Genomic DNA, 72,089 nt, shown 5'->3' on the forward strand with positions numbered 1-72,089 from the left:
ATCCGCATGGAACTCTCGATCCCCAATCTCAATCTTTACATCTTTAACTACTTGGTTAGTCAGGATATTATTTCCAGCAGCACTAATACAATACCCACCCTTGACAATTGTAATCACATTCATATTATGCTCAGATGCAAAAGTAGAACTCACAAAGGAGTGCAAAGCACCCAAATCAAAGAGCACAACTGCAGGGTGATCATTAACAAGGAACTTACCAGCGGTGACCACTTCACCGGCAGGAATTTCCTCTACTGTAGTATAGTGAACACGCCCTTGATGGACGTTTCCTTGAGCATTCTTGGGAGGATGGGGACATCTATTTGCCCAATGACTAGGCTGGTTATAGTTCCAGCATGGCCTATTTGCTGGTGGAACATTGGAGCTACCTTGCCCAGAGGTATTCTTCGGCAAGGAAATTGTATACCCCTTGCGGAAACCGGTTTTAGCTTGGTTCTTCTTCTGAGGTGGGCGGTACCGGACATTAGCATTGGGTGGACGGTACGGGGCCTTAGATACCATTGGAGCCTTGGACTGGGAAGCACCAGCCTCAAAGTTCCTTTTATGGTTCTTGGAAGCAGCATATATCTTGTCATTGTTCTCCTGAGTCAGAGTGTCACTGATAAACTTATTGAAGGTGACACACTTGCAGTTGCCCATTGACTTCATCAGTTTTGGGGAAAGTCCCCTCTTGAAGCTAGCTATTCTCTTGGCGTCAGTATCGACGAACTTAGGAGCATATCTTGCCAGGTTGTTGAATGCCTGGAGATACTCATTGAGACTCTTATTGCCTTGGGTGAGCTTCATAAACTCAGTATGCTTAATGGCCATGAGACCAGGAGGGATAAAGTGTCCCCTGAAGGCTGCCTGGAACTGGTTCCAAACGATCTCAACGTTAGCAGGGAAGGTGGTCCTATGATGGGTCCACCAGATGCCTGCAGGGCCTTGGAGCTAGTGTCCTACATACGTAGCCTTCATGCCTTCAGTCAAACAGAGCAATCCAAATCTTTGCTCTATCATGCTCAACCATTCATCCGCTTGTAAAGGTTCTTCTGCCTCATGAAAGATAGGAGGCTTTGTGTCCATGAAGTCCTTAAAGCTGCTGTACTGGTTTGGCTCGGGTCCCTGGCGGACATGCCGATCCTCATGGTTAGCCATCTGGCGCATAGCCTCAGCTAGCATGCGCTGACTTTCCACAACTATCTGCATTAGCTCAGCTGGTGTGGGCAGTGGCGGAGGTGGTTGTTCCTCATTTCCCATGCCATGACCGCGACGAAGGTTATGAGCCATCTGCAAAAGGTATAGCCAATGAGCACTGACGATGTGGAAATTTTTGTAGATGAACTGTATAATTATGCCAAACTAAGTCCATTGGAGGGAATGCATTTAATAATCAACAGAGGCACAATCATTCATCACAATCACCCAACTCATCAAGCGCATCAATTGACATATAAATGCGATGAACTTAACCAACAACGAGATCCATAGACCGCAAAGGCGAAATTCATCAAAAGCTCACATACGTGGAGCATAATACGTTCGATAGGTTACATCCAAGCCATAGTGGTTCCAACTTACATCAAGGGTAACATAGGGTTCGATATTACATCCCAACGATTAACTTGCTACAAAGCTACTCGTTCATGCATGAGGATCAACAAAAGACTAGATCTAGCACATTAGCTCAGTAGTAAGCTAAACTACGCATCGTCCTCGGAGTCAGTGTCGAAGATCTCTCCTCCATCTTCATCACTAGGAGGCTCTAACTCCTCATCTTCCTCCTCATCAGGTGGAGCGTCCTCAGGTCCATTGACCTCCATGTCATCATCACCTTCAGCCATGATGACACCAAAACCCATCTCATCCTCATCATTAGGTGGCAGGAGAGGGTGAAGTTGATTGTGTAACAGGTGGACCTCCTCATGGAGATTGTCAATGTACTCTTCACCAACTGCCACTTGCTGCTCTAGCTCCATCTGTCGTGCTCTCAACACATTCTCTTTGTGCCAGGCTTCATTCCATTGGTTCATCACGTGAGTCAACATGCGTTCACAGTTGTGGTGAGTAACTGTCAACCTTTGAACCTCAAGGGTCTCTTGGTCCCTTTCCTGTGTTACTTGCTCCAAATGGTGCTGCGCTGCAGTCCTTTCAGCAGTCACCTGGGCCAGCTCTGCCCTCAGCCTTTCCACCTCAGTAGGCTCAGGACGGGGCTCATGAGGAGCCAAACGGTGACGAGGCGCCCTACCTCCAGCGGACTTGCGAGCGGTGAGTTTTGTGCGCGCCATCTGTAGCAAAAGTTACAACGTAAGGGGAGAATCATTTAAGGGATACGAAATTTAATTTGTCGGGACAATCAAATTTTTAAGGGAAGGAATAATGCAAGAAATGCCATGTATGCTTGAACATGATGCATGCACGATCTGTACGTCCTCACAAACCAAAAAAAAATTAAAGGCTAGCGAAATATACGGTGGCATACATACGTTCTCTCATACACGGTAGCTAGTCGATCTACAACGATATGTTGTTAGTGTACCTGCAGAAAAATTTATTTCAGCCCAATAATTTCCCAAAAAGCATAGAAAACAAGCAGTAAACTAAATACCTTCATACATACATCCCCTGATGCATATACTCTAGTATCACAGCTACCCGTCAGAGATACCCATAATTAAGTACTCTCATAGATACATGATCAAACATGTAAGTATGCGAGCAACCACAACTACTCTCTCCTAGACCGACGGTTGGACGGTCATGCTCTCACAACTCCCTACTTACCAGAGCATAGAGGTATTTTGATCCATACATTACCACCCAAGCGGATGGCATCCATACAATAGCACGCCGTATGGACAACAAAACAGAAACAAGCAGGAACCCCCAAATTAGTACTTTAATAAGCCACCTAAGAGTCCTTATTTGGGCATGAGGGATATGACCACTAGCAATACTTAGTATTTAATTTAGGATTTTCACAAATACTTTTGTTTTAAATACACAAATGACGTGTTTAGTGTCAAACCTTGCTCTGATGCCAGCTGTAACAGAACCGACCAAATCATAAGAACGTAAGTACAAAAACAATCACTGAAGCGATCAAATTCCTGTACTTAAGCTCCCATAATCCCGGTAGTCCAGAAATCACAAAGGATTTCAACCAACTCTCGACATACAAACCAAGATCGTAGTGATTCAACACAACACATCATCTATTACAACAATTCACAAGTAGCATTCGGATTACATCCATCAGAGTTGAAATAGAATATTACAAACCAAGTTTGAGTGTGCGAAAACAACATAGTTTAGTACAAAACATCATGATTTTCAAATACATTGCCAAGTCTGAGTCATGTCCCACAAAAGCATTATCAGGTACGAGAACTAGTAGAGCCCACGCCCAACGGTCTAGTCTTCATCCCCAGCTGGGAGAAGGCAGTACTTGCAGCAACCAAAGTAGAACTGGTCATCTGCAACAGGTGGAAGATAAACCCTGAGTACGAGAAGGTACTCAGCTAGACTTACCCGACAAAATCAGAAATTAAAGACACCAAGGATTATGCAAGGCTTTTTAGGTGGGCTAGCTTGACACAGTTGCATAAAAGAGCTTATAATTATAGTAACCAATTTAAACTTAGCATCAAGCTTATTATTATTTACCTGTCCACTAGATTAGCACCTGTACTAGAGCACTCACTTATTAGGAGCAAACAATATTAACCATAGCAGGTATAATAAGGCTGTCATCATTATATCATCATTTCCGAACCATTAAGTTATTAAGTGTATCTACATTGGAGATAAGCCCATCAAGTTCTCACTAACCGGGAGAGACGGCGACTCGAATCGAATTACAACTCAGCTGAGGGGGTATTCCTAAATCTCACCCTGGCATACTTAGCAAGAGTAGCCGTGGGTTACCTTTGGTATAACTCAGGAACCAAATTCACGGGTTCGATCAGCGCCAGCGCTCTCAGGGATTACCCTTCTGCCAGGATGATCAGGACTTTTAAATCACCTGCCCTTGGACTCACGCCTATGGCTCCCTTCCGAGGCGTACTTTATACTTATCGACTCCCGGCCTGAGTTGAGCTACTCGGCTTTGTGGTCGGTATCCAGACCCGGCCAACTAAGAGAGAGGCATGTGTTCAACATGAACAGGAAAGGCTCTAAGAATCAGTCCTTAAGCGACGCAGACGGAGTCACTGCAAACCGGCAAGACTCCGCCCGGTCTTCATTTCAAATTAAGACTGGTTCTTTTCCACGATAGCAAATATAGCCAACCGTGCCACATGTATATTCCTATATCTCACAGGTGACAGGAAATCACCCGACTTCTACCGCGTTTAAGCAGGGCTAAGCACTACTCGAGCCTGAGCTACATAGGATTCAGGGTAACAATATCTGGACAAGGAACGGATAACCAATGCAGCAAGTGTTTGCATCCAACACCTAAACTTAATGCAATAATATATGTAATAATAATACTGTAACTAAATTTCAGAAATTAGGAGGCGTAATATGCTCCGGGGCTTGCCTTTCACAAAGTTGCAAGGACGGTGATCCGGGCACTCAACGGCGACCTCGTCTGGCACTTCTCCTGAAAGCTGCTCCTCCTGAATCTCCGGCGTCGGCTGCTGCTGCTCGCTCAGTTCCTCGAATTCCAGTATGGTTACTCCTTTCGGTACACCTATTGCATGCCAATGCACGAGATGAATATCATGGATGCATAAGGAATGACATGATGCTCATGATGAATGAATTACAGTGAGTGTTTACGAAAGCATCACTGGACACTCGTTTACCGAGTAATTAGCTCTATTCAAATCACTTTAAGCATGTATCTACTTAACTTAAAGACAAGATCAACTTACCTAACTTGCATAACCTAAGATAAAGATGCTCATCTTCAGTTAAAGGCCTAACACCTAGGAACATTACCACAACTTAGAAATAATAAAGGTATACATAATTTAACATTTAAGTTTCATATGCATACAAGTAGTCCCTTAATTAAATCACAACTAAAGTTCTACAATTCCAAATGACTTGCATGAGGACATTCTGGAAAGCTTATGAAATTCTCTACAAAACATTTGTAAACACCAAAGCATGATTCTTATGTTAACCAAATCAATTTCCAGCAAACCTAGAATCTGTCTAGAATGACAGGGTTACTAACTTAATTATTTAATGATTGTTCAAAAGCATACTTTGATCAAACCAAGTTTACCAACTTGTTTTGCATACCTAAGAAACATCAGAAAGTATAGTGCCAACTTCTAAATAAATTATTTAATATCCTTTTCCAATTTATTTAGTTACTTAGGTGATTTAAGCAATATATAGTAAAACTATTTATAAAAATCTACAAAAATTACAATAGCTATCTCATGCTGCACATAGACCATCATAAAAATTTCAAAGCCATAGGACAAACATAACTTGCTGTATCCAAAATAACAGATGACATGTCTAATTTGAGCATAATTAAGAAACCCTAATGAAAAGTGTCAAGCAATAGATTTCACATTTTTCCTAACATCATTCTAGCATAAGAACCTTACTCACCAAATTTTACTCATACTGGATCTATAGAAAAATTATGAAAATTCACACAAGATCCATCCATTAATAAAAGGAATTTCTATAACTTAAAAACTACACATGCACTAGCTCTGAAATTTTAACTCGAGCTTCTAATAAGCAATAATAGACTACCCACAAAATTTCATAATTTTTGGACCACAGAAACTCAAGATAAAATTCAAACAAGTTTGCATGCATCTAAAAACACATTTCAAAGTCATATTTAATTCATCCAAATTTCCTAAAACATATGCTCATATAATATTTTTATCAAATACTAGACATTACTAGGAACTCAACAAAATTAGAACCACATCATTTGGATCTATATACTAGGAACTACATAATTTTGAATAACAACACAAATCTGTGAAATAATAAAGCAAAACAAAATATGAAAACAAAACTCAGCCACTGTTGGGCCAGCCCAAGGAACGGCGGCCCACGAGCAACGCTGGCGTGGCCCAATACGCGGCTCAGCCCAAGCTAGATCCCGCCTGAGCCTCAGCGGCTGACAAGGTGGACTCGTGCATCAGCGAGAGAAAGCAGGGGAGCGACATGGGACGGTGCGGAAGCGACGCTAGCTCACCGGCAGCGTGGGATCCGGCGACGGGAAGGGTACCTCCGCGTTCGCCAAGACCTCCCACACTGATAGAACCCTTAAACCTAGACGCTAGGAGATCCTAAGCATGCCAGCCACGGAGAGGTTCCACACCGGCGAGCCTCGGACGGCGACAGAACGAACAAGTGGCCATACCAAAAGCCGAGCGGCTACGTGGAGATGACGATGAGATAGAGGGGCTCAAGGCCGAGCTATGGGCGAGATAGAGCAAGGTGAGACATGATGGCGAGTGCGCGAGAGCTCATCGGAACCAATGGCGGCAATGGCACTTTGTCGCGGAGAAGAAGAAATGTGGCCTCACCCCGACCTACTGGCACAACGGCGAGGTGGACGAGCAAACAGAGGCTACAGTGGAGCTTTGGGTGGTTCAAATCGAGTGGAGATGCGACGATGACGAGGCGCGAGCTCGGCATGGCCGTGGTGGCGATGGCGTCGCCCTCAGCTCACCTCGGCTGCACGGTGAAGAAGAGGAAAGGGAAATGGGGTGGGGTGAGCTGGTGGCGTCGTGGCGTACTTGAGGTGCGCCCTAGCCTGACTGGTGGGGCCAGCGCCGGCGTACGGCCTCCACGGCGTGTCCACGCGGCAGCAACGGCCTAAGGCCGGTCGGCCACTCGGCCAGACGGAGACAGCCATCAGACATGCGATCACCCGACTGACAGACGAACTTAACCATGATGGATCTCTCAAACCGTGACGATCTGGGTTAAGTTGTAGTTAACAAAGTTGGAGACCTACGTGAGTACTACAAGTTTGCTAATTGGAGCTCGAGCTAGTTTGGCTTGGTTAGTGAGATACAGTGCTCCAAACATCAGCTCATGAAACTGTACTTCACTTAGGACTTAGAAAAATTTGCTAAGTATGAAATCAGCATGTACTTCAGACTTGTGGGCCATGTTTGAGCATGTTCTAGACATTTTCATGAAATGATCATAAGGAGACTTTTGTTCCTTAATAAATTTGCTACAACTTTTGTAAAGAGCGTACAGCCATGCAAAGTCTCTAAGTTGGACTTTTGAATCAGTCAAACAGTAAGACTCCTAGGGTCAATTCTAGTCAAACCTTCACTTGAGGGCATTTTGGTCATTTTAATCTACATGAGCAATGTCCCAACAAGTAACCTAAGTGTAGTTAAGGTGTAATAGACCATGATCAACCATTTTTACAAAATTGTTATACCACTTCTAATGATCACATGTGATACAGAAATTAAAACAAGTAATTCATTCATATGTTTCAGTACAACGTTTCACATATTGCATGACCTTGTTGTTATCCTATACTTGTCACATTACTACCATGTTGCCATGCTTCAAGATATGAGAAACTCATGTTGCATTCATATGTTGCACCACTACTATTCACAACAATCAAGCAGGAAACATATACAGTTGAAAATGTTGCATATGCATGTTTTAGTAACAATGGCAATGATGACATAGATGATGCATATGTTTATGAAATGAAATGCAATTAGTGGAAGCCAAACACCTAGGGTGTCACATGCTCTCCCTCCTGAGTCTGCATTGCTGGCTATGGCTGCTGTTGAGGCTCCCCCTGAGACTAACTCTCATCAATAGCAACACGTCATCCTCCAACCATGAGAGTCCCAACTGGACCACCATGACGGCGCTCAACCTGCTCAAGTGTAGCCCTCATACATGGAGAAAGCTGATCTATAATAACAACACCACTCTGAGCGCCTCCTCTCTCCGCGCGCTCTGTGGCCTCTACAACTACGACTGCTCTCGCTATATCTACATCAGGGTACTTGCGCTTCCTTGATGCTAGCTTCTTTGTCGCCTTGCCTTTTGCATCTGTAGGCCAGCGAGGCGGGGGCCTCGGATCCTCATCATTGGGACTACCTCTGATATTCTTGACACGAGCCATCTGATGGATCTGAAAAGAATAACTGTCACTAACAAAGATCAATAACCAACTGTCACTTCCGAGGCTTGGCCTCGATCCATACTCGTGAGCTTGGCCCCGAGTTAACTAACAACTGCCAATGGGACCACAACGGCACCGACTTGCCGCACGATAAAATAGATAGGATATACAAATAAATACAATATATATAGAGATACAAAACCCTAAGAAAGTAAGCAATGGATACAAAATTGGAAACAAGGGCTTGCTACCTGATGAACCGATGAACCGTAAAGCAGTGGAACGACTCGTGGGGAACCACCAGGAATCCTAGGGTTAGGGTACGCTGGTTGGCGTGGATCAGCCATGGAGATCCAAAGTGGGCACTAGAGATGCTTGTGAAGGCGACAGGGATTTCGGTGAGGCACTAGTGGCGGCGCTAGGGCATGAGCTCGGCGGTGACTGGCATGGTGGCAGCACTGGAGCAGAGCATGGTGGCGTGGGATTGCTGTAGGCAGCAGCGGGCAGTGCTAGGGCATAGGTGCGGCAGTGGCGCTGGAGCTACGTGGGTGCGTTGTTTAGCGTCGTAGGTAGGGCGTGGTGGCGCTGACGCGGGAAGGCGCGGGCACAGGCAGCGTTGGCGTAGGAGCAAGGCATTGGAGAAGATGCAGTGACTAGGGCATGGCACGGTGGCTTGGGATGGTGAAGACAGCGTGGATGTAGCCTTAGGTCATGGCGGTTGGATTATATGGGTGGCCCCTGATGAGACACAAAAGGAAATGAAGAAGAAGTCCTGAAACCACACATTTCCTACTGACTAGACGCTCTGATGGTAGCGACCGGACGCAGCCACCCGGCATCCGGTCGATTCTAGAGAGGTCTAAAATCCCTAGAATCGCGACCGGACGCGTCCGGTGAACCCTGACCGGACACAGATAGAGTCCAGTGCAAGTAGTCTCATTCGTCTTCGATCGACCGGACGCTGGATCGCCATATGATCGGACACTGGGAAAGCACTATTTCAGCGTCCAGTCACTCCTTCTCGGCAGCAGTTCACCTCCTCTGAACTGACCGGACGCTGGACATCAGAGTCCGGTGCAACATCTGGTCACCCATTTTCTAGCAAATCTTCAAAGTCCTTCGTGCTGCCTGTTCCCAATCAAGTCCCAACTTCAGTAATATCCAAATATACACCAATTGGGACTGATGTGAGTGACCTCTCTCAAACCCTCAAAATTTTCAAAATATTTTGCCTTAGGCTATAATTCTTTTTAAGAAAATAGGCAATAAGAGGGCAATTTAAGATAAACGACAAATCAACATTCATGCATATGCAATGCAATACTTGAAAGTAAATCTAGTTGCTTATCAAGTTTGATCCAAGGTTAAGCTTCTTCACACGCTTTTCGGTGGTTATCTTAACCATTTAGACAAGCCCTCTATGCATTACCATAAAGAGTAAACATGTTGTATATTACAATGCAATGTAAGGGACAACACAAGCTTATTTTTTTAGTGAAGTTACTAAAATCAAGAATATTGAGCTCATTTCACAATCGACAAAAAGTCGCCTCATCTAGCGGTTTAGTGAAGATATCCGCCAATTGATTCTCGGTCCTTACACCTTCTAATGAAATATCATTCTTTGCAACATGATCTCTAAGAAAGTGATGGCGGATATCAATGTGCTTAGTGCGTGAGTGTTGAACCGGATTATTTGCAAGTTTTACCGCACTTTCATTATCGCACAAAAGAGGTACTTTTTCTAGAACTACACCATAGTCTAGCAAAGTTTGTTTTATATAAAGAATTTATGCGCAACAAGCACCCGCGGCAATGTATTCCGCTTTGACAGTGGACAAAGCTACACTATTTTGTTTCTTGGAGGATCAAGATACAAGTGATCTACCAAGCAAATGGCACCCTCCGGATGTGCTTTTTCTATCCACTTTGCAACTGGCATAATCCAAATCAGAATAGCCAACTAATTCAAATATAGCTCCTTTGGGACACCAAAGGCCAATGCTTGGTGTGTGCTTAAGATACCTAAGGATTCTTTTAACAGTAATCAAATGAGTTTTCTTAGGATTAGCTTAAAATCTAGCACATATACACACACTAAACATGATGTCGGGCCTAGATGCGGTTAAATATAAAAACTGGAATGTTCTTCATAGCCTCCCTCAATGGTTCATCACCTACATCATCAAGATTCTCATGTGCTCCTTGGGAGCTGTTAGATTCATCAAATTCCATATCATATGTTTCTTCAACCAAGCTGGTGGCATGATTAAATACTCTTATATGCTTTGAACTTTGATAAGTAACCAACAAGAAAACCAAAATCACAACGTCTTTGAAATTTCCCTAGGTGTTGCCGCTTCTTGTAGATGTAGCATTTGCAACCAAACACCCTAAAGAAGGAGACATCTGGCTTCTTTCCATTGAGCAACTCATAAGGTGTTTTGCCAAGGAACTTTTGAAAGAATAGGCAGTTGGATACATAGCATGCGGTGTTGATAGCTTCCGCCCATAGAGCTTCGAGGGTGTTGTACTCATCTAGCATTGTTCTTGCAAGAGTGATCAATGTCTGGTTCTTTCTCTCAACTACACTATTTTGTTGAGGAGTATATATTGTGGAGACCTCATGCTTGATCCCAACTTCATCACAATAGGCTTCTATGTTTATGTTGTTAAATTCTTTGCCATTGTCACTTCTAATCTTCTTAAGCTTCACTTTAAATTCATTTTGTGCTCTCTTAGCAAACTTTTTAAAGCAAGATGCAACTTTAGATTTATCATGAACAAAGAATACCCAAGTGTATCTTGAATAGTCATCAATAATCACAAGATAATAAAAATTTTCTCCCCAAACTCTTGTATGTTGTTGGTCCAAATAAGTCCATGTGAAGGAGTTCTAGCACTCTTATGGTTGACATGAAAGCTTTTGTTAGATGAGTATTTGCAACTTGCTTGTCGGCTTGACATGCACTACAAAGCTTGTCCTTCTCAAACTTCACATCCTTCAACCCACTCACCAAATAATTCTTCATTAGCTTCTTGAGTGAGCTCATCCTAACATGAGCAAGTCTTCTATGCCATAGCCATCCAAGTGTTGTTTTGGTGAATAGGCATGTTTTCAAGTTAACATCTTTGGAGGTGAAATCCACTAAGTATAGATTGTTCTATCTAAATCCTTTGAATATTACTTGATCATCATCCTTCTTAGATACAACAACTTCCTTCTCAGTGAACAAGCATTGGAAGCCAAGATCACACAATTATCCAACGGATAGCAAGTTAAAGCTCAATGAAGCAACATAGAGCACATTTGAGATAGAATGACCATTTGATATTGCCACTTTTGCCCAATTCTTTAACCTTGCCCTTAGAATTATCTCCAAATGTGATTCTTTCTTGTCCATCTACTTCTTCATCTAGTGAGATGAACATACAAGTATCACTGGTCATATATTGTGTGCAACCACTATCAATAACCCAATGACTTCCACCGGTCTTGTAGTTTACCTACACACAAGAGATCAAGCTTTAGGAACCCAAACTTGTTGAGGGCCCTTCACCTTCTCAACAAGTGACTTTGCAACTCAAATTTTCTTAGGCTTATTCTTGTTTGGAGGTCCTAAGAACATGACTTTCATCTTTCCACTAGAATCTTTTCTAAGCATGTAATGAGCATTGAAGGCAAAAGGTCTAGCATGCTTAGGCAAGGATTGTGGTGGTAGGAGTTTGGCACTCATGGGTAAAGTGGCCTTCTTGTCCACACTCAAAACACTTCTTTTGCTTTGGCTTTTGTTGTTGTTGAGCTTGAGCCTTCTTCTCTTTGTTTGCCATATACCCTAATGCTACTTCTATCCATCTTCATGATGGTGTTCATTAGTAGCTCACTTTGAAGACGCTTGTCTCTTGTGAACTTGCTCAATCCAATCTTGAGCTGCTCTTTCTCCAACTTGAGCCTCTTGTTCTCTTCCTTGAGAGCATCATTATTTTTCTCTTGCTTGAGCTTCTTGTTCTCTTCTTTGAGCTTCTCATTCTCAAGAATCAAGTCACCATCATGATCACTAGTTTCAAGCACTATGGTGTTGGTGGTCTTGAGCTCTTCAAGATCTTTCTTGAGCTTTTCATTATCATTCTTGAGCTTGACAAACTCATCATAATCATTGGCCTCAACTACTTTCTTGCCCTTGCTACTAGAACTTTGCTCAATGCTCTCAATGATCAAATCATCACATGATGTAGCTATATCAATCTTAACAACATTATTAGTAGCATCATGTGGCTCATTTGATAGAAATTCTTAAGCAATGACAAGATTATCATGATTAATCTTAAGAGTAGTATATTCTTCTTTTAGCTTGTTGTGGCTAGTGATAAGCTCTTTGTGCATCACCTTAAGTTTATCATGTTTATCTTTAAGCTCTTTCTTAGAAGATTTGAGTCCTTGAATTTGGATGATATAGCATCATTTGCTTCTCTAAGCTCAACACTAGCCTTTTTGGCTATATCACATTTTGCTAAAAGTGAATCATTCTTAGCCTCTAGTTTGTCATTCTTAGCTCTACTCTTTCTAATGATCTTAGTGTATTCATTTAGCAATTTAACAAGATCATCATAAGAAGGTGATTCATATTCATCATCATCACTATCGCTATCATCATTGCTAGCATGTTCATCACCACTACTATCATCATTTGATACCTTGCGATCACCCTTGGCCATAAGGCATAGGTGTGTAGGGGATGATGGTGGTGGTGGCGGTGAAGATGATGAAGAGTCAATAACAATGGCGGCCACCTTCTCGTTGTCACTATCATCATCGGATGAGCCACTAGATGAATCAATGTTCAGTGAGCCAATCACCGACGATGTATGTCTTTTCACTTTTCTTCTTCTTGTGGAAGTCCTTCTTGCCATGTCTCTTCTTGTATGGCTTGTTTTTCTTCTTCTTATCTTCTTCTTCATTGCTTGAGTCATCTTTCTTGCCCTTGTACTTGTTCTTGTACTTGTCTTTCTTAGGCTTTGTGCATTGATGTACTAGATGACCAAGTTCTCTACAATTGTAGCAATCCATCTTCGGAAATTGGCTTCCTTCTAGAGCTTGTGGAGAACTTCTTCTTCTTACTATCGAACTTGATACCACTCTTGTTGAGCTTCTTTAGCATCTTGGTGGTTCTTTTCACCATGAGAGCAAGGCTTGCATCATCAACTTCATCATCACTTGAGCTCTCATACTCAAGTCTTGCTTTGCCCTTCTCTTGGCTAGCCTTGAATGTCAAGTCTTTGTCTTTCTTCTTGTTGGAGAATGAGCCATCTTGAGGTGTGATGTGCATGTACATCTCATGAGCATTAATCTTTTCCAAGATTTGTGTTGGTGTAGCGGTGGAAAGATCACCTTGATGAAGCACGGTCACAATATGCCCATATTTGTCAATAGGGAGGACACTCAAGATCTTTCTTACAACATCGGATGGTTGTATTTAAGTGAGTCCAAGCCCATTGACTTCCTCTACAAGAACATTCAAGTGTGAATATATTTCATTAGCACATTCTTTAGGAAACATCTCAAAAGAGTTAAGCTTTTTCATGACAAGATGATAGCGCTCCTCACGCTCACTCTTTGTTCCCTCATGGAGCGCACAAACGTCCGACCATAGTGCATGGGCAGTCTTTGTGGTTCCTCACCCGGTTGAACACATCTTTGCAAAGGCCTCTAAAGATAGTGTTTCGAGCCTTTGCATTCCATTTTTCGTAATTCACCTCATCACCTTATAGGTGTGTAGCATCCTGAGGTTTTGGGAAAGCCTTGTGAGGCGGCTCTAAGTATTCCTAACATCTAGAGCTTCTAAATACGCCTCCATGTGGATTTTCCAATATGGAAAATCACCCCCCCCTCAAAGATAGGAGGAGGTTCATCCCCGTGAGACATCTTTCTCTAGGCGGTTAAGCCTAAATACATGAGCATGAGGCTCCGATACCAATTGAAAGGATCAAGATGCCCAAGAGGGGGGTGAATTGGGCCAATTCTAAATTTCTTTGCAATAATTAAGTCCTATGGTTAGCCCAATTAACCCATTGTGCCTAGAAAGTGTTTCTATTGATCTACCGCACAAAAGTTTAGCAACGTATGTTCCAATCCTACTCTAGCATGATAATTCTATGAATGTAAATGATAAGAATTGAATTGCTCAAAGTAAATGCTCAAAGTAAATAGAGAAGGAGGAACGCGGTGATATTTTGCCGAGGTATTAGAGAGTCGCCACTCCCCACTAGTCCTCGTTGGAGCACCCGCACAAGGGTGTAGCTCCCCCTTGATCCGCGTAAGGATCAAGTGCTCTCTATGGATTGATTCTTTGACACTCTATCGTGGTGAATCATCCACAACCGCTCACAACTTGAGGTGGGATCATCCACAAGCTCCGTTGGATGATCACCAAACTCCCAATCACCACCAAGCCGTCTAGGTGATGGCAATCACCTAAGAGTAACAAGCACAAACTCTCACTTGACCACGACAAGCCTAATGAGAAGGGTGGATGCACACTTTGCTACTCTTGATCTCACTAATAAGGGCTCTCTTTGGGACTCTCAAATCTCAATCACCTTTACTAGGACCTTGCTCTTCTTGGCACTCTCAAAGGTGTTTCTTAGCTGTTGGAATGAGCAAAAATACCCCCCACACATGAATGGAGGAAGTATTTATAACCATGGCTAAAAATGAACCATTATGTGCTTCTGCGGGGTGACCGGGACGCTCTGCTCATGTTGACCTGGACGCTCTAGTCAGTTCTCCCCGAACTCCCGTGTTTAAGATGTGACCAGACGCAGTCCGGTCAGTGATTTTCCCTCTCTGGAACCTTATTGGAGTCAACCAGGACGCTAGGACTCAGCGTTCGGTCACTTTATCTCTCAGCGTTTGGTCGCACCAGACTGATTTCACCTTGATCAAATGAACTGACCGGACTCTGCGCCAGCGTCCGGTCACCCTAGGAGCCTAGCATCCGGTCAGTATTTGACCCTCCTATTCACTTCCAACTTTCGATCATATGTGAATGAAGTTTGCTCTAATGGATCTAAGGGCTTCCTAGGAGCTACCTAGTGCTAGATTTAGCAAGTGTGCACCACACCTAACTCACTAGACTCACCTAGGTCAAGCTACCCATCCATACCCCCCTTAATAGTATGGCCAAAGGAAAAACAATGTCTTAAACTACTCTAAGTGTCTCTTCCACTCCAATCGACACTTAGAACTAGTCCATCCTTAACCTTATCGTTCATCCTTTGAAAACCGAAATGATTTCCATTGTAGGGGCATGACCACCATAATAGCCCTAATCAATCTCCATTACCATGACCTTAACTTAATTGCCTCTGCAAAACACACATTAGTCATAGTAATCACGTATTATCATTAATCACCGAAACCCAACTAGGGGCCTAGATGCTTTCAGGCGGGCATGGCCTGCACGGCCAGGCAGGACCATGGTGAGGAGTAGGGTGGGGTGAGGTGGGTCCGCAATGGAGCACAGCCGACAAGGTGAGGCAGGGAGCAGGGCGAGGCGGTTCACGTTGGGGAGCCACCAGCGCGGCAAGGAGCGACTGCGACGAGGAGCAGGGAGCGGGCGCACTGGCGAGGCGGGTCCATAGCGGAGCATGGCCAATGCGGCTAGGCGGGACCGCGGCGAGGTGCGGCCGCGGCGAGGAGCAACCAACGTAGCGAGGTGGGTTTGTGGCAGAGCATGGCCGGCGGGACCTCGGTGGGGAGCCGTCGGTGCGGCGAGGAGCGGGCGGTGCTTGGCGAGGACTTTTGCATAGGCTGTTGTAGAAGACATGGTCTAGATGCGTGACTCTTTTACTGTGCATGACCTAAATCATGGAATGGATCTCTAGTTTGGGTCTGTGCTGTTGGAGATAGCCTAAGACGGGATTGGTCGGGTCACCAGGCAGAGGAGTGGAGTCACGCGGAGGGTGGTCACGCACTCTCCTAAAAGCGCGACGGTCACACGTTAACCTCCTCCAAATACAAATGCAGAAAAAAGGAACTTTTTTGTGAGGAGTTTGGGACTAGTTCGCTTTAAGAAATTGGTCTATATATAAAAAAACCGTGACGACAGTCCCTTACTCCTATGTTACCGTAGGCGTGAGATAGCAATTGCATCAAGTGGGAAAAGGGCGGCTCCTGAGTAAAAAAAGGCAACTCCTTTTCAAGGAATGAAAATTAACTCATGAAATCTTTATTATTGATTTATCTATGCTTAGTTCAAATATTTAAGCAATCCAAATATGGATGGAAAGGCATGCCAAATGTGGATATACATCATGCCACGCCTATAAATATTATTTTTACAAAAACCTACAAAACTTAATTTAATTTAACCTTTTTATCATTAAATAAAAATGAACGTTATAGAAAAGGAATTCTTGATTTCTTAACTATACAACAACTGAATAAAAAAATGATATTGTGACACTTTAGATTGTTATTTACTTAGATCTTGTTTAGTTCCTCCTCTAAAGTTTACTCCCTATCACATCGGATGTTTGACACATGCATGGAGTATTAAATATAGACTAAAAAATAACTAATTACATAGATTACGACTAATTTGTGAGGCGATTTTTAAGCCTAATTAATCTATGATTTGACAATATAGTGTTACAGTAAACATGTGCTAATGATGGATTAATTAGGCTTAATAAATTCGTCTCAGTGGATTACTGAGGACTTCTATAATTTGTTTTATTATTACTAATCGAACACTCCTATGTAACACCCCGATGTGATACTCGATGTGATATCGCTAAACTTTACTCCCTAAATTTAAACACCACCTCACATCATTCGCATAACAAATCTAGATGAATTCCTAGTTTATTAGTACTCAAACTCTTATACATTTGGATTTGTGTGTCTTTGTATTAAATGGAACTCAAAGGTAGGTAGGTAGGTAGGTAGGTAGGTAGGATAGGACATGCTGAAATAGGAAATTGCAAATGAGAGTAGCTAACAGGAATCAACAACATCCATAGGTTTTATTGATTCACAGTCTTCACTTTTTTTCTGCTTCCATTATATTAGCAACACCTTTGATTTGACAAAATAACCAATTCATCAAAAGGAGCATAAATTGATTTCTTTTCTTTCAACAATCACGCAAAATTACATTTATAGACTTTGAGGTATAGCTTATATCTACACAAGGGAACAGATAATAAACAAGATAAGATGATAACACTGCAACTAGTGTTGTTGTTCAAGCAATCACCCAAACAGAATAAATTTGTTGTAGATGGGTGCACACTCTCTTTCAAACAAGTCATGTAGCATCTGTATGAAAGAAAGAAAGAAAACAAAAAATTAGAAAAATATTTTAGGTGCCATAATGTTTATGCAAAATGTTTGGTAGCATTTGTTCAACTTCCATGGTCCTAGAAGAAAAGAAAAAGGAAACATTAGCTTCAAAGACAACTAGTAAATAAATTATCTAAGAAGTACCAAGCATACAAAGGTGAATTTAGGATGTTTACCTGTACATGATAATGTTATTTACCCTTCTATTATGTGTCCTCATGCAAAAGTAAAACCCAACGCCCCAACTTGCGTTGTTGTTCTAAGGGCTACTTTCATCACTAGAGCTATCCCCATTTCTCTCATTCTCCATGGCTTCATGATGTTCGCTACTTTGAATTCCATATTCATCATTTCCATCAAACACTTTTGTGTCTGCATGCCCTTGTGAATGTGAAACATTCAAATGTGTCTTGGAATTTGGGTTTTGTACTTTGTTCTCTTTCCCGGCAACAACATCCATTTTGCCTTTTGATGCCCATAGTTGATTTTTTATTGGACACTCATCTTTACTAGAAACCGTTCTCGCTCTAGGGCTATCAAATTCGCTTCACAACTCTAGTTTTCTCTGTAGGTTTGGTTTCTGAATTAGGTTGCTTCAATACTTTCCCTGCCCCTGATGCCCTTGATTGAGATATAGGCCTTCTATCAATGGCTTCATGTGAATATGGTTGAGGCAACACTCTCGCTGTTTTGCAGTTGCTTTGGTTGAGACGTTGATCTTCTAGGAGTGGCTTGTTTGTTAATGTCCTTTGTAGATGAGTTGGATGTTTCATTTCTCATGTCATATTCGAGTGACTTAAGTCTCCTTTTGAGTTTGTCCTAGGAAACAAACCAAAATTAGAGAAAAAATATTTTAAGATTTGGTTGATGTAAATTGCTTGAAATAGTTACTTTATATGTAAACACTAGCTTACTTACATTAAGATGGGCTTCAATCTTTGAAGACTTTTCTGCTATTGTTATCTTGTCACGTAGTCGTTGTATCTCTCCCTACATGATTGTTAATTTGTTACTTCACCATGTACAATATTTGTAACAACATCAGGCCAATGGTCATCACTTCAAATATGACTTAGTACGGTACCTGTAGGAGCCTTCGTTCTTCTAGCCATCTCTTGACTGGCATCAGCTTGTCAGAGTCGTCTTTCCATTCATTCGCTGCTGTCGATGCGACACGATTGACATAAACCTTGGCTCGAGCTAGCTCCCTCTCAAGGGTCCTCTTTTCCTCCTAAAATTTTAAACATCTTATAAATAACTAAGAAACTAGTGGAATCCAACATCTGGATTACTTGAGCACAGGTTTTGCATGTACATTCAACTTGGTAGCTTGATTTTGATAGAAGTGCACTGCATTGGCAACCTCGCTAGTTGCGAGAATGGACTCTTCAAGTTCATTAATGGTATGCGTGAGCTTCTCGACCTCTAGCACCTTCTGTCTGTTAGCCTTCTCTAACAATTTATTCTCTTCCTGCATACACATTACAAGAAAAAGAATTAGTTCCATAATGTTGCAAAAGAACACACATAAAGGTCAGGTAATGTAGATACATGGTATATCTCCATCTGTTTCTTTAGTTCAATGTTCTGATTCTGAACATCCTCTACTATCAGTGCCCTCTCAAGCGCGCTACGCAAAATGTTGCTTGCTTCAACAAGCGCCACCTCCTTCAACTTTAGATGTCGTTCTAATGCCTTCTTGTCATCTTGGAGCACTGCAATCTGGAAAAGCATCCATACACAAAAAAGGTCAAGTAAATCATGTAAGTTTATTTGTGGCTTTGATGGCGAAAATGTGTGTTCAACCTACCTCATGTCTGTATTTTCTAATTCAAGTAAACTATAGAAGTTTTATTTGTGGCTTTGATGGTGAAATTGTGTGTTCAGACTTACCTCATGTCTATATTTTCTTATGTCTGACTCCAAGGGTGCTATGATGGCATCGAATGGAACCGATTCCTCATCTTTTTGAGAAGAGTGTATCCTTCTAAGTGTTGACTCTGCAGCGAATTGTGCAGACAATGCTTCTTTGCGCTCATTGTTTAGTCTTTTGACTTCTAAATTCTAGTCAAATCAAATAGATTTGTTATGAAAATGATATATAGTAAGATCTAAAAGGACATTGAAACCAAGACTGATGGAGATAATTGACCTTCTGCTCAAACTGTTTCTCCAAACTTCTCATCTTCTCGTCCTGTTTCTTCAGTTCCTTGCTCAGCTATAGAAAATGGAGTGACATTAGTTGTCTAACGATTAGGCATCTTTATTTGAAGTTGCATTCACTTTTCAGTGGAAAGTGAAAGTTAACTTGCAACGCACAATGCAAAGGAATTCAAGCAAAAGAGATGGCAAGTAGTTGAGTAGCTAGGTGTTTTCTTACTCTACGATGGTTCTAGTAGTCGGCGTGGGAGGTACCGCCTTTGTCATATCTATTGGTTGTTGCATCAAGATTTGAAATTAAAGTATCGACCATGGCCAACATAGAGCATCATTAGTGCCTAGTGTTAGGGCTCTAGAATTTCCTAAGGAATTCCAGTCATTGTGGTCCTAGAAGGGGGATTGGGAGTGGCGGTTGAAAATGACAATGGACCATAGTTCGACTGGCGATAAGCCAGTGAGTTCTCCACCAGAGCTGATGATAGGGGGCCAGAGGTGTCGCATTGTGAGTCGTTAATTAGTGGAGGTTGGGGTAGGAAGAGGCAACGACACAACGATGTAGTGGGAGCCACTGGCCACCGGTGGAGGTAGGGGAAGGGCTATGAGCAGGGTTGGTTGACCTATGAATAACACAAACACAATCCATCATCTTGGGTCTTGCACCGTCGAATAAGGATGGCACGTTCTACTCAGACTATAGAATTTGCTTAGTGGTGAGGCCTAAGATTTGATTGATTGGATGGTGCATATGTGTCTCGTGTATTCCCCTTCTCGAATGTCCACCTTTGGTGGGTGATGTAACTTTTAAGATATATACTCCTCTCTTTTAACGAATGATTGGAGTCATGCTTACCCTTTTCAAAGGAAATAAACTCAAGCTAGAAGCTATGTTGAGAAAATTACCTCAGCAATAGCCTTGTCCTTCAGAGCTTCCGTCACCTTCAAGCCTTTGATTTCACTGTATGCATGTCCTAACTCCCTTTCCTTTTCTGCATGAAATAAACACCAAACATTAGTTTCAAATAGACATGACAGCCACCTTTTTGTATTTCTATAAATATTTTTTAGAAAAAAAAATCTTCAGTCTAAGGTCCACAAATTTCTTTCACCATCCTTTTGGAGCTGAAAAGTAATTTGATAAAATTGAAGTGGTTGAATGATACATGTCATAACTAAAGATTTGTAAAAAGAGTTTCTGGGCTTTTTTAATGTCAGAGTACGGCTATTATTATGAAAAAGTAAAGTTAGACATGATGGTTCATTCTTGCAGTACAATAATTAAGAAAAGAGACTGGGTGAAACCACTATTGTAAAAAGGGTTAAACTCGGCTGTCAACAGACACAACTGTCCTCAGTTCTTGATGATAACTAAGCTACAAACTACATTTAATAGAAATTTGAAAGGGCCAATTAAAATGGGCGCTAATATAGACACCCTACCAACTATGCATGCTTAGTCTCCGTTCAATTCCTTGACGTCCTACCAACCACAAATGCACTGAAATTTTCCAAGGTTTTGTCACACCTGTTACTTAGAATCTGAGCAAATATCTCCACCTACCTACAAGAATGCGGTTACTTACCACTCTTTGTGTGTTTCCTTCTGTACAGTAGAAAAGGTAGTTTCGTGCTATTAAAGTTGATTAGTACATCTAAAAACATGGATAAGCCTTTTTTTTGTGTGTGTGGATAAAGTGATATTACTTCTAGAGTACAATTGAATGTTTCACTGAAACATATATAATAGCTAATATTTATGCATGTTTATTCCAAAAATTATTTTCAGCATGCGGCACCCTTGTCAGATCACTGCTAATTAAGTTAATTTCAATAGCTATATTAAAGAGTAATCCAGGTGAGCTGGTATGGCATATGATATTTTTAACATAACACACCTGTAGTCTTTTCCCTGGAATAAATTAAGCGAGTTCATTCATACAGATGCATCAGGGCTCGTTCGGTTATCACGGATATGCTCCCTGGAATAATTCCTGGCACGATTGCTTCTCTAATTTGTATAAGTTTTCATCATCCGAAATAATTCCGGGGGGGGGGGGGGGGGGGGGGGGGTGGGGGCGGGGGGATCCACACTAACCAAACAGGGCCTCAGGCAGTTCGATCCCGTCAATCAGCTAGGTAAACTCGTATATTTTCACAGAGGTGAAAGCCGCTTCTTCCCAGGCTCTAACCTAACTATAAGACTTGGTCATAAAAGAAAAGATCTGCATAGTGCATATGTTCTTCCTTGCCTTATTGGTGGCTCGGCCAACGGGGGGCTCCTGGTCACAAACTAGGACATGAGAGTTTATTTGGTGCTCGCAAATCGATAGTTGAAACTAGTAATAAGAGGTGAAGTATGCAAAATTCAACGTGTTTATAGTTGCACTGCAGCACTTGCACACATCATACGACTACATACTAGCACGATCTGTAATGGTGCAATGCAGCATCATCAGTGTTTGTTATGGAAGAAAAGTGTAGCCTAACTGAGACGACTACAGGTTCATCGATCAGTCTAGGTCTAGCGACGATCATATACGCATGCATATGTGCTATATGTAAAACATAAACAAACCTCTGAGGAGATTCTGCAGACGGTTGAGCTCGTCGACAACAGGATCAGAATGGCCATGGCCATGGAACATCTCCTTGCCATGATCAACCTCTCCCAAGCTACCCATCTCTTTCTCTCCGGCAATGCTGCCACAAGCTATATAGCTACACCTCTAGCCGCTATAGGGCTAGCACTGTCTTCTGTTCTCACCTAATCAGGACTCAGGAGAGGAAGAAGAACTGCACATCCAAACGAGGCGGTGTGGTTGGGATTATATGGCGCTGCAGGTTTCTTCAGGTTCACCCCACTGTCCCTGCTTGGCTTACAGTGAGGAAATTGACCGTGGAGTGGAGTCGGGATGAGTGCTGTTGAAGAGAAGGCACGGCCCTTGGCCGGGGCCGGGTGACAAATGGAGCCATGTCCCATAGTCACCTCACTACTAGAGCACACAGACCGATCTGGCACGAGAACGACACAAACTTCGGCGACCTTTCATAACTAGAATTTTGTCGTGGGATTCTCCTAGTGTTTTAGTATTCAAAATTTAGTATAAACTTTTCCTACAAAATGTCTCCTAGTGAGGATTCTCATGTGTTATAACTAGTGGTAGTGTTTTACTACTACTTAGAAACACTAGGAGAATTCCACCATTTTTATAGGGTTTTCTTGGTGCCGTGTTGCGCTGCAAACAAACATTTGCTCCAAGCAAGCAAGTGAGCTGTTGAGACAAGACATCTTGAATTCTTGAAGCGCTAATCTGCACGTTAATTTAAACATGCCATTTTCGTTTCCTCAAAAAAAAAAAAAACAATGCCATTTTCAGTTTTCATCTTTTACTGCTATATTATTCCGGACGAGGAGGAGTAGGTTGGTAAAGTGTGGCATCACACTGAACTAACTGTCCTGGTTAGATATTTCAAAAAAGGTATCGAGCAGTTAAAAGCCGGATATGTGATTAGTCGGAGGTGATCAATCTTCTATGTGAACACAGGGTGACAAGACAATGTATTAAGTGCAATGTTGATTGGGCAATGGATAAGCCGGCTAGTGCTGGTTTATTGTGAGAGGAAAGTACGGTTGGCTAGCTGATAAGCCCTGATTGAAACCAACAAGCGAACCTGCTGATTGTCAGGGATTAGCTTAGCAGAAAAGATCTCTTCTAAGATACACTGCACCTGATCAGAACCCAAAAGCAGCTGCGCCGGCATCGTAACCGTCACTGAGGAACAACATAGATATATTGATGCACACTGAAGCGTGTAACGCCCCATTTCTGATGTTGACGAGGGAAGGAGCCTTCCCTTTGTCGTCTGCTTCGCCACAGAATTACTCATTGGATTGGATAAGCATGAACTCCAAGGTTCCAAATGGCAGAGGAGAGAGACACCGTGGATTTGCGGGCATAAAGTCTTTTAAGGTAAAGAGAGAGGAGGCTTTGCTTCTCGTATAAAAAAAATGGCGCTTTCAGGACACTAAAAAATTCTTAGCAAAAGGTGGAGCCAACAAAGTTCTAACCTACCCCTTCTGTGTGATCTGCTCTTATTAATCTAACTTATCAGTCAGTAGTTCATGCACATTTTATTTCTGAAGGGAGCCTGCAGGTCATGCCCATATATATTTTGCTGTCCAAATCGTTTTCCGAGATAAAAGTTAGTGACTATATATATGTGATCTGAAAAGTATTCAATATGGTTTGGAGATATCTTTTTTCTTGAGGGGGCTGATGAATACGTCTTCTCTGCAAAGAATATTTTTTCAGATAAAGTTAGTAACTAGCTTTCTCATGGAAGTCAAAATAGTTTGGAAATTATAGATGATGAAGTCTGGACAAATCAATTCATTCTGGGTGTTCAGAACACGTGGACCTGTTCTTTGGGTCTCTACCCTTTTCCAAAGTCCAATATCTTCTGCCTTACATAGTCTTTGAGTTAATCCCCTATTAGTAGCTTATGAGCATATTTTCTTGTTAAAACATGTTTAGAGGACCGGATAGTAGTCGCTTTAATTTACTCAATATCAAATTATTGTGAAAGCTCTGATCATCTATGCAAATCAATCTTTGGGTCTTAGAAACGTGTGGAACTGTGGATATTTTATTGTGTTTTTTGCCTGCTTCCAGTATCCTGTGTTAGTTACTGGATTGTAGGCAGTAAGGATAAGAAGTTAATTATTAGAAACTGGAGTTTTCTGACTAGTCTGATCAATAAATGTGGTAAAGATTGGATATTTTTTAGCTTGGTATTAAATGATTTATCTGATCAGACTAAGAAAATAATATATGATAGCTTCCCCCCATTTCTTGAGTAGATATTCACGGCGCTAGCACAAAATTAATCTTTCTTAATTATAAGCTTAGCTACTCTAGAATCACCTCTCTTTTGCAAGGAAAATGACAATAATCTTTTCCCACTGTGACCACCTTGTTTGTAGCTAAAAAGTTTCCCACCGTGACCACCTTGTTTGTAGCTAAAAAGTGGCACTAGGTTTGTGGTGCTAACCCCTAGGATGACTCCTTTGGTAGGCGTACCACAAACGCATAAAACACGAAACAAAGATGTTGATTATTCAGTGAAATGAAATTTGTTGCTTCATTTCAACCCCAAATGGAGCTGATACAATTAGCCAGAAATAGGAATAATATACTTAGATATTCCGACTTAAGAAGATCTTCTCACGCAGATCGAGAAAATCCCCGAACCCCGGCCCTACCTATATAGGGCGGCACCGCATCCCGTGAGACGGAATGGCCACAGACCTGTACTTTGGAATGAGGGGTGTCACCGAAACCTTCTAACCAGTTCGACTAGAGGACCTTTGGCATGAATTGGTTTTTGGAAACATATATATGGAGGTCAGAATTCAGGATATCACGACGTCAGGGCTAGTTGTTAATAGTCAGATCAAGATTAACCCAATAATTATGCTTGTCTAGAGCCCATAGTTTCAATCATGAACATGATTTTTCTGAATTTTGGACGCGGGCCTAACCCCGCATGATGTAGTGATGTGCCGAGTGTCTCGGTGCGTTTCCCTTTCATTCCTTTGAGCTTATGAACATTAATGTTATTGTAGTGATTAAAAAGTGATAGCCCACACCAAGGTTAATTTGTAGGTCAAGCTGCAGAGTGCTCATTGTGTCCTTACAATGGATCAGGGACACATGTACTCAGCTTTTAGAAATGTGACACGAACCAAACAACATGATGTACTAGCGTGTTAATTGCTTGTACCTTTCCTTCTCAATCCAATGCGCAATGGACTTTATCTCCTGAGTGCCCCATGATTATGAAGTAATGGTACTACTTGACAATGGGATTAGATTGTAGGTTAAGCTACAACAATGTGGTTCTCAATAATCCTTTTATGCATTACCACCTTAGTTCTTTTTGTTTGGAACTCAAGTATTTTTCAGGAAGCAACAGAACGGGCCTAAAGTGACAGAAAAGGAAATCTAGAACCGAAACGCTCCGCGTCGCCCGCAACGCCCCCAATCGCTAGCTCGCTCCTGCACTCGCGCCTCCCCTCGTCGCGGCCGTGCTCCATCCGCCTGCCCCTGTCCCTGTCGAGGTTTGTGCCGTCGACGAGCTCCACACCGGCGACCTCCATGCCACTCCGCGGCTTTCGAGCTCCGTGCCGGCATCGAGCTCCGCATCAACGAGCCTATCCAAGCAGCAAACAGATGCTACGCTGAAAGCGCATGTTGTAATAGTATGTTTCAAGTGTTTTATATGTTTCCAAGGTATGTTGCAAGTGTTGTATATAGACGTTGCAAAAGTAGATTGGGATGTTGCACATGTTGTAATGGCTATACATATATATTTCAAGTGTATGTTCTAAATGTTTTCATCTGTTCTAGACCAATGTTGCAAGTGTTTTGTCTAAATCTTGCAAAAGCAGATCTAGATGTTGCATATACATGCATGTTGCGAGCATATGTTTCAAGTGTTTTCAGGTGTTTCATGCGTATGTTTGCAAGTGTTTCATCTAGATGTTGCATATGTTTACATTGTTTTTTTAATGTTTTTTCATGCATTTTCGCAAGTGTTTCAGACACTTGTTTCAAGTGTTTCATCTGTCTTTCTTTTCTATGTTGCAATTGTTGCACCTAGATGTTTCAAAAGTAGATCAGGTGTTGCATATAAGATGCACGTGAAAAGTGGCAGGCGGCGCGGACGATGTTCGGGGCGGTGTGGGTGACGTCCAAAGTAGCGCGGGACCACTACTGGTGTGCTCCCTCGTGAGCCCAACGCACTAGGTGCTCGTTTGCTCCCTGTGGGCAGCGTTCGGAGGCTACCGGATCAGACGTCCGGGCGCTAGCAAGTCCGAATCTAGAATACATAGAAGGTTAACCACTAAAACATGCACTCTACCGCTAGGTTACATTAGAGCATCTCCAAACGTTGCCCACAGGGAATGAACGAATTTCTTTCCAAAAAACCATGGAGTTTTCCAACTCGCAAAAAAGTATTAGAAGGAATAAATAAAACCATCTTCAACAGTTCCAGCAGTTCACTCCTAAAATATAGAAGACAAATTTACATAAGGAATCCTATACTATTTCTAAGGCAAATTTTGTTGGAGGATACCGCAAAAAAGTGTAATTGGTCGGCACACATCGCATCGGCGAGTCTTTGCCTAGTACTATTACAAATTCGTGGTTATTTCCTAGTGGACACCGCGTTGAATATTTTATTCATTTCTTAATTTTGGGGAGAGAGAAGGTGAGGGAATCAGAGAAATGACTTTCTCCGGCTGTGCACTAATTTTTGCCATAACACACCGCCGCCGCCTTGTCTTCTCCAGCGAGGTCCTCCCTGCAGTGGCGTCCCACCCCGTCTCCCATCCCCATGCGGTCGCGACGCACCTTGCGCTCATGCCCAGTTCCCTGCTCGCGCTGTCGCCCTCCGGCCTCCGCCCAGGCTTCCTCCTGCCTTCCTGGCTTCCTCGGTTCCTCCACCCTCCACCTAGGCGCGACACACTGCGTGCCCCCTCCTCCAGGGTCCGCGCTCTGCCAGGTGCCAGTGGTCGACGACCACCGGCCAGGCGGCTAGTTGGGAGCCGGCCACAGACAGAGCTGCTCAAGGTGACTAGACTGCCCTCTGCTCAAGGCGAGATGCGACTATGCGAGCCGCGACTCCGGCGGCAATAGAAGCAGCAGCGACGAGCAAGGCAACCAGTGGCAGGTGCGACATCTCCCCCGCGCTAAGCGGCGAGGCAAGGTGCAGCTCCGGTTGTGAGGCGAGGTGTGGCTCCGGCGTGCGTGGCTTGGCAGGGGCACGACCATGGACCAAGGGCCGGGATGGGGCCTGGGAGGCTCGGGTGGGTGACTGGCAAAGGCGCAGCGAGGAAAAGCGCCAGCGACACTAGGTCGCGGCCGCAACTCACGGCAGAGGCAAGTGAAGGCGGTGGCGGTGTGTTATGGCAAAAATTAGTGCACAGCCGGAGGTTGAAGACGAGGGCAATAAAGTCATTTCCCTCACCTTCTCTCTCCTCAAACTAAGAAATGAATAAAATATTCAGCACGATGTCCACCGGTACATAACCACGAATTTGTAATGGTACTGGACAAAGACTCGCCGTTGCGGTGTATGCCAGCCAATTACACTTTTTTTGCAGTGTCCTTCAGCAAAATTTGTCTATTTCTAAATTATCCTAACCACTTTTATATATTTTTCTTTCTTGTATATTTGTATCAAGAACCCTTTTCTACTCTTTATTCTTTCCTACGTCCTTTCCACCGTAGATTGGGCGACCGATGCGCGCGTGAATGACTATTTTTTCAAGTCCCAAAAGATTGGAAGGTGGGATTGAAAACTTTTGAAGATATGTTTTTTCTATTCTTGCTAAAAATGTTAGATTGTGAGGCTTTATTGGAAATTCTCGAAGATGCTCTTAGTTGATGTCACATAATATGCTCGTTTTCTAGAGGCCACGACCATTTTGCTGGATTACAGCTCACTCCTCTTCCGCACTTCTCTTAGATAACTTTCATCAAAATGATACAAATTGAAACATAATCTTTTATAGTTGTTTCAGTTTCACAAAAGCCTCTGTTGTTATCTTTGACAGTTCCCTTTTTCAACAACAAAGAATAAAGTGAAGTTCATTAAGCAGCTTTTGAAGGTACCGAAGACTGAACGAAGTGCCCTTGGAGTCATAAGAGGATAAGTGAGCAGTACCTTGTTGTGGACGCCTGCATCAAAACCTTGAAGTCCTCTGTATTAAATGCTTTCAATTCCTGGTTAAAGCCCATCATCTGAAAAGCAACACAAAACTATCTGATGGCATACTGGCAAATTCAAACACAACAGTCGCGCAAAATGTTGAGCTGAGTCTGAAATTCTTCAGGTTTCAGTTATAAATCCTTGATCGGTCAAACCACAACCAAATTTTCTTCAAACTATAGTCACTGAGAATTAGATCTAAGGCATCAACCGTCGACCAAGAAACGTCATCTTTGTTCTGAGTACGCGGGATCATTTTTGATTCGATCATGTAAAAACCTCTGGTAAAGCACGTTCTTTGATTTCGTTCATCGACCGGTCTATCTGGAAACTTTGTGACTATGCTTCAAACTAGAAGGACACTGCACAGCATGATTAATCGCACACATATATTACCAACCAGCAAGATATTCAGAGTTGATATCTTCTCTGTTCTGAAACTGCTCAAAGTTCCCTGGATGACAAAACACGCAATTGAAGCACCAAAAGCCGCTATGAGTCGGCACTCGGCAGCCCAAATAAACGAATTCGTTGTCAAAACACGCAAACTGCAACTCAGAAGTTGCTAAAACTTACCCACAAACAAAGGTAGCCCTAGCTAGCTGCATCTTGTTCCCTTCTGATCGGTAGGATTGAGTCATCGATTACGCCCAGGTGTCGGAGCCGCCATGGACGGCGGCGGCGAGCTGGGGGCAGTCGGGCAGACGGCGGTAGCGCCCGTGCCGCGGCCGCGGCAGAGCATAGCATCAGAGGATGCTTTACGATTCGAGCTATTCCTGACAGGTGGGACCCGTGGCCAGAGGGCCAGAACGTTTAACGGGTCTAGGCTTGAGACGAGACAGAGTGACCCACTCGCACTCTCGCACAACGAACCCTCCTGTGTTAGCCCTAAACCCTTCTATCCCGATGGCGTCGTCCCCGCCGCCGCCGCCGCCGAAGCTGCCGATTCCCGGCCGCCGCAACATACTGATCACCAGCGCACTTCCGTATGTCAATAACGTCCCCCACCTCGGAAACATCATCGGCTGTGAGCACCCGCCGGTCCCCCAATTTTTCTCATCCGTTTCTCTCCCTCCTCTGTTTTCCGTCCGCTGGGGATTCAATTCGATGGTCGTGTGCGCAGGTGTGCTCAGCGCCGACGTGTTCGCGCGATACTGCCGGCTCCGGGGATACAACGCTATTTACATATGCGGGACTGACGAGTATGGCACTGCCACCGAGACGAAGGCCATGGAAGAGAAGTGCACGCCCAAGGAGATCTGCGACAAGTAAGCACACCTCTATTCGTCATCATCTTTCCTACTACTTGTTGAGAAATTGGTTTGGTTTAATTCCTCTCGAGCTGTCTGATTTGGGGTTTAGCTTCAGTGCAACCTGACGAGCGGGTGGATTTTCCGAATCTGTATGTGACATAAATTAGTTGGAAATTCCTCATGTGTGGTCTAGAATTTTAGTGTTATGAGGTTGCAGTAGAACGAAATTCTGTTAATGTGCAGCTATGATACTTGAGAACTATAGTAAGCTAATAAGCAGGGACTTAGGGTGTGTACAATGCAAATATGTTTATGTGGCCTCTTAAAGAGAGAACAAATGTCACAGCCTTAAGCTTCTCTACAATAGTCCTAGCCTACAATGGAACTAATCATTTGACAGATGCTTAAATTTAGGAGCTTGTTTAAGCATTTATCTGTCCAAAGCATGTATACCATATTTCAGTTATTTATTTTTGGCGCTCGGGCAGGCGTCTGACAGTTCAGTCTTGATAGAAGGCCAGGCCTTGCTGGCTTGGTCCCAATGCCTGCCTGAGCCCCGATTCGTCATGCAACTGCCTGCACTCCATGGCAAGAGAATTTGTTAACTGCTCATAATGTCTGTTAAGCTGCTCCTTGTGAGCCAAAATGATAAATTATTCGCATATCAGTTGATTTGTTTGCTTAAACTGATTCTATCGTTGAATTTTGCTTGGACTTTTCCTGAATCACATCGAACAGGACTAGCGGTGCATTAGCTAGTTAATGCCTCGATTTCTGTTGTTGAATGATTTGATTTATGGAATACTACCTCTGATTCCGAATGTAGATTGTTTTAGGATTCTATGCAGTAAGACTTTCTTAATATGGACCATTAGTATATGAAAATGAAATTAGCATAGATTTACAACATGTGGTTGATGTTACTATATTCATTATGGAAAATACATTCATATAATCTTCCCTGTTTCAAATAGTATATTTTAACAAATTACAAGTCAAAGCATTACATTGAAGACCGTGCCCCTGTCCCCCTATTCTAAACGACCTATATTTGGGATCAGAGGAAGAAGTTGTCTGTCTGGTTGATAACTTAATTATTGATCATGCGATTTTTGTTGTGTGTGTTCAATCTGGAAATGCTGAATGCATGTAATGCTGCAATTTTGTTAAGAGTTCATCAATTATATATCTTCCATATCTTTAAAAATTGGACTTCTATGATATCCACTGTATTTACTTTGTTTTGTAACTTACACATAAATGTTCCAGTTGTGCTTTGCTATATCCATTTCTTGCAAACATGCTTATATTACATAATAAAAAAATTCGCTTTCTTCGTAAGAAGCTTTCCCTTCTGAAAAATGTAGGTACCATGCTATCCACAATGAAGTTTATAAGTGGTTTAACATAAAATTTGACAAGTTTGGGCGGACATCTTCTCCTGAGCAGACAGAAGTCTGCCATGCAATTTTCCATAAATTGATGGAAAATAATTGGCTCACAGAAAATACTATGCAGCAGGTATAACTTATTCATGGCGTTGTACTTGTATATTTATCTTTGTATGTTGTTTCTGTTATACGAGTTTTACATGCTTTGCAGCTTTACTGCGATACGTGCCAAAAATTTTTAGCCGATAGGCTTGTTGAAGGAACATGCCCGAACAAAGTCTGCAACGCATCTGCACGAGGAGATCAGTGTGAAACATGCAGCACCTTGTTGAATCCAACTGATCTTATTGACCCAAAGTGCAAGGTAAGCATGTACAGTACTTACTGTGCTCTGCCATGTTTGTCTCTGTCAGCATAATTGATTTAAATGTATAATGTATCATAAAATTGTGAATTATAAATTGCCTTCTTGTCTTGTGACTTTCCGTGTAGCTTTGTAAGAATACTCCACGTATTCGTGACACGGATCACTTATTTTTAGAGCTTCCTCTATTGAGAGACAAGCTGGTAAACTACATCAATGAAACTTCAGTTGCTGGTTTGTGGAGTCAAAATGCTATTCAAGCAACAAATGCATGGCTGAAGGAAGGGCTAAAGCCACGCTGCATCACCAGAGATCTTAAATGGGGTGTTCCTGTTCCTCACGAGAAGTATAAAGACAAGGTTTGGGCATAGAAATTCTGCATTTCTGCATTTACCGGATTATCCAGTTTCCTCATTTTGATTATTTTCAGGTGTTCTATGTTTGGTTTGATGCACCTATTGGCTATGTGTCTATTACGGCATCTTATACACCTGAGTGGGAGAAGTGGTGGAAGAATCCTGATAATGTAGAATTGTTTCAGTTTATGGGCAAAGATAATGTGCCATTTCACACGGTAAAATGACTATGCCATTGCAGCAGTTTTTTCTAACTTTGATATTGTTTTGGCATGACAGGATCTCTAAAAATAACGAGATCCTTTTGCCCTTTCATGATGTTACTATAGCTTCAAGGTTTATCACAGCTATGAAAAGTAATTGCTCAGTACAGATTCCCATACTTTGGGTACAGTTTGGTTGGGTTTCGACATATAACATAGTGTGCATATTAAACTCTAAATTCTAGCTGAAAGTGAATGGTTGACCAGTCTTTGTTCAATTTTGTTCTATAATTGATCAAATTCAATTCTTTATTATCATTAAGGGTATTTTACTGTACCTTAGATTCCAGGACCCAATTAAGGATTTGAACAAAAAAAGTGCCCATGCTTTTAAGTTTGTCGATGGCACTTATGACTAGTGCAGTTTTTTCTCTCCTTTTGGATCAAGTTTTTATTTGATGAAATGCTCTTTTTAGATCATGTTCCCTTCAACGCTAATTGGAACTGGGGAAAAGTGGACAATGATGAAGACGATAAGTGTTACTGAATATTTAAATTATGAAGCAGGTATGTGATATGGTGGTCACATATTTCTTACCTAATGTTGATTCATGCTCAGTTCATGTGGGTCATCAGTATTTGTTTATTTTAAGTGGAGTTCCTCTGGTCTTGGGAAGATGTTTGGTCTTTTGATAAAACCAAATTTGTTTTGTTTGCACTAAATACTAACCATTTTCCCATTTGGTTGTTTAACTCCTCATTGAACTTGTGTTGCAAGAAAATAGTGGCATGAAGCTGGATTTGTGCTTATGCATCAAAATTGCCTGATATGTTAAATTACTGTAGTTTTTCATTCAAATGATGATACAATCAAAACAGCAGCACCAAAATCCCTTCTTCATGGAGACCTTCATCATTGCTGCTTGGCATATTTGGAAGCAGAGAAACAACTTCATATTTGATAGAGGCCGGCCTTCTTTCTCTTCTTGGAAAAACCTCTTATGTGAAGAGGCCAAACTAAGCTTTTAGAATGAGAGATGACAAACGTGTAGCTTTTCTCCTATGTTTAGATCTTCTCTCTTAGACCTCCCTGGCTTTGGGCCTGCGGTTCCCTTCCTGCTGTGGCTACCTCAGCCCTCCGGCTGGTTGGTTTGTTGTATGTTCGCTCTCTTTGTACAGGTTTATGTTTATCTTTTTAAAATTAAATAAAATACTACAGTGGGGGCTTCCCCTGCTGTATTTCCCGTTCAAAAAACTGTAGTTTTTCATTCTCCTTGCTGTTCTTGCTTTTGCCTTCGGACATGCTTCTCATAGTCTTCATTTTTTGTACAGTTGTACCAAGCTACCAATTTAAACATTGTTTCTGATAAATATAATTTACATGGTTCCTCTTAAATGGCCTACTGCATAGGAGCATGGCTAATTCGCTATGATCCAATGTGCTTTTGAATTTTGCTTGTGCTTCACAAAATTGATTCTGATGTAAATTCGGGAGCTATACCGGTTACAATGTACACAGGCCAATGTGCCATACGCCCAATGTGGGTTGTTATACTTACATTCTAACACCCTCCCTCAGTCTAAGCGGGAGTGTCACGAACACAAAGACTGGACCTAAAGTCAGTGAACAACTGTACAGGTAACCCTTTGGTCATAATGTCCGCGAACTGATGAGATGATGGAACATGGAGCACCCGAACCTGTCCCAAAGCAACCTTCTCACGGACGAAGTGAATATCTATCTCAATATGCTTCGTGCGACGATGATGAACTGGATTGGCGGTCATGTAGACAGCACTAACATTGTCGCAGTAGACGATCGTCACCGAAGAGATGGGTGCGTGGAGCTCCTGAAGTAACTGACGAAGCCAACAAGTCTCAGCCACAGCGTGTGCAACAGCACGATACTCAGCCTCCGCACTCGAACGAGAGACCGTAGTCTGTCGTTTAGAGGACCAAGAGACTAAATTGTCGCCGAGGAAGACACAGTACCCTGAAGTGGAGCGCCGAGAGTCGGGACAGCCAGCCCAATCAGCATCGGAGTAGGCAGTCAAGCTTGTGATGCTGCCTGTGTCGATGTGAAGCCCGGTGGACAGGGTGCCTTTGACATACCGCAGGACACGCTTGAGCATCGCAAGATGAGGCTCTCGCGGGTCGTGCATGAAGAGGCAAACCTGCTGAACTACATAGGCAAGGTCCGGACGAGTCAGCGTGAGGTACTGTAGAGCACCGGCGAGGCTGCGGTACTGAGTGACATCCGCCACCGGAGCGCCGTCCATAGCTGAGAGCTTGGCCTGAGTGTCAACAGGAGTCGCCGTAGAGTGACACTCAGCCATGCCGGCGCGCTGGAGCAGGTCCACAGCGTACTGGCGCTGAGACAGGAAGAGGCCATCAGCAGAACGCGTGACAGAGATCCCGAGGAAGTGATGAAGATCCCCGAGATCTGTCATGGCGAACTCGGAGTGAAGAAGCTCGGTGAGGCGTCGAAGAAGCGAGGTCGACGAGGCTGTTAGGACGATGTCGTCGACGTAAAGTAGCAAGTAGGCGATGTCAGATCCCACTGTGTAAACAAAGAGGGACGTATCGGAGGCAGAAGCTGTGAAGCCGGACCGCCGGATGAAGCCGATGAACCGCTGGTGCCACGCCCTGGGCGCCTGCTTGAGTCCGTACAAGGACTTTTGCAGGAGGCAAACATGGTCGGGAGCTGCCGGGTCGACGAAACCGGGCGGCTGCTGACAGTAGACCGTCTCGTTCAAATGGCCGTGGAGGAAGGCGTTCTTCACGTCCAGCTGATGGATCGGCCAGGAACGAGAGGCGGCGATGCTGAGGACGACCCGGATGGTGGCCGGTTTGACAACCGGACTGAACGTCTCGTCGTAGTCGATGCCGTACTGCTGCGAGAACCCACGAACGACCCATCTGGCTTTATGACGAGCCAGAGAGCCATCAGCATGATACTTGTGCTTGAAGACCCACTTGCCGGTGATGACGTTGGCTCGAGGCGGTCGAGGAACGAGACGCTAGGTGCCATTGTCCATGAGCGCCTTGTATTCTTCAGCCATCGCCGCACGCCAATTCGCATCGGCGAGCGCGGCGCGAGAGTTGCCTGGCAACGGAGAAGCCAGACTGGAGGCCGCTGCGGTGAAGCCGTACCGCTGCATGGGCGGCGACAGGGAACCCGTCTGGGAACGAGTCGCCCGCGCAGGAGGCTCCTGCGGTGCTGGAGCCTGGGGTAGCACTGCCTGCTGCAGTGGGGCCGAAGGTGCCGCCGCCGGCGGATGTGGAGCCGTCGGCGGAGCTGAACGATGACTGTAGTGGATGCCGAACCGCTGCCGGGCAGGGGCAGGGGCGACAACACCTGCTGGCGGAGGAGGTGCTGGAGCCGCGGCCTGCCGAGGAGCCGAGGGCAGCCGGTGAGCAGCGCCATGCCACAGGATGGCAGGGTTGAGTCCGACGTGTTAGTCGCTGAATTCTCACTCTTGGTAGTAGGAGAATTCTTACTCTCATCGAGAGAGGATGACACTAGGAGTTGGGGCAATTTTCTTGTCTATTTCTCACACAAGCTCACACAAATGCCATGCCAACCCAAGGGGTTGGGGTTACATATTTATAGGCTGCTAGCCAGCCAAGCATATGCCAAGATGCTAGTCTAAGATGCTAGTCTAAGATGCTAATATGCTGTCCTAGCTAAGATGCTGTCCTCTAGTCTAAGATGCTGTCCTAAAAACAGAAAAACAGCCACAAGGACCATGACCATGTGAGCATCATAGCCCCACAAAGACCAGCCACACATGAGACTTATCCATCATTCTCCCCCTAAGTCTTGTGCGTCGTCTTGTGGGAGAGTTGAACCATCCCGGTCCTGGAGCAGAGCTCAAGGAATTTGATCCTCCCAAGGGGCTTGGTGAGCAGGTCCGCAAGCTGGTCCTTGGTGTTGATGTAGCTCGCCTTGATGCTCCCTTCCTCCAAACAGCCTCGGATGAAGTGGTACCTCACCCGGATGTGCTTGCTGCGTTCGTGGAACACGGGGTTCTTTGCCAGGGCCAGAGCGGACTTGCTGTCCACCCTGAGCTCCACCGCTCTAGTGTCTCTGCCGAGGAGATCACCAAGCAGTCGAGCGAGCCAGAGCGCCTGAGTCGAAGCGGTGGAGGCCGCTATGTACTCGGCCTCGCAGCTGGACAGGGCCACCACCTGCTGCTTGACCGACTGCCAGCTAACGAGGCACTTGCCGAGGAAGAAGAGGATCCCGCTCGTGCTCTTGCTGGTGTCGATGTCGCCGGCGTGGTCGCTGTCGCTGTACCCGACGAAGTGTGCCGCCCCAGGGCACCTCGGGTAGTAGAGGCCGTGGTCGAGAGTCCCCGCAACGTAGCGGATGATCCTCTTCACAGCCTGCTGGTGCTCCGTCGTCGGTCGCTGCATGAACCGACTAACGTAGCCGACGGAGAATGCCAAGTCCGGCCGTGTGTGGGCGAGGTAGCGAAGGCTCCCCACAAGACGCCGGTACTGCGTAGCGTCCACCTCCTCCGTCGTGCTGTCGCGGCTCAGCTTCAGCCTCTCCTCCATCGGAGTGAGAGCTGGGTTGCAGTCGGTGAGCCCAGCTAGCTCAACGACGCGCTTGGCGTAGGCGGTCTGTCGAAGCGTGATCCCGGAGTCATCCTGGTGCACCTCGATTCCCAGGTAGAAGGAGAGAGGCCCCAGGTCACTCATCTGGAAGGTGGCCTTCATCTCTTCCTTGAATGCCGCCACCTCCGCATCCTTGGTGCCGGTGATCACCAAGTCGTCGACGTAGACACCCACCAGCAGGGCATTTCCTCCATTGCCCCGTCGGTAGATGGCCGCCTCGTGCGGGCTTTGCTCGAAGCCCATCCCCTTTAGCGTGGAATCCAACTTGGCATTCCACGCCCTCGGTGCCTGCCGCAAGCCATAGAGGGCCTTGCGCAGGCGGAGCACCTTGCCCTCCTTGCCGGGGATCGCAAATCCCGGCGGCTGGTGCACGTAGACCTCCTCCTTCAAGTCGCCGTTAAGGAACGCCGACTTGACGTCCATGTGGTGAACACGCCAGCCCTCCTGGGCAGCTAGCGCAAGGAGGAGTCGCACGGACTCCATCCGTGCCACGGGAGCAAAGGCGTCGTCGAAGTCGACCCCCTCCTGCTGCACGAAACCTCGTGCCACCAAGCGAGCCTTGTGCTTGACGATGGCACCGGCTTCATCCCTCTTCAGCTTGTACACCCACTTAAGGGTGATCGCGCGATGACCACGAGGAAGGTCAGCAAGCTCCCAGGTGCGGTTCTTCTCAACCGCATCCATCTCCAACTGCATCGCGGCGCGCCATGCCGCGTGTCTCTCGGCCTCTGCGAACGACCGAGGCTCGCCGTCGTCACACGCAAGGTGCAACTGCGCCTCCAGGTCCTCCAGGTCGTGAGGCACCAGTCCCGGCACCGGCTGGTCGCCGAGAAGGTTCTCCACCGTACGGTACCGCAACGGCTCACCGTCGTGGTACGCGTCGACGCGCTCCTCGTCGTGAGAGAGCGGAGTAGCGAGCTCAACCGGGCCGTGCTCGACACGAGTTGGTGGTGGAGTAGACGTGCCCGGAGTGGTGCCTGTCGGTGCTGGAGTGCGTGGCGTTGTCGGCTGTGGTGGAGCCGGCGAAGAGCTCATCGCAGCCGAGGTCCTGGCTGGAGAGCGTGGTGCTGTCGGAGTAGCAGGTGCCGGGGTCGGTGGAGGCTCGGAGACTGGGGTAGACGCGCTCGCCGAAGAAGAACTGCCTACTCCCCCAGCTCCCTCGAAGTGGACGTACTCGACAGTGAAGTCGTCGTACGTCGGAGCTGAGCCGTCGTCCACTGCCTTGTCCCACGCCCATCCTCGCCCTTCGTCGAACACAACGTCGCGCGCCGTGCGCACACGCTGTGTCTTCGGGTCGAGGATGCGGTAGGCCTTCGAGCCCTCCGCGTAGCCGATGAACACTCCCGGAGTGCTCCTGTCGTCGAGCTTGCTGATGTGGCCAAGCTCCTTGGCGAATGCGAGGCAGCCGAAGACCCGCAAGTGGGAGACCGCCGGCTTGCGCCCATGCCAAGCCTCGTACGGCGTCCTGCCGTCGAGCGCCTTGGTAGGCGAGCGGTTGAGGATGTAGACGGCCGTCACCACCGCCTCTCCCCAAAAGATAGCCGGCATCCCCCTCTGCTTGAGGAGGGCCCGAGCCATCCCCACAACCGTCTGGTTGCGCCGCTCGACGACGCCGTTCTGCTGCGGGCTGTATGGCGCGGAGTAGTGGCGCTGAATGCCCTCGTCAGCGCAGTACGACGCGAATTCAGCCGCCGTGAATTCGCCGCCGTTGTCGGTGCGCAGCACGCGCAGCTTGCGGCCGCACTCCGCCTCCGCAGCAGCCTGCGCGCGTCTGATGGCGTCCGCAGCCTCTCCCTTGCTGCCGAGGACCATCACCCACATGTAGCGAGAGAGGTCGTCGACGAGCAGCAGGAAGTAGCGTCGTCCTCCCGGTGTGGCCGGTGTCACCGGGCCACACAAGTCCCCGTGCACGAGCTCGAGCCTCTCCTTGGCTCGAAAGCTCGCCCGCTGGGGAAAGGGGAGTCGCCTCTGCTTCGTCAACACGCAGACGTCGCAGAGCTGCTCCACATGGTCGAGGCACGGCAGGCCTCGCACCATCTCCGTGGCACTGAGCCGCTTCAGGGCCTCAAAGTGAAGGTGCCCGAAACGCTCGTGCCACTGCCACGCCTCGTCGTCCCGACGAGCAGCGAGACAGAGGGGTTGTGCCACCTGCACGTTAAGGACGTAGAGTCGATTTGCGCTTCTGGATACCTTGGCAAGAAGGCGACGGCGACGATCCCAAATCCTCATGACTCCGTCCTCAACCACCACGCGCGAACCGTTCTCATCCAGCTGTCCCAAGCTGATGATGGAGTTCCTCAACGCGGGGATGTAGTAGACTCCGGTGAGCAGCCTGTGCTCACCAGACACGGCGGTGAAGATGATGGAGCCGACGCCCTTGATCTCCACGCCGGAGGCATCCCCAAACTTGACGGAGCCTCGGACGCTAGAGTCAAGCTCGGTGAAGAACTCCCGTCGACCGGTCATGTGATGGGTGGCGCCGGTGTCGAGGCACCACCCGTCAGTCTTGTCGTTGCCGGAGCTGTCGCCGAGGAGGGCGTGTGCTTTTGGCTCGTCAAGGTGGAGGAGAGCCGCTGCGGCCGGTGCCGCTGGAGGTAGCTCGATGCTGGCATGTGCCATGAACAGAGCCGGCTCCTCCTCCTCCGCCTGTGCGACGTGGGCCTGGCCGCGTCGTGGCTGTCGACAGTCCTTGGCCCAATGGCCAAGCTGGCCGCAGTTGCGGCAGGTGTCGTCTCGTGCCGGCTTGTGCCTGCCGGCGACGCCGCCCTGGGCGCCTCCGCGGGCATCACCCTCGGCACGTCCTCGCGCCCCGGCCTGGGCGTCTCTGCGCGCCTTGCGCGGCTTGCCACGCTTGCGGCCGCCTGTCGCGGAAGAAGGCTCCCCCTTCCTCCGGTCACCCTGGCTGGCAAGCCACTGCTCCCGAGTGAGAAGGAGCTTCCCGCCAGTGGTGATGGGCCCCGAGAGGGACTGTGGCTCATCACTATCGACGACCTTGAGGCGACCTATCGCCTCCTCGATCGACATCGTGGAGAGATCCAGCAGCGACTCGATCGAGCGAGCCATCTGCTTGTACTTCTCGGGGACGCAGCGGAAGAGCTTTTCGACAGCTCTCTCCTCGCCGTAGGTGTCGTCGCCGAACTGCACCATCTTCTGCAACAGAGTGTTGAGACGGAGAGCAAAGTCATCAACGTCCTCACCTGGCTTGAAGGCCAGGTTCTCCCACTCCTTGCGAAGTGCCTGCAGTGTGGACTTGCGAGCGCGGTCGCTGCCGATGCGTGCCGCAGCGATGGCGTCCCAAGCCTCCTTGGCAGTCCGCTTGCTGGTAAGCGAGAACTGCATCTCGGGCGGGACTGCAGCGATGAGAGCATCCAGCGCCCGTCGATCTAGGTCGTAGTCGACGTCGCCGTACCGGACTGCCTCCCACATGTGCCGCACCTGGAGCTTTACCCTCATCACCGCAGCCCACTCGACGTAGTTGGTCTTGGTGAGGGTGGGCCACCCACCGCCGGGACCGACGTCCCTGACAACAGCCTGGAGCCCGTGGTAACCACGGTACCGATCCGGGGAGAGAGAGCCATGCTGCCTGTGAAGGCCGCGCTCTCCATCGACCCGTCGGTACCGATCCGGGGAGAGAGAGACACGCTGCCTGTGAAGGCCGCGCTCTCCATCGACCCGTCCGCCACCGTTGCCGTGCGCGCCTCCTCCAGGAGCGCCGCCGCCGTGCGCGCCTCCTCCAGGAGCTCCACCGGCGCGTCCGCGCCTGTCTGGGCTGCCGCCGCGCTCGTGGGCGTGCGCGGCTGCCCCAGGAGCGCCACCGCCATGCGCGCCTCCTCCAGGAGCGCCGCCAGCGCGTCCGCGCCTGTCTGGGCTGCCGCCACGCTCGTGGACGTGCGCGGCTGTCCACTGCGCCGCCCGCGCTCGCGCTGCCTCCCTCTCTAGCAGCTCGAGGTCCGCGTCGGCGGTGTCGTCAGCGGAAATGGAGCTGCCGATGCTGCCGCGCAGAGCCTCGACCTCCGCCGCCGCCGCACGCGCTGCATTCGCCGCCGCCGCTGCTTCCGCCTCCGCTCTGGCTGCTGCCAGCTCCGCCGCTGCTAGCCTCGACGCCCTTGCCGCCGCCGCAGCGGTCTCTGCCGCCGCTCGCTCGCGTTCCTCTGCCGCGGCAAGTTCGGCCTCCTGCCGACGCCGCGTGCTCGAGGCGACCGAGCGCTGAGACTGCCCTGCGGACATGACGCGCTACCGGGGGGCTGCTGCGTGGGGAGAGGGCTGCTTCAGACGAGCTGGGAGAGGAGTGAACAGGAGCGGCCGGAGCTGCTGCTACTCTCAGCTGGGGCTGTTGCGAGGCTGGGCAAGGGGATGAGCAGGAGATGCTCAGGCTACAGGATACTACGGCTCTGATACCAGTTGTTAGTCGCTGAATTCTCACTCTTGGTAGTAGGAGAATTCTTACTCTCATCGAGAGAGGATGACACTAGGAGTTGGGGCAATTTTCTTGTCTATTTCTCACACAAGCTCACACAAATGCCATGCCAACCCAAGGGGTTGGGGTTACATATTTATAGGCTGCTAGCCAGCCAAGCATATGCCAAGATGCTAGTCTAAGATGCTAGTCTAAGATGCTAATATGCTGTCCTAGCTAAGATGCTGTCCTCTAGTCTAAGATGCTGTCCTAAAAACAGAAAAACAGCCACAAGGACCATGACCATGTGAGCATCATAGCCCCACAAAGACCAGCCACACATGAGACTTATCCATCACGACGGGATCGCCGGCATCGCCAGCGTCGTCTGAGCCAGACGAGGCAGGCGCCACCGAGGTCCGCGAGTGCCGAACGTCTGAGGTAGACGGGGCAGGCGCGGGAAGTAAGTCCTGTAACAAAAAATCAAGAGAATCCGGCCGAGGCTTGGAGGCCGCAAACGGAAAGTGAGTCTCATAAAAAACGACGTGTCGCGAGATGATGATCTTGTGAGTGGAGAGGTCAAGACACCGGTAACCCTTCTGTGATGGAGGGTAACCGAGGAAGACACATGCCGTGGAGCGAGGAGACAATTTGTGGCGAGTCGTGGCACTAAGGTTGGGGTAGCATAGGCAGCCAAAAACCCTGAGGATGGAGTAGTCTGGCATCTTGTGGTGGAGGAGATGATATGGTATACCGTTATTTTTGGACGAGGATGGCCGCCGGTTCGTGAGGAACACAGCGGTGGAGAGCTTCGATCCAATAGGATGGAGGCATGGCGGCATGAATCAGAAGTGTGCGAACACCATTGTTCAGAGTCCGGAGCATGCGCTCAGCCTTGCCATTCTGAGCGGATGTGTAGGGGCACGAGGTGCGAAGGAGAATGCCGCGGCCAGCCAAGAAGGTGGCGGTGGCATTGTTGAGGAACTCGGTGCCATTATCTGCCTGAAAACAGCGGACAACAAAACTGAACTGTGTGTGAGCGTAAGCAACAAATTGAACAATGTGTTCATGAACTTCAGATTTATGACGAAGAGGGAACGCCCAGCAATAATGTGTATAAGCATCAACTAACACAAGATAAAATTTATAACCAGAAATACTCGCAACTGGAGAGGTCCAAACATCACAATGAACAAGTTCAAAAGGTGCTGATGTACTAGAGACCAAACTAGCAAAAGGCAGCCTAGCATGTTTACCGAGCTGGCAAGCATGACAAATGCGGCGAGCTGCTTTATTACACTGGATAGCTGATAGCTTATTTAGAGTAGCGACGACAGCAGGGGCAGGATGACCAAGGCGGGAGTGCCACAGCTCCGGGGAGACGACAGCGACGTGACAGCGAGGTGGCATGCGATGTGGAATGGTGTAGAGGTCCCCATGGCTATTGCACCGAAGGAGGACTGTCTTGGTCTTGAGATCCTTAACAGAAAAACCAGAGGCGTCAAACTCAATTGAACAATTATTGTCGCGAGTAAGTTGTCGAACAGATAACAGGTTACGGGTGAGTTGCGGAGCGACAAGAACATTATCAAGATGAAAGGAACGATCAGCTATTTGTAAGGAAGATGTGCCACGACTAAAGACAGGAATAGATTGTCCGTTACCAACCGTAATGGAGGACGATAGTGACGGGAGACGGGAAAGAAGTATACCGTCGTTGGAGGACATGTGGGATGTCGCTCCGTTGTCCATGACCCAGGGGGAAGACCCCTGAACCGCCATCTGATTGAGGGCGGCAATCAGGCTGGTCGTGTCCCAGGAGCCGTACCCGTACCCTGGCGACGCGGTGGAGTACTGGGCCGGCGCGAAGGCAGTGTGTGCCTGCGGAGGGGGCGGCGGCGGTGGAGGAGGCGCGGATGGCGCGCCCCACTGCTGCTGCTGAGGAGGCCACTGCTGGACGGCCCAAGGGTTATAGCAGACCCAAGGACCGGCCGGCTGAGGAGCCTGACGTCCGCCTGGAGCGTCCTGGTGGGCGCCATGCTGCTGGTTGTGCCCGCCGCCTCCGTTGTTGCTGTTGCCGCCACGCCCTCCTTTGCCCTTGCCCCCCTTTCCCTTGCCACCACCCCCACGGTTGGATGGCGCGGGAGTGGGCCGGCAGGATGGCGAAGTGCAAGAGGAGGTGGAGGAGGCGACGAGTGCTGATGCCGAAGCCTCCTTGCCCTCGGAGCCGAGGCGAAGCTCCTTGACACGGAGCATGTTGGTGGCAGCCTTGAAGTCCGGGAGCGGCGACGTGTTGGCGATGATGTCGGCGGTGGTGGCGAAGCGAGGATTGATGCCGCGCAGGAGGTTGAGCACAAGCTGCGCGGGAGAGATGGTGTGACCAACCTCCCGCAGGGCGTCAGCAGTATGCTTCATCTGCTGGGCGTAGGCATCGACCGAGAGATCACCCTGTAGCATGCTGTGGAACTCCTGCCCGAGGACGACAGCGCGAGGCTCCTTGTTCGCCTGGAACAGGGCCTCGATGGAGACGTACAGGGCACGCGCGTCTTGATCAGGATCCATGGCGAGGTCGAGGACGGTGTCGTCGCAGGAGCCATACATCCAGCCACGGATGCAAGCGTCGGGCTGAGACCACGTGGGGTCAGCCGGGTGCGCAGCCTCCGTGCCATCGATGTGGCCGAGCAGCCCGTACTTGGCGCAGAGGGCGGTGAAGAACGCCTTCCACTTGGAGTAATTGGGGCGCTCGAGGCTGAGGGCGATCGGGACGTGCTGCTTGACGTTGACGGCGGCATAGGCGGCGTAGAAGGCAGGGGCGATGCCGTCCCCCATGGCGCTGGAGGTTCCGGAGCCGAGAACACCGGAGGTAGCAGAGGAAGTCGTCGAGGACGTCATGACGAAGTCGACGCGCGCGGCCTGTTCGCTAGAAGCAGGGGCGCGGGTGGGCTGCGGCGCGACTCGCGTCGGGCGGCAGAGGCGGCGGCCTGCAGGTGCGGCGCGCGGCTGAAGGCAGCAGCGAGCGGCGCGGCCTGAGCGACGCGATGAATCGCGCGCGGAGGCGGCAGCGGCTGGAGCGGACTAGCGCGGCAGCGGCTGGAGGGGCGCGCGGGGCAGAGGCGGCGGCAGCCCTGTGGTGCGGTGGCGCGTGCCCTCGAGGAAGGGCACACGGGCAGCGGAAAAGGAAAGGGGAAAGCCCGGGATCAGGCCCCCAGAACTCGTGATACCATGTAGAATAACACCGCACACCCTAATCAGGGGGGTGGCCTTCATTATATAGCCTAATAGGCTAGGGTTACAATGTACACAGGCCAATGGGCCATACGCCCAATATGGGCTGTTATAATTACATTCTAACACAATGCCCCCCCCCCCCGCTACTCCTGTCGTCGAGTTTTGTTAAATGCATATATGGTAGTGGTACGCACTATACAATGTCTATTTAGCCATTATTTCTGATCAATATCGTATAGGAGCATGGCTGATTCACTACTGTCCAATGTGCTTTTCAATTTTGTTTGTGCTTCGTAAAAAAAGATTCTGATGTATATGCATACACGTCTTGCATGGAAATTATTGTATCTGTAGGAAAATTTTCCAAGAGTAAAGGTATTGGAGTCTTTGGTAATGATGCAAAGGATACAAATATTCCTCCTGAAGTATGGCGATACTACTTGCTTATGAATCGCCCTGAGGTCAGTATAGAAGGTTGTGATGTTCAAGTTTATGATAGTACACACAGCTTTTTGACAGTAACATGTTTGATCTGATTTACTCAGGCATCAGATACACTCTTTACTTGGGCTGATTTGCAAGCAAAATTGAACAGCGAGTTGCTGAACAACTTGGGGAACTTCATTAATCGTGTGCTAAGTTTTGTTGCAAAACCAGCTGGTTAGTCACAGTCTGAATCATACATTTTTATGTGTACGAGGATTATCTATTGATAGATTAATCATCCATGATTCATCATTGTTCTTACTAGATGATACCCCGCGTGTTGCTGCGGGGATTTTGTAGCGTTGTACTGATTAAAAACATCTTTTAACTTTTAAAGTTAAAAAAAAAACAAATAGAAAAAAGAAAGAGGAATGATTGAACTGTCCTACTATATCCACAATATGCCAGCCTGATCACGATCTCTCTCGTTCCTCCCATGACCGAATCCCTCCTCTTCCCTTTGTGGTCTCCAGCTCGCTAAGCTGCCACGTGCTTCCACCTCCATGTAATCCATGTTGTGCACCGGACCACTTATATCTGACGGCAGCGTTCAAGTTGCCGCCGCCACTGCCAACATGGACTTTGTATACTTCTATATGGCAACGACATGGCGTGCAATAGCAGTCAGAAAGACAACCGCAGACGGTTCAAGTATCCTGCCAACGACATGGCGGGCACGGCGCTGCGGTGTTCGTAGAGAGCAACCCATCACGAGGTGGCGAGTAGTGCTCCTTGTAACAATAGGCCGTGCCGGTCGCCTGCTTCTCGAGGAGAGCGTGGTCTCACGCCATGGTGGTAGGAATCGCGAGCCGCTGAACTCACCGTCGCAGTATGCGGCAGCGGCGCTAGTGATGAGCTCCACCTGCCTGCCACGGAGCCACCAGTCAAGGCTAGGAGACGACATCGGCGGGGACAGCTGCCCCCTTGCTGAAGCTTCTCCTTTGCAGTAGGCGATGATGGTGGTGCTTGCCAGAATGCCCCCCCCACATGTGGTGCTCACGGGCCGTGTCGTCGACGGTGCCCCTGGGTGTGCAGGCGTTTGTTCCCTCTGATATGCTTCTCCCATTGCAGACTTGTTGGGAAGTGGAGGCGAAGCACAGGAGGCAGCAAAATATATGAGTGCTGGGAGGGACGATGGGGGAAGTGGAGCAGACAGGTAGACTAACGGACAGAAACGACTACTGTATTCCTTTCCCATACCAAGTTTGAAGATGTAGAGCCAGCGACGCCTGAGTTGTAAACATGAATGGAAGAGCATGCGGAGCGACCTGTGAACGTGGGACCCGGGTTGGATGACGTGGCTTAAGGAGAAGCCAGGAAAATAAGCTAATGGGGATCTCCTATTTAGTTATAGAAGATTTGACATTTCTGTTTCTGTAGGAGCTGGATATGGTTCTGTTGTACCTGATGCTCCTAATGCGGGCACACACACATTGACAAAGACACTTGCAGAAAAAACCAGTAAATGGGTTGAGCAATATCTCGATGCAATGGAAAAGGTAGCTTATTTTGAACTATTGACAGAACAGTTCCAGCACTGCATGTTTAGCCCCATCTATAGTCGTGCAAACTGCTAGGTTTTATAAAATTGTGTCCCTTCATGACAGGTTAAACTGAAACAAGGACTGAAGAGTGCAATGGGCATTTCTAGTGATGGAAATGCGTATCTGCAAGTAAATCTCGTTCTGCCTTTGTTTTTGTTTAGTTTTTCCCCTGTAGACTATACCGACTTTTAGTTATATCTTGTTGCTTAATCAATGTAGGAGAGCCAGTTTTGGAAACTTTACAAGGAAGATCCTGCATCATGTGCGATCGTGATGAAAACTTCAGTTGGTCTTGTCTACCTGCTTGCCTGTCTTCTGGAGCCTTTCATGCCTTCCTTTTCTGAAGAAGTATGATCCTAGTGATCACTGTATCTTGTCTGACTTAATTGGACTAATGTTTTTCACTTGAATCTCATGATGCGATCCTTTTGCAAAGGTGTTGCGTCAATTAAATTTATCTCCAGAAGAAAATCTGTCATTAAGTGAAGAAAAGGGAGAAATTGCAGAGGCAAAAACTCCTTGGGATTTTGTACCAGCAGGTCACAAAATAGGGAAGCCCGCACCTCTGTTCAAGGAATTGGTGCGTCTTTGCTTTTTCAGAAATATTTTCATCACTTGGCTATAATTTTACATATCTTAACTTGATATTTGGATGCAGAAAGATGAAGATGTAGCTCTCCACAGAGAAAATTATGCAGGGAGTCAAGCTGAGAGAAGCTCAAAAGCAGCAGCTGATGCTGAAGCCAACAAAGTTGCTAACAAGCTCAAGGGCACAAAATTATCTGGTATTAATCTCGACATTCGTATTTATTCTTATGCTGGCTAGGGTCATATGGAGAAACTGCTCTTTTTCGTTGCACATATGGGGACACAACAACAACAACAACAAAGCCTTTAAGTCCCAAACAAGTTGGGGTAGGCTAGAGTTGAAACCCAACAGAAGCAATCAAGGTTCAGGCACGTGAATAGCTGTCTTCCAAGCACTCCTATCTAAGGCTAAGTCTTTGGGTATATTCTATCCTTTCAAGTCTTCTTTTATTACCTCTACCCAAGTCAACTTCGGTCTTCCTCTGCCTCTCTTCACGTTACTATCCTGACTTAGGATTCCACTACGCACCGGTGCATCTGGAGGTCTCCGTTGCACATGTCCAAACCATCTCAATCGGTGTTGGACAAGCTTTTCTTCAATTGGCGCTACCCCTAATCTCTCACGTATATCATCGTTCCGAACTCGATCCCTTCTTGTATAACCGCAAATCCAACGCAACATACGCATTTCCGCGACACTTAGCTGTTGAATATGTCGTCTTTTCGTAGGCCAACATTCTGCACCATACAATATAGCAGGTCTAATCGCCGTCCTATAAAACTTACCTTTTAGCTTCTGTGGTACCCTTTTGTCACATAGGACACCAGACGCTTGCCGTCACTTCATGCACCCTGCTTTGATTCTATGGCTAACATCTTCATCAATATCCCCGTCCCTCTGTAGCATTGATCCTAAATATCGAAAGGTATCCTTCCTAGGCACTACTTGACCTTCCAAACTAACATCTTCCTCCTCCCGAGTAGTAGTGCCGAAGTCACATCTCATATACTCAGTTTTAGTTCTACTAAGTCTAAAACCTTTGGACTCCAAAGTCTCCCGCCATAACTCCAGTTTCTGATTCACTCCTATCCGGCTTTCATCAACTAGCACTACATCGTCCGCGAAAAGCATACACCAAGAGATGTCCCCTTGTATGTCCCTTGTGACCTCATCCATCACTAAAGCAAACAAATAAGGGCTCAAAGCTGACCCTTGATGTAGTCCTATCTTAATCGGAAAGTCATCCGTGTCTCCATCACTTGTTCGAACTCTAGTCACAACATTGCTGTACATGTCCTTGATGAGCCCGACGTACTTCGTTGGGACTTTATGTTTGTCCAACGCCCACCACATAACATTCTTTGGTATTTTATCATAAGCCTTCTCCAAGTCAATAAAAACCATATGTAGGTCCTTCTTCTTCTCCCTATACCGCTCCATAACTTGTCTTATTAAGAAAATGGCTTCCATGGTTGACCTTCCGGGCATGAAACCAAATTGGTTCATAGAGACCCGCGTTATTGCTCTCAAGCGATGCTCGATAACTCTCCCATAGCTTCATAGTATGGCTCATCAACTTAATTCCTCGGTAATTTGTACAACTTTGAATATCCCCTTTATTCTTGTAGATCGGTACCAATATACTTCTCCACTCATCAGGCATCTTGTTCGATCAAAAAATATAGTTGAACAGCTTGGTTAACCATACTACAGCTATGTCCCCGAGGCATCTCCACACCTCGATTGGGATACCATCCGGTCCCATCGCCTTACCTCCTTTCATCCTTTTCAACGCCTCTCTGACCTCAGATTCTTGGATTCTCCGCACAAAGCGCCTATTGGTGTCATCAAAAGAGTCATCCAACTAAAAGGTTGTGTCCATATTCTCACCATTGAACAATTTGTCAAAATACTCTTGCCATCGATGTCGGATCTCATCCTCCTTTACCAAGAGATGCTCCCTTTCATCCTTAATGCACTTAACTTGGTTGAAGTCCCGTGTCTTTCTCTCACGAACCCTAGCCATCCTATAAATGTCATTCTCTCCTTCCTTCGTACTCAAATGTTGGTAAAGATCCTCGTACGCTCTACCCTTTGCCACACTTACAGCTCGCTTTGCAGTCTTCTTTGCCACCTTATACTTCTCTATGTTGCACATATGGGGACAAACAGAAAAATCCTTTTTGCCATGCTATTCATTGGTGTATCATGTACTCATATTTCCTTAAACTACTACGATTGGAGTGCATGTTGTTGGCCCCTGGATCTTCCACACGGGTGAGCCGACCGCTCACCAGTGTTGTCGACCACACACTATGGCTAGAGGTAGAAGAAGAGAGCGAGAACAGAGCGCACACACACAGCACAAGCACCAGCATTGGTCGGAGCTCTGCAGAGATGGCAAAATTGAACTCGCTCTTTTTGCTGAGTTGCAGTGGAAAACTATATATACAACTCTACCCATCTAATCCTAATACATAGACATGTCAGGCTGTCATGTTGCTACAGTGACTAGATGTGACAGCAGGGCTGACTTTGGCGCTTGCCCCTGCTGTGGCTATAGTGCGGCAGGGGAGCCTTTCGGCGCTTGCCCCTGCCGCGCATACAGGGAAGCAGCAGATTACTTAACAATTCTTCTCCTAATCCTACTGCTAACCCTAGAACCTTCGCCATGCCGATCATCTTCTTCAGCTCCATGAAACGAAGGCGGCCGAGCGGCTTGGTGAGAACGTCCGCGAGTTGTCGACCAATTTCGACGAACTCGATGACGATCTGCCCTCCATCGACACAGTCCCTGAGAAAGTGGAACTTGACGTCGATGTGCTTGCTCCGGTCGTAGAGAACCGGATTCTTCGCGAGGGCGATGGTGGGCTGGTTGTCCACCATCAGTGCTGGTGGGTGAGCTTCCACACCGGTCAGCTCGCCCAGCAGCCGGCGCAGCCACACAGCTTGGCACGCTGCTGTGGCCGCCGCTACGTACTATGCCTCTCACGTGGACAGCGCCATCACCTTCTGTTTCAATCGCAACCATGAGATTGGAGCCAACCCAAGGAAGACGAGCACGCCAGAGGTGTTCCGCCATCCGTCGAGTCCCTTGCCATGTCTGCATCGCTGAACACAGTGAGCTGTAGCCTACTTCTGCCGGTCTTGGGGAAGACGATCACCTGATCCACCGTACTCTTGACTGTAGCGCAGCAGCTGCTTTACCACAGTCCAGTGATCCTCTCGGGGATCCTCCATGAAGCGGTTGACGTAGCCCACGGCGAACGCAATATCCGGCCTCGTGTGGACTAGGTAGCGCAGACTGCCGACGATGCTCCGGTAGAGTGTTGCATCTACCTTCGCTGCGGCACTGGCCTTCGTCAGCTTCAGCCGCTCCTCCATCAGAGTCACACACGGCTTGCACTCAGCCATGCCGCTCCGCTCCAACAGCTTCGAGGCGTACGCGCTCTGACCGAGCGTGAGTGCCTCCTTCCCCTGTCTCACCTTGATGCTGAGGTAGTAGGAGAGCGTGCCGAGATCGCTCATTCGAAAACGAGCCACCATCTCGCGCTTGAAGATGCCTATGTCCTCCGCACGCGCGTCGGTGACGATCAAGTCGTCTACATACACGCCGACGACGAGCTCCTCCTTCCCTCGTCACCGCGTGTAGAGCGCGTGCTCGGTTGCGCATCGCGTGAACCCAAGCTCGCCTAGCGTGGCGTCAAGCTTGGCGTTCCACGTTCGTGGGGCCTGCCGCAACCCGTAGAGCGCCTTGCGCAGTCGGAGCACCCTGTGCTCCGCTCCCTTGATGGCGAAACCCGGAGGTTGCCTAACGAAGACTGTCTCCGCCAGCTCGCCGTTGAGGAAGGCCAATTTTATGTCCAGGTGATGGACGCGCCAGTCCTTCGCTGCTGCCAAAGCCAACAGCAGTCTGACAGACTCCATGCGCGCTATCGGCGCAAAGACTTCCTCGAAGTCGATGCCCTCGCGCTGGACACAGCCTCGGGCGATGAGGCGCTCCTTGTGCTTGACAATGGCGCCGCGCTCGTCCCGCTTGACCTTGTACACCCACTTCAGGCCGATTGTATGACATCCTGGAGGTGGATCGACGAGCTCCCAAGTCTCGTTTTCCTCGATCGTCTTCATCTCCTCTAGCATCGCCCGTCGCCAATTTGCATCGCGCTCGGCCAGCGCGAACGTGGGTGGTTCCTTTGCACTGACGAGAAGCAGCTCTGGGTCATTGAGCAGCCGACCCACCAGGCCTGAGGACCCTGTGCCGCCGACGATGTCGTCCAGCCTGCGGAACCGCACCTTCTCACCGTCGTGGAAGGCATCCACGAACTCAGTGATGTTGCTTGGAGGTGAGACGAACTCGATAGGCGTCGATGGAGTTCCCTGTTCCGCCGGAGTGGTCGGCACAGCACCTAGAGTGCTCGATACCCCGGCTGCAGTGCTTGACACTATTCCTGGACCGCTCGTCACTACTCCTGGAGTGGTCGGTATCACTGCAGGAGTGCTCGGCACCAGCCTTGGAGTGGTCGGCACCACTGCAAGACCTCTCGGCTTCGCTACGGGAGCGTTCGGCACTCGTCCTGGAGTGGTCGGCGCCACCGCAGGACCGCTCGACGCCACTCCTGGGGTGCTCGGCACCACCCCAGGAGTGCTCGGCTCTGTTGCTGGAGTGGTCGGCACCTCTCTAGCGTCTCCACCATCATGGATGACCAAGTGCTCGACGACGAAGGTGCTGGTGAAGCCGCCAGGTTCCCTCGTGCCCGGACTGTTCCAGTCCCAGGCCGCCTTCTCGTCGAACACGACGTCGCGCTAGACAATCACCTTGCCTCCGCGTGGGTTGTAGAGTCGGTACGCCTTGGCACCTTCTGCGTAGCCTAGGAGCACCATCGGTGTGCTCCTGTCCCTCCAACTTGTGAGGACCGGCTTCGTCTTCCTGACGTGGCCGATGCAGCCGAATGTCCGGAGGAAGGACACGCTCGGCTTGCGCCCATACCAAGCTTTGAACGGCATCACGTCCCTTAGGGCCTTTGTGGGCGCGCGGTTGAGGATGAACACTGCCGTGGTCACCGCCTCACCCCAGAATCTTGCCGGCATGCTCTTGGCTTTCATCATGGATCGAGCCATGCTGATCACCGTCTGGTTTCGTCGCTCCACCACGTCATTCTGCTGTGGCGAGTACGGTGCGGTGTGGTGTCGCACCACACCCTGATCCGCGTAGTACGCAACGAACTTCCACCGAAGTGAATTCGCCGCCGCGATTAGTCCGCAGCACGCGCAGCTTCTTGCCGCTCTCTGCCTCCGTGCGCGCCTTGAACTTCTTGATCGCCTCCGCCGCCTCGTCCTTGCTCGTCAGGAGTTGCAGCCACATATAACGACTGCAATCATCCACGAGCAGGAGAAAATACCGCCTGACCACCGTTTGTGTCTGGCGTGATTGGCCCGTAGAGATCGCCGTGGACGAGCTCGAGAGTATCCACCGCGCGATACTTGGCCGCCTTTGGGAACGACAACCTCCTCTGCTTCTCGGCCAGGCAGCTGTCACACAGCTCGCCTGCGTGCTTGATGTGGGGCAGTCCTCGGACTATCTTCTCCTAGCCGACCGAGCGCCTCAAAGCTGAGATGGCCGAACCGGGCATGCCACAGCCATGACTCCTTGGTGTGTTGTGCTGCCAGGCACACCGGCTGCTCCACCTTCAAGTCGAGCAGGTACAATCGATTACGTGAGCGTTTTACCTTTGTGAGAAGATGCCGCTCCCGATCCCGAATCCTCAGGATCCCGCTCTCGATCAGTACCTGCATCCGCGCTCGTCTAGTTGCCCGATGCTGATGATGCTTGAACGCAACTGCGGGATGTAGTACACATCCGTTAGCGCACGATGCTCACCCTTCTGGTAACTGAAGATGATGGGCCGCGCCCTCGGATCGCCACCCTTGAGCCGTCACCGAACTTCACCGTGCCGGTCATGTCACCGTCGAGTTCGGAGAAGGCTGCCTTGGAGCCCGTCATGTGGTTGCTAGCGCCAGAGTTCAGGTACCACCGTTGCTTCTGTCTGCCGCCCACACGTGCGAGGTAAACTTGGGCGCGCGGTTCGTCGAGGTTGATAGCCTTCGGAGCCTTCGCAGGCCCTTTCACCGCCATTACCTATCCCTTCTCCTTGGCCTCAACGTCATGCAGTGCACAGAACGTCGTCATCAGGAGAGTGGCCTCATCATCATCATCGGTCTGTGCCAGATGAGCCTCAGCCTTCTTCTCCTACTTGCGATTTGGGCATCCCTTTGCCCAATGGCCCGTCTTTCCGCAGCGCCGGCAGATATTGGGGTCGACCTTCTTCTTCTTGTCCGAAAAAGTCTTGCCGCGGCGCTTGCCATCGACACCGCGACTGAGAGAAGGCTTTCCCGGAGTTCCTCCAGGCAGCCCACTCCTCTGTCAGCAGCAGCTTGTCGCTGTCCCTTGTTGCTGTGGCCTGCTCCATGCGCTCGTCCACCGTCCGTAGACGGTCTGTCACATCCTCAATGGTGAGGGTGGACAAGTCCAACATCGTCTCTATGGAGAGAGCGATCTGAATGTACTTCACCGGCACAGAGTGGAGGTACTTGGAGACCGCCTCTTCTTCGTCGATGGTGACGCCATGGCTCCTCAGCTTGCTGATGAGCGACTGCAGGCGGAGGGAGAAGTCCACCGATTCGCCATTCTTGAACTTGAGGGTGGCGTACTCCTGCTTCAGCAGCTGGGCCGTCGCCTTCTTTGCGCGGTCGGATCCGACGCGCATCGTTGCAATGGCCTCCCACGCCTCCTTAGCGGAGTTCTTCGCCCCCAACGGCTCCCTGTACTCCACTGTCACAGCAGCGAGGATAGCCTCCAACGCTGACATGTCGTCTTCTTCGTTGTCGGTGCCCTTGTCAATAGCATTCCAGAGCTGTCGGGCTCTGAGTTTGACCTTCATGGTCACCACCCACTCGCCATAGTTGGTGCGAGTCAGTGTCGGCCAACTGGTGCCGCTGACCTCCCGTACCATGCGCGCGATGACCTCCTGTCCTGTCTGGGTAGCCACAGCAGCGCCGCTGCTGTCGTCCATCTCCAAACCGTCCGTCATCGTTAGTGGTTAGTCCGGCGACGGCGATTGTACGGCTTTGATACCACTTGTTGGTCCCTGGATGTTTCACACGGGTGAGCCGACCGCTCACCAGTGTTGCCGACCACACACTATAGCTAGAGGTAGAAGAAGGGATGGAGAACAGAGCGCACACACACAGTACAAGCATCAGTGTTGGCTGGAGCTCTGTAGGGGAGATGGCAAAACTGAACTCGCTCTCATTACTGAGTTACAATGAGAAACTATATATACAACTCTACCCATCTAATCCTAATACACAGATATGTCATGCTGTCATGTTGCTACAATGACTAGATGTGATAGTAGGGCTGACTTTGGCGCCTGTCCTGCTGTGGCTACAATGCGACAGGGGAGCCTTTCGGCGCCTGTCTCTGCCGCGGCTACAGTGCCGTGGCAGGGGAGCCCTTTCGGCGCCTGCCCCTGCCGCGCATACAGGGAAGCAACAAATTACTTAACACATGTTTTCATGGCAGATTGCAACCTTTTTCTGTTTGAAGTGATTTGACTCCTATCTGGATTATATTCTGCAAAGCTATTTCCAAATTTCAAAGAGTCATTGTTTAGTTTTCCTCTCGTGTCTTTCAGATGGAGGAACAAAAAAGGAACCAAAGAAACAATCTGGTGGCTCAAAATCGAAGACAGCTGAGGCTGACATTACGGTTGCAAAATTGGATATTAGAGTGGGGCTTATCAGAAAAGCAGAGAAGCATCCAGATGCTGATTCCCTTTACGTGGAGGAGATTGATGTTGGAGAGGACGCACCAAGAACGGTGGTCAGCGGCCTTGTCAAATTCATACCTCTTGAAGAAATGCAGGTTGCCCTTTCTAAGCATCATTTTGAACTTTCTAGATACTGTCTTTTGATGCCTTGTATCACTTAGCATCTGTTATGGATTAGCAGAACCGGAAAGTTTGCGTACTCTGCAATCTGAAACCGGTGGCAATGCGTGGTATAAAATCACATGCGATGGTTTTGGCTGCATCGAATGAGGACCACACGAAGGTGAGACATCTATATTAACCTTCATATCCAATAAACTTTACACGTAAGCATTTTATTTAAGCCCTCAACTGGAAATCATCAATGTATTTTGATTTCGGTTTATGCTCGCTCTCTCTGTAAAGGTTGAGTTGGTGGAGCCACCCGAATCTGCTGCCGTGGGGGAGCGTGTTACCTTTGCTGGGTACTCGGGGGAGCCCGAGGCTTCCATCAGTGGCAAGAGCAAGACGTGGGAGAAGCTGGCCGCCGAGCTGCACAGCAACGGTGAGCTCGTGGCGTGCTACAAAGATGTGCCCTTCACTACCTCGGCTGGAGTCTGCAAGGTCAAGACAATAGCAAACGGAGAGATTCGCTAGGCACACATCACCGAACTGCAGCCAGCTGACCCAATCTGTGGGTCTGGTTTCACTGAAAGCGATTGTTCCTGATTTTCATTTTAAAAAATTTGGTATTTCGATTTGATTTTTTTTATTTTGAGTAAGACCAGTTCAAATACTGCAAAGCAACTTTGATTTAGAAAAAATGCCGAGAGTGCCCTTTGTGCATCCTCCTTTTATTAGTTACTTGCCCCCTATCGTCTCACTCCGAGGCTCCATGCTTCTTGCTCTATTTGTATTTCCTTAACTGATTCTTTGCCTGCTCTTCTTTTTAGTTCCATATGAAATAAATGCTGTGTATGAAAACATCACTTTATATAGGACAGCCTGTCTGTTTGGTTGGTTGGTTCATATCGTTGCTGGTTCGTTTATACGAGAGGCTGGTTTAGATGAACAGTATTTTTTGTGAGGGGGGGGGGGGGGGGCTGGCCGGCCCAGCCCAGCGAACAAAGAAGTGGTGTCAGCTTGAATGCTGCGAGGAGCTGTAATCAGAGCTTGGGCAATGGTCAATGGGCAGTGCCGCTGTGCTGCGCAGGGCCCAGTTGCCAGTGCCGTCACGGATTCACGAACGACCATGATTGCCGGGTAGTTGCATGGCGTACAAATGTCATTTGTTGCGCGCCCGATGGAGGCGAAAGCGCGTACTGTTCACGTATGGGGTCGCGGGTCCCTCCTGGTCATGGCCCCTCACGCTTTATTATTATTTTTGCCCCCTTGCTATCTTTGTTCTCGACTGCGACGGCCTCCTCAGTGCCTGCTGTAGTACATTGAATATTTGACACATGTATAGAGTATTAAATATAGATTAATTATGAAACTAATTGTATAACTTGTAACTAATTTATGAGACGAATTTTTTAAACCCAATTAATTCATGATTTGATAACATGGTGCTACAGTAAATATGTGTTAATGATGGATTAGTTAGGCTTAAAAAATTCGTCTCGCAAATTAGCCTTCATCTATTTAATTGGTTTTATAATTAATCTATATTTAAAACTACTTATTAGTATCTAAACATTCGATATGACATAAACAACCAAATAAACCCCCTTGTCCTCACCGGCTCGGTTGCACCTGCGCCTGGGGCTGGCGCTGTGGCGCACACCATACTTATGCTGCAGCTGCACCTGCACCTGCACCAAGCGAACACAGGCTGGAACGCTGCTGGCTGCTATTGTGGCAGACTGGCAGTGCCAGGCGCCAGTCACACACATCCCCACTCCACGAGACCTGGTAGCTGTTGCTCGGGGATCTAGGACTGGGCCTGTCCGCCTGTGTCTGTGGTGAGACCACTGATGCAACAGCGAGTCAGCGACTGCATCCAGCCAAGTACTTCCCCCGCCCACGCAACGCAAAGAAGCCTCGTTTAAGTTTTTTTACTCTCTCTATCACATTAAATTTTTGGACACATAGAGTATTAAATATAGATAAAAAAATAACTAATTACACAATTTAATTGTAAATTACGAGACAAATCTTTTGAGCCTAATTAGACCATGATTGGATAATAATTGTCAAATACAAACGAAAATGCTACGGTGCCAAATACTGATTCCTAACCTCAATCTAAAAAGCGAAGAAAAGAGAGAAATGCTTCCCCGCGACCGCGAGACCGCGGCAACAAGGCCCAGTTTAGTTCCCCAAAAATTTTGCAAAATTTTTCACATTCCTCGTCACATCGAATCTTTAGACACATGCATGAAGTATTAAATATAAAGAAAAAATAAAACTAATTATACAGTTTAGACGAAATCCACGAGACGAATCTTTTAAGCCTAATTAGACTATGATTGGACACTATTTGCCAAATAACAACGAAAATGCTACAGTGCCCATTTTACCAAAAAAAAAAATTTGGAACTAAACTGGCCCAAGCCAAGTACTCTTCTGTCTCCTCACCACCTTTTTCTCCATGAATTAAAGACGATGTATGCATGCGATGTACTCCTACTGTGCATTTGATATTTATGACTGAATTCAGAAAACACGATTACCTACTTTGAGAAGGCCTGCAGTCCGGCACGTACTAGTGCACACGGGCCACGTACGAGTTTTCTTTGATAGCAGGGAGATGACCGGACGGAACCAGAATAGTACGCGCGTATGCGGTACCAAAGCAAACATAACATTTCTTTATAACAAATTTGCGAGTAGCAACACAAGTATATTAGAAAACGGAAAGATATATTGCTTTGCAGGTGGCATTTTGCGCGAGATTATTAGTTTGTTGCATGGTGTGTTTTAATTGAAAGGACGACGCCGTCGGACTTGAAATGGACCATCCCGAAATAACAACAAATGGTTTACCCTGACGAAATCATACACATGATATGAACTATGAAGTATATTAAAAATTCATTATATTCTGATGATACCTTTAGATTAGTATATACTATATAGGGAGAGGCTAACTCGTCGTTTTCCTCTGGCAGGAGATTTTAATAGTCCTGTCGGGATAACGTATGGCTTCAGTATAATCCCTTCGTCGATCGGATTGCCGGATAGGTAGCAATCAAGCCCTAGCTGGTGTGGGTCTCTGCACGCCTGCAACGATGCATGTATATGGGACATCCTCATATACATGCATTATAAGTTTATGCAACATATATATCCTCAGACAGGCAGACAATATATACATCGTCTCATCAAGTTTTACTAAATTTTAGATGACTAGCTAATTACAAGGGTTCAACTTTACTGGCATAGCAGTCACACGAAATTTATACAGGGCATGAACATATATCCGTGGGCAAAACTTGCTGCAATGGCCAAGTTAATTAGTTCAAGTTCTGATCCCGGTTTTATTTCTACCTAGTAAATCAGTGCATTCTGTATAAACCACTACTCAGTCTTATGAGAGCGAGCTGTGAGCATATGCATGAGGCCACCACCTAGAAAGAGCATAGTCATAGCTAGGCCACCACCTAGATAGCAAGCATAGTCATAGTCCCTTTGCTTATTAATAAGGTCTCACCAGCGGCCATACTTGAAGTGTATTGCTGTACAACATTTGGTGATGGGGATGGACCGCACTGCAGAATTAGCCATTTTAGACACATACGGCTCTCAATCTAGTATCATATACAAATGCAAGCCACAATAATGAACACCCATATACAAGCTAAAACAAACTCTTTGGGGCTCTTTTCACTACTAGAAAACAGAGTTCCCTCCTATTGATGCAAAACCGGCGGGAAAATTAGAAAAGTCATTTCCGTGTCGATGTGGACAGACAAAAAATACCCACAAGACTAAAGCGATATGGAAATTGAAACAAAGAAAATTTCTTAAATTTAATTTTATTCGTTCGAATAGCAGCTCAAATCATATTATAAAGGATCACAAGGTCGGATTCAAATAACATAATGGGCATATAACAATTGATTTCCAAATGACCTCAAAACTTAATGTCGATATGGATTGAAAATCTATCATTACATATATTACAAATATGATATCCACATGTCCAGCATGAATAATATATTCAGTGTCACAAATATGGATTGGAGATGAAAAGAAACTATTTCTATAGTTCAATCAAATAGAAGTGATCTGCTTCATCCATTCCTCAACTACCTACAAATTCAAAAAAGCAAAAGTTAAGCAAAGATACATAAAAAATATAGTGAAACAATTGCTATTATTTCTAATAGTATGCTATAAATTGCAATAAGGAATGACTAGTTCAGAAATTACTAAACCGAGTGAATCATGATAAGATTAAAGAGTGCATTACAATGAACTAGTGAATTATAAACTTTTCACAACCACAACAAAGATGCACTATATGTTACTTTTAGTTAGGCAGATAGATACATAAGACAATAAAATTTATGCAAAGGAACCAACCTAACTAAGCTGTTTTTGAATCTATCATCTCTCATGGGAATTGATCCAAAATTCAAGTCAGTACTTCTAGGTAGGTGAATTATCTTCAAATTCTCATAATATGTCTCAAGGTCATTATTGACCATAAAGATTGTCAAATAAAGCTACTTTGGTTCATTGGACTGATCAAGTTTAGCTCGAGCATTTCTGAGTCATTTCTAGATTTGCTCCTTTGTTTTTGTACCCCTATATGCACTAGTGCATAGGTGGGCTTCAATCCCGGTTGGGAACTGGCTTTAGTCTATAGATCCGGGACTAAAGGCCGTGACCTTTAATCCCGGGTCCCGGAACCAGGACTAAAGCCCATCCTTGGAACTAAAAAAATAGTTTAAATCCTAAGAGACCTCTCTTATGGTGCATGAGATTCGAACCCAATACCTCTTGCCTTGTGCGTAGGTCCCTTACCAACTCAACTACACACCACATGTGACAGAGTCCTGGGCGCTCTCCTTTTGAATGAACCCATGGGGGACCTTTAGTCCCGGGTGGAAGACCTTTAGTCCAGGTTGGTGACACCAACCGGGACAAAAAGGTCACCATTTAGTCCCAGTTGGTGTTACCAACTAGGACTAAAGGTTTGAGGACCTTTAGTGCGGGTTGGTAACACCAACCGGGACTAAAGGGTGGTTTTTAGTCCTGGTTGGTGTTACCAATCGGAATAAAAGGGCCTTCCGTGCCTATAAAATTTAGACCTGGGACTAATGCTCACATTAATACCGAACCCCAACACAACCGAGACTAAAGGTGCGAATCAAAAGTCGTTTCTCTACTAGTGATGACCAATTGACCTGATAATAAATCAAGCATGTCATCTAGTTATAGATTATACTCAGGGGCACTTACCTGGTGCAAATATATATGGATCTACTCCACTAGAAATTTTAAACCTACAAACAATGAAAACTAATTAGCAAAAGGTACCAACAATGCACCACAAAAAAGTGATTGCCATAAACAATACATAATTACCACAAAAGGGTTGCAACAAAGCTTCGGGAAGGTTAACACTACTTGCAAGTATTGTATCACTTATAGGTACCCAATGTTGCATTTCTTGTGAACACCACATATATGACAAATGCCTTGAAACCACTTGTATGAATTGAGGTCTTGTAGGTGAGGGTTGTGTCGTGGGTTCAAAAGGTCGATGTGTGGATCTTCGGTGGCTCGGACACTCAAAACACTCAGTGACACAAAGTGATTTATTCTAGTTCGAGCTTCTGAGCCCTACATCCAGCAGTATAATGTACTTCGTGTTACAAATGCCCAATTGAGGGTTTCTTACAACAGAGGGAGAGATTGGTAAGGCATTGCATGGTGTTGTCCTAAGGATATTCAGTGAGTTTGGTTTATCGGTCTGTTAATCTTTCAATCCTCTTCTTTGATGCCTTCTACAGGAGCCCATGTGTCGGGTTCATAAACCTGGGGTCCCTCATGGACCAGCTTCCCAACAAAGGCTCAGTCCAGCAGACAACATTGCGAACAACGCGCAACTCCTGGGCTGGCCCAAATACCTAAACGACAGGCCGGAAGGGCGATCCAAATCTCCAACCAGAAGGCCTGACCGAGGAGAAACGGTGCCCGCTTCCGACTCCGGCCCGCCTCTCCGACTGGAAGAAGAACAACGCTCACTTCCGACTCCAGCCCGCCTCTGGATGGCCTCTCCGACCGGAAGGCCTGGCCAAACACCACTTCCGACTCCGACCGGGGATACACGGAACCCCTGCTCACATCTCTTCTCCAACTGGCGTAATCAGAGCCGACTGGGACCAACCGATCGGGGACTCCCGCTCGATAAGGACTAGGAAATGGACAGAGAAAGTAAAGCAGAGCACTCAAGTCAACCATAATACCAAGGACCGTACCCTATACACCTGCAGGATAGTACCCTACGACCTTCCCAAACAGTGTTGTAGGCGCCGACATTTTCTCTATAGTATTGTGGGCGCCATCAACTCCCATACCAGACAAACGCGGTAAGGCTCCCCCCATGCCTCTAGGCATCAATAGTGTTGTGGGCGCTGGCATTTAACGTACTAGGTGAACATGGTAAAACCCCCTGTGTAGCTCTGGGCATCAACAGTATGGTAGGCACCGATGTCTGCCATACCAGAAGAAGACGACGCAACCTCCCACATGCATCTAACTTTAACAGTGTTGTGGGTGCCTCAATCATCCTGTACCCAATGGCGTGGACAACAAGACTTAGCATATGTACACTCTCTCCCTCTCACCTGTAAGTCTATCCCCTTCATCTATAAAAGGGGATGCGCTCTCTCCCAATAGGAGGTGGATCTGTCCATAATAACTCGAACAACACACACAACAGGAGAACCACTAGGTTCAAACCTAGAGCACATGTTCAAACACATAGCACATAGCGGAGCTTCCATCACTCTCGACCCTTGAGACCAGAGTCCAATTGGACCTCTTGTACCCCCCATCTTTCTCCTTCTCATTTGTAACCCCACTACAAACTTTGAGCACCTAGGCTTAGGAATAAAGTCACCGACCGACTCAAACTGGACGTAGGACACGTTGCCTAAACCAGTATAAACCCTATGTCATTGAGTGCTAGGCCACCTCTGATCACAACATATGGCAAAACTATAAATATTTACGTGTTGGTCACTTTCTGCACCGACAGTTGGCGTTGTCCGTGGGGAAGAAGCTGTACGTTGATACTTTTGGTCATCGGATGACCCAGTTTTCCGCCACCTTCACCATGGCGGGCTCAAGCGATACGACTCACTTTAGCTCACTGGAGTTTCCCGTTCTCCCACCTATTGGGATGCGGGTTTCACCCGTCTTCAAGCCATCTTGGTCCTTCCTCTTTGAAAGCCTAGACTTCATCGCCGACCGGCTCTGCGTACTACACCTCCACGAGGAGGTGCTTGTTCTGGCGCCCTCCATTGGCTCTGGGACACACGACGACTTCAATGATGAGGCACCTGTGCTTCATTCCGAGCAAACTCTCTGCTCAAACCCCTGTGTGAGTAATGTACATGCTGTTATTTACTCGCTATTTACTGTCTTCCGTCAATTATTTAGAGGGACCATGTTGTCCGTACCACAACCATCGTACGATCGGTTCTCCTATGGCCTCACGCCCCTCATGGACACGTGCGCCTAGGGGTTCCAAAAAATGCTGACGCCGCCTCCTATCATATCTGAATTCATGGGGATGGCGAGCTATGCTCCCACCTGTTTCTACAAACTCCTAGATGACGAGATTGAGAGCGACGGCTCCAACATCGGCGACATAACACCTAGCCACTGTCCGTCCTAGGAGTGCGCTATGGTGGACGCTCCAGGACAGCCACCAGTGGTAGCGGAGTCCTTATAGACTCACACCCCTCTGGACCCTTGTGCGGGGGCCCTTGCGCTTGCACAAGAGCACTACGAGGAGCTATGACAAAGGTGGCAGAACCAGCCGCCACCTACGCCCACGCGTTCGGTGCATCACGATGCACCCCGTGCACGTTACCCGATGAGCGACGCCTAGGGTTGCGCCCGCCAGGTCCAGCATGACATCATGGATGAGGGGAATGATCCCCCATAGTTCGCTCGGGCTAGCCAGAACATCACCGCTGCGATAATGCTTTTGTGCAGTGTTCCCGAGCCCATCGACCCCTAGGAGTGGGTGGTCCACCGGAACCTCCGGGCGCTGGTGGAAGCCACCACCGTTCAACAGAAGGAGAGCTCCGCATCACGACTCTAACTCACACCCCCTCTCCCCACCAGGGAAGCAGGGATGCACTAGACAGATCGCTCCATCCGTTCACCACTACAACCGCTAAGCGTGGCTCAAGAGGCCATAGCTGCATCATGGTCTAACCTGGCGCTTGCTCCGCACCGACCATCGATACGCGAATGGCTTGGCCCGCACCAAGACGCTCATAGCGTCATCAGCAACCGACATCGCCCCCGACATGATGATGATGTCCATCGGGCAGCGGCGAGTGTAGGCGACATGGGCCTTGGCCGAACCATCGAGTGGAGCGGTGAAATGCGCCCTAGGCATGGTCGTTGGCCAGACGACTGGAGTCCCAGCCCGAATGGCCTGGGACTATGGGCCTTTGGCCGTCGTATCTAGAAAGCATCGTTCCCACAGCACTTCCAACCACCCACCAACATCGCCAAGTACACCGGGGAGACAAACCCTAGTATTTGGCTTGAAGATTTCTGGCTCACCTACCGAGCTAGAGGGGTGGATGATGACCTTTTCATCATTCAATATCTCCCCATCTGTGTGTGGAACATGTTCGGGTGTGGCTTGAATTCCTCCCGCATGACAGCATCCGCGACTAGGCGGACCTCAAGAGGGTCTTCGTTAGAAATTTCTAGGGGACGTATGTTCGCCCTGGTAACTCCTAGGACCTCAAGAGTTGCCAGCAGGAGTCCAGCGACTCCCTGTGGGATTACATCCATAGGTTCTCCCAACAATGCAACTCCCTCCCTGATGTCATCGACATGGACGTCATCAGCGCATTCCTCTCTGGGACGACCTGCGAGTCCCTGATCCATAAGCTTGGCCGCCTAAAGCCCCGTACCACCCGTGACCTGCTCAACATCACCACAAACCATGCCTCCGGTGAGGAGGTGGTCGGAGCGATCTTCAACAGAGGCCAAGACAAAGGCAAGGCCAAGTGCGAGGACCAAGATGAGGGCCCCTCCATGTAGAGGGGCAAGAAGAACAAAAAGGATCAACGTCAATCGGACAACACCGCATTGGTCACCGTAGCTGATTGCATGAGCAAGCAGCCCTAGCAGGGCCTACCTGACCACTTCAACAAGCTCATGGATAATCCATGCACCAACCACGTCTACCCTGTCAAACACCTCTACAAGGACTGCGAGCTCCTCAAACATTTCCTGTGATAGGCTGGTGGGCCAAAAGGAGACGACAAAGAGGCGGCAACCAATAAAGGAGGCATGACGGGCAAGGATGGGGACAACTTCCTTGATCCCAAGGAATGCATCATGATCTTTGGGGGATCCGACACCATTTGCTCCAAGTGCCAGCACAAGGTACGCTACCGAGAGGCATGCGCCGCCGAGACAACCGTCCCCTCCTTCCTTAGCTGGTCAGACTCTCCGATCATGTTCGATCAGAGGGACCATCCCTCCCACGTTGCTTGACCAGGACGCTACTCGCTCATCATTGACCCCATCATCCATAAGAAGCGCCCCACCAAGGTGCTGATGGACGGAGGCAGCGGCCTCAACATCCTCTACGTCGACACCCTCGACGCCATGTGCATCCCTCGGTTGGAACTCCACCAAGCAATCTCTCCCTTCCACATCGTGATCCTAGGAGCGCAAGCATACCCACTTGGGTAGATAGACCTACCCATTATGTTTGGCAACCGAGCCAACTTCCACTCGGAGGCCCTCATCTTCGAGGTGGTAGACTTCCTAGGGTCCTACCATGCCATCTTGGGGCAGCCATGCTATGCCAAGTTCATGGTGATCCCCAACTACACCTACCTCAAGCTAAAGATGCCAGGATGGAATGGTGTCATCACCGTGGGCAACGCCTTCTCACATGCCTTCATGTGCGACAACAAGCATTTTGAGCTCACCACTGTAGTTGCCAACTCGTCCGAGCTGCCGTGGCTCAGGAGTCATCGACCCTAGCAGTCCCAAACTGCAATAAACCAACCTCCTCGATGGCCTTCTGCCCACTCGAGGAAACTAAGGCGGTGGGGATCGACCCCACTGACCCTATCAAGACGATGTGGATAGGGACCTAGCTCCTGGCCAAATAGGAATGCAAGCTCATCGACTTCCTGCATGCTAATTGTGATGTCTTCGCATGGAAGCCATCTGACATGCTGGGCATACCGTAGGACATCACCAAGCATGCACTGCACCTCATCCTAGGCTCGAAGCCCACCAAGCAGCGCCTATGTCGTTTCAACAATGAGAGGCGTAGGGCCATAGGCGAAGAGATCACCAAACTCTAGGCAATCGGATTCATCAAAGAGGTATACCAATCTAACTGGCTCACTAATCCTGTTCTTGTCAAGAAGAAGATGGGGAAATGGAGAATGCACATTGATTATACTAGCCTCAACAAAGCGTGTCCGAAGGATCACTTTCCTTTACCGTGCATAGACCAGATAGTCGACTCCACCTCGGGTTGTGAGATCCTCTCCTTTCTCGATGCCTACTCAGGCTATCACCAGATTACGATGAAAGAATCCAACCAGCTCGCAACCTTGTTCATCACCCCGTATGGTTCGTACTGCTACATAACCATGCCTTTTGGTCTGAAGAACATTGGCGCCACCTACCAAAGGTGCATGCAGCAATGCTTCGCCAACCAAATTGACCCGCTCGATCAACCTGATCAAGCTGAGCGGCCAAAACCAACAATCACCGTCTATGTTGATGACATAGTGGTCAAAACGGCTCAAGCTTGCGACCTGGTCGCAAACTTGGCCGCAACATTCATGAACCTCTGAAGGTTTAGCATCAAATTGAATCCTGAGAAATGTGTTTTCAGGGTTCTAAAGTTGAAGCTGCTTGGATACATCATGTCCGAGCGTGGCATTGAGGCCAACCTCAAAAAGATCACGGCCATCTCCAACATGGGCCCTATACACAACATCAAGGGCATACAAAGGCTCACCGGCTATCTGGCTACTCTGAGCCAATTCATCTCCCGACTTGGTGAGCGGGGATGCCACTCTACAAGCTCCTCAAAAATATGAACACCTTTGTCTAGACTGAGGAAGCTCAGTAGGATCTTCAGAGCCTAAAAGCGTCTCTGACGTCAGCCACAATCCTCGTCGCTCCCGAACGAGGAGAACCCCTCGTCCTCTATGTCACAACGAGCAACCATGTGGTGAGCGCTGCCCTAGTCATCTAAAGGGAGGAGCTAGGACACCACCTCAAGGTCCAGCGACCCGTATACTTTGTCGGGGAGGTACTCACTGACCCCAAGGTCTGGTACCCCCAGGTGCAGAAACTCCTATACGCCATGCTAATGGTGACCCGGAAGCTCCTGTACTACTTCACCGACTACGAAGTCACGATCGTCACTTCATACCCGCTTGGAGACATCATCCGCAACCATGATGCCGTGGGATGGATCTCCAAGTGGGCACTCGAACTCATGGGCCATGACATCAGGTATATCCCTCGTACCGCTATTAAGTCTTTGGCTCTCATGGATTTTGTCACTAAATGGACGGAGGTCCAGCTTCTGACTAAGGACGTCACCCATGAGTACTGGATGATGTACTTTGATGGGTCTGTCATGGCACCTGGCTTGGGGCTGGAGTGGTTCTGATCTCCCTAGATGGGAGTAGGCTCCGCTACGCCATCCGCCTCCACTTTTTAGCCACAAACAACACCGCGGAGTATGAGACCCTCATCAATAGACTACGCATCACCATCGAGCTTGGCGCCACGTGACTCTATGTTCACGGTGACTCGGAGTTAGTCGTCAACCAGGTCATGAAGGAGTCCTCCTACAAAAGCCCCCTCATGATAGCATACTGCCAAGAGGTGCGCAAACTCGAGGACAACTTCTAGGGGATCAAACTGCATCACATCCCCTAAAAGGACAATGATGCCGCCGATTTTCTTGCAAAATTGGCCACCAGGCGGGATCCATCTTCGAGCAGCGTCTTCATCAATGACATCCATGAGCCATCCGCACACATGTCGCCACCTAATGCTACAATGAAGGTCCGATCCAGACACACCCTGATACCAAGTCAACGCCCAGGGGCTTTGACCCCGACGCTAAGCCGACACTCGGGGACTCCGACCCTAGTGCCTCCATAACGACGTCACCCACCGATGTCGCCATGTTGGCACTCAATCAAACCGACTGGTGAGCACCGCTGCTTGCCTACCTCCTCGAGGAAGTTTTCCCACCCAAAAGGACTAAAGCCCGATGGATTGCTCGATGCGCCAAGACCTTCATCACGCTCGATGACGAACTCTACAAATGGAGTCCAATGGGGGTGCTCATGAGGTGCATCCCTACTAACCAAGGGAAGCGGCTCCTCCTCGAGGTCTATGCTAGGATCTATGGACATCATGTGGCCCCAAGGTCGTTGGTCAGAAAAGCTTTTTGCCAAGGTTTTTATTGGCCCACCACACTATGAGATGTAGAGGATGTCGTCCACAGGTGTGAGGGATGCCAATTCTACACTCGACAAACTCATTTGCCGGCATAGGAGCTCCAAACCATCCCCATCACCTGGCTGCTCATGGTCTGGGGCCTCAACATAGTAGGACCCCTCAAAAAGGGCTCGGGCAGCTTCACTCACCTGCTCGTAGCAGTCGACAAGTTCACCAAATGGATAGAGGCCAAGCCCATCACAAACATCCACTCGAAAGAGGTGGTCAAATTCTTCCTCGACATCATCTATCGGTTCGATGTTCCTAACTGCATCATCACTGACCATGGGACTAACTTCACCAGGAAGAAGTTCCTAGACTTCAGTGATGGATATGGCATCAGGATCGGCTGGGCCTCAGTCGGACATCCACATACTAATGGACCGGTCGAGCGTGCCAATGGCATGGTCCTCCAAGGACTTAAGCCACTGCATCTTTGACCTGACTCAACAAGTACAGCCGAGCGATGGGTCGCAGAGTTCCCATCGATTCTATGGAGCCTGAGAATGACCCCGAACTGATCCACAGGGTTCACACCCTTCTTCCTAGCCTACGGAGCCGAAGCAGTGCTAGCCCTCCGACCTCAACCACTTGCGCCCTAAGAGTGAAGGCTTTCGACCATGACCGAGCCATGGAGGCTTAGTAGGACATAGTCGAACCTACTCAAGGTGGCCCACGAGATGACCGTCATCTGCTCCGCTCGCTACCAGTGAACTCTCCGTAGGTACCGCGAAGGGAAGATTAGGGGGAGGATCCTCAAAGTCAATGATCTCATACTCTGAAGGACCCAATCAATGAAGGAGAAACATAAACTCTCTCCACCATGAGAAGGACCCTATATGGTGGCCGAGGTGATCCAACCAGGCGCCTACCGACTAAAGGACGATGACGGCAATGTTCTCACCAATACTTGGAACATTGAACAAGTATGTCATTTTCCTCCTTAATTTGGTCTTACCACTTTTATTCAACCGTTGCTCCTGTAAAGCACCCTAGCCCGAACACTTTTAGCCCGGGTCGCTTAGGGGCTCCATGAGGGTACAATACTAAATACCACCTCTCTTTTTTACTATCACATGGTAAAAACTTTTTTCCCAAACGAAAGTGCATTCCATTCCTTTGATTACCCTATGTGACTTTGTTCTTACTCCTGACCGACCGCACCCCGCCATGACCTGCGGTTACGAGCAGCCGAGCCTCATGGGCCATGCCCAGGTTCTTAAAAGTTGCAGCCTACAAAACAAACAGGTAGGAGTGAAAAAGAAAGGATAAAAACAAAGCTATGCTAGGATAAAAATCAAGGAACATGATAATAATTCTATCACAAAAGCAGAATTGATGTATTCATTGATATAAAAACTATTCACATGGGGGCTCCCCCATAAACTTAACGATTACATTTGCTGACTACTTCTACTCCAAATGATACTATGGCCGCTCGACAGCATCGACTGATGCCAAAGGTAAGGCCATGACACATGCCGCTGGACATAAACCACCACCACAAGGGCCTCGCCTGGTTTCGCTCCCTCGACTTTGGTGAGCGCAACAGGTACCTCAAGGGTGTCATACCCATAGATGCTTAGTTGAAGAGCATGTATCTCCTAACCTTATCATGTAGTCGAGGTAGCTCCTAGACAGCGACGCTGCCCACCGAAGTAAGGCTACCGTGGCTGGAGGATGTCTCATCAAACTTTATGAACTGACCAACCTGAGTAGCTGCAAGGGCAAAACCTCCCACTAGCGTGGTCCTGAGCGTCTTCCTCTCCAACAAGGCCCGCCTCTCCGACCAGGCCCGCCCGGAGAAGATTCGCCGGAAGGAGTCCACGTGTAGCTCCATCCCGATGAAAGCCTCGTAGACAGTGATGAAGCCAGCGATGCGCGATACCCTCCTAGTGCGCCACCTCCTTCGATAGAAGCAGCCCCTTCTTGGTAAAGACGGCCAGCACCACCTCATCTATGCTGGATGACCTCTAGCTCGACATTATGCTTTGGATTAACAAACGAATCTATGAGTCCCCCCTCACTTACCCTCTCTCTCACTTAGGAACCGCCACAGCACATAGGCACTCTTGGTGAGAAGGAAGATGAAGGAAAGGTAACAGTTGAAGAATAGGCAAAGGATTGCGGTGAGACGCCCTCTCCCTACCCCTATTTAAGGAGAAGGCACAGCAGTTGGGGAAACACGAGGGATTAGGGCGAAAACCCCTTTCCCTTCCCCCATTCAATGCGGATGGGAAACAATGTGATGCACCCTGACTGATGGAACGACGCCTGGTCAAATAGGACGTGGCCTAGGTATGGCCCACCACTACTAGCACGCTGAGCGCGAGAAACAAAGCACCACCATGCGTAGATGACCCTCTGCCTTCCTAGGTGGGACTTGGAAAGGCCCTAATGATGGGATCTCTGCTAGGAGAGACCAATGGGCTTCCTGAGTCGATCGGACTGGCTCAGGTGCAACACCGAGAGATAGGTAAGGAGCAGAGGGATGCCCTCATGCGGGCCATGCCGACTCCATCACGAATGACAAGCGCTGGATCTTGGTCGGACATATCTGATAGGAGCTCCTCAAACCCCATCACTTGAGTCATCAAGGTAACATTACCAAACCCCACTATTTCTTTTTATGAACATTCATTCATCCATGCACACATTCATTTATTCCATACATCCAAAGCATTGCATATGCAGTCAAATGCATCACTACTGCTCTATGTTGCATCACAAAGCTGATAGTTGCCTCATTCAACATGAGCAACGACCGATCAGGGTTCGAAGGCCGGCCCACGAAAGGGCTTGAGGCTACCTCGCATCAAATAGAGCCAGGGGAGAAAATGGAGATGAGCCCCGAGCGGCCCTCGTCCAACCTACCCCGAAGCAGATAGGGCCATCTCAACCTTCTCATTCGATCCTAAACCTCTGCCAAACCCACTGAATCTCCATCGAGGGGAGGCCAGTGGGCCACCCGGGTCGGTCTTTGGAACGACCCTAGGCATCTGCCGGGTTGCAGGTTAAGGAGCAGTTAAATGTCACATGAGGGCTATGCCGACCCTGTCACGAATGACTGACCCAGATTTCACTTGATCATACCCGTTAGGGAACTCACCAAGCGCGTCACTCGAGCCCGATCCATCGAGGCAAGCGCCGTTAGCTCAGCCCCTCCGGTTGCGAGAAACTGTGAACAGGGTAATGAACAAAACTCAACCGACCCCTACCAAGCCCAACAGGGCTCTAGGGCTCAAGATCCCTAAACTGCCTCAGCATGACCAACGCTAGGATCCACAAAACTCCATCTCGCTTGATCCCTAAACTACCCCAGCATGTCTGACGCTAGGATCCATGACTTCATCTCGCCCGATCCCTAAACTGCCTCGGCTGCGCCCGACGCGTGCGCCCGACGCCAAGATCCACAAGCTTTGTCTCGCTCGATCTCTAAACTACCAGGATCCATGACCTCCATCTCGCCCGATCCCTAAAACTACCCACTGACAAAACCCCCTAGGTGATTCTACTCGAATCACTCAGGGGCTTAGGGGCTACACCCATGGGTGCACTCGTGCGCACCCACCATCAAGACAAAAATCCCCCAGACGACTCTACCCGAATTGCCCGGGGGCTTGGGGGCTCCTGTTGGGTTCATAAACCTAGGGTCCCTCATGGACCAGCTTCCCAACAAAGGCTTGACCCAGCAGACAACATTGCGAATGATGCGCAACTCCTAGGCTAGCCCAAATACTTGAACTAACAGGCCAGAAGGGCGATCCAAATCTTCAACCAGAAGGCCTAGCCAAGGAGGAACGACGCCCGCTTCCTGACTCCGGCCCACCTCTTCGAACCAGAAGAAGAACAATGCTCTCTTCCAACTCCAGACCACCTTTGGATGGCCTCTTTGACCAAAAGGCCTAGCCAAACACCACTTCTGACTCTGACCCACGTCTCCGACTAGGGATATGCTGATCTCCTGCTCATAGCTCTTCTCCAACTAGCGCAATCAGAGCCGATTGGGACCAACCGACCGAGGATGCCCGCTCGAAAAGGACCAGGAAATAGATGGAGAAAGTAAAGGAGGGCACTCAAGTCAACCGCAATACCAAGGACCATACCCTGTACACCTACAGGACAATACCCTATGACCTTCCCAAGCGGTGTTGTAGGTGCCGACATTTTTGCTACTAGTATTGTGGGCGCCATCAACTCCCATACCAGACAAATGCGGTAAGGCTCCCCCCATGCCTCTAGGCATCAACAGTGTTATGGGCGCTGGCATTTACCAGTACTAGGCAAACATGGTAAAACCCCCTACGTACCTCTAGGCATCAACAGTACGGCAGGCACCGATGTCTGCCATACCAGAAGAAGATGACACAACCTCCCATGTGCACCTGACATTAACAGTGTTGTGGGCGCCTACAATGATCCTATACCCGATGGCAGTGGGCAAGAAGACTTAGTGAAAAGACCTAGGATGCCGCCTAGAGGGGGTGAATAGGCATTTCTGAAAATTAACACCTTTAAATGTGGAAATGATTAGTAAAGGGAGTTTCCAAAATAGAAACTCCAAATTAAGAATAATACCACCCTTCACAAGTTAGCCACAGAGTAAACAAGGTATAAAAAATTTATTTAGAAGCTACAACCCTGCAACACAAAGTTAGAACAGAGAATAAATATTTTTAGCACAGGTAGAAAATACCAGACGTATCTGGTATGCACTGGTTTCTATAGAGCAGCCCCAAACTTGCTCCTTTT

The 72,089-nt window shown here is 48.0% G+C and overlaps 2 protein-coding genes and 1 long non-coding RNA gene across 3 annotated transcripts; 1 reads left to right on the forward strand and 2 right to left on the reverse strand.

Annotated features, from left to right (window-relative positions):
* Positions 1–17,147: 17,147 nt before the first annotated feature.
* On the reverse strand, positions 17,148–22,530 carry LOC136549984 (microtubule-associated protein 70-4-like). The gene is given in 11 exon segments (XM_066541417.1): positions 17,148–17,991; positions 17,993–18,145; positions 18,147–18,269; positions 18,369–18,440; positions 18,535–18,681; positions 18,766–18,921; positions 19,002–19,172; positions 19,344–19,514; positions 19,603–19,668; positions 20,511–20,596; positions 22,183–22,530. Coding segments are annotated over 11 exon segments (1,533 nt in total). The 5' UTR covers positions 22,289–22,530; the 3' UTR covers positions 17,148–17,709.
* Positions 22,531–25,659: 3,129 nt separating this feature from the next.
* LOC136549994 (uncharacterized) lies at positions 25,660–29,096 on the reverse strand. Its single transcript, XR_010782125.1, has 3 exons — positions 28,962–29,096; positions 28,341–28,417; positions 25,660–25,821 (listed from the first exon to the last, which is right to left on the reverse strand). It is a non-coding gene; the product is annotated as an uncharacterized lncRNA (long non-coding RNA).
* A 129-nt stretch (positions 29,097–29,225) lies between these two features.
* Positions 29,226–55,653, forward strand: LOC136549968 (probable methionine--tRNA ligase). The gene is made up of 17 exons (XM_066541403.1): positions 29,226–29,412; positions 29,509–29,653; positions 31,006–31,159; positions 31,241–31,393; positions 31,522–31,752; positions 31,824–31,967; positions 32,429–32,519; positions 44,554–44,660; positions 44,745–44,859; positions 46,066–46,184; positions 46,293–46,358; positions 46,449–46,577; positions 46,666–46,809; positions 46,888–47,014; positions 54,513–54,742; positions 54,829–54,930; positions 55,053–55,653. Exons 1-17 carry the CDS (start codon positions 29,292–29,294, stop codon positions 55,281–55,283), a joined length of 2,409 nt encoding a protein of 802 aa, XP_066397500.1. The 5' UTR covers positions 29,226–29,291; the 3' UTR covers positions 55,284–55,653.
* Positions 55,654–72,089: the final 16,436 nt, after the last annotated feature.

The sequence above is a fragment of the Miscanthus floridulus genome, chromosome 1, assembly GCF_019320115.1.
Source record: "Miscanthus floridulus cultivar M001 chromosome 1, ASM1932011v1, whole genome shotgun sequence".
In the NCBI taxonomy this organism is placed as follows: Eukaryota; Viridiplantae; Streptophyta; class Magnoliopsida; order Poales; family Poaceae; genus Miscanthus; species Miscanthus floridulus.

What these genes read in the sequence shown, in the direction of transcription:
- LOC136549968 (XM_066541403.1), top strand. Translation starts at nt 29,292, where the DNA reads ATGGCGTCGTCCCCGCCGCCGCCGCCGCCGAAGCTGCCGATTCCCGGC. An exon ending in TGCCTTCCTTTTCTGAAGAA is followed by an intron (nt 46,578 to 46,665) that starts GTATGATCCTAG and finishes CCTTTTGCAAAG; the next exon opens with GTGTTGCGTCAATTAAATTT. An exon ending in TACCTCTTGAAGAAATGCAG is followed by an intron (nt 54,743 to 54,828) that starts GTTGCCCTTTCT and finishes ATGGATTAGCAG; the next exon opens with AACCGGAAAGTTTGCGTACT.